We start from the raw sequence: 72089 nt of genomic DNA, 5'->3' as shown, positions 1-72089 counted from the left end.
ACCTATTCCAGGGTTCCAGTAAAACATAGCTAGTGTATACAGTTTGCCATTATATTTTATTTTTACAAATATATACATTCCTTTGGGGATCATTAATGGATTCCATGACATCAAGCATTACAGTAGATTTTCTCCAAAGTATATCAATTCCTCTGTTTTTTTTTTTTTGTTGAAGAAGCAGATGATAACAAGTTATTTAAATATTCTGTACCTTTATCCATCAAGTGAGTCTCTTGCAAGAATATAATGTCTCCTCTGTTTAATTTTAGATGTCTCATTAATGATTTCCTTTTGTTGCCATTATTGAATCCATTTATATTAATGCATAATAGAATAAAACTATCCATACTGTGCATTTAAAAAAGATTTATTTAAAAAAATATATATGTAGCCATGTTATTTCAAATGTATATAAGTAATGTATTCCTCCAACACTATTTTAACATTTCACATTTTTGAATTCTTCCTTTCTACAAATGAAACTGCTAAAACTCATATAGAACATAAACAAGTCTAGAACTGTAACTGTGAATTGCTAATAAAATACAACCTACTATGGATACCAATGTTCCTAGTTTGCCTATTGAATAGAGAAACTACTGTCCTATCTCTCTACCTACCAATACCTAAAGAAATCATCAAAAAACTTGTCAAAAGCTACCATGACTTACAATTAATTAATATAGTATTATATATAAGTTGAAAATAATAATATACTGTTAATTTAGTTCTATTTTACCATTTAAAACTATTCCACAATTGCTACAGAAAATTTTAATAATCCTCTTCTATTAATCACAAATATTAAATAATCCAGCAAATAGTTTACTATATAGCTATTTATGTAAAAGTAGTAATAGTATAAATTATCCATTAAATATTCCTAAAGTTTTTGCTCATTCAACATTACTATAACTAAATCTCTAAATAAATAAGCAGAACAGAGTGGGACCTGAAGAGATGACGATATCTGTAAACTTACAGGTGACAAGTAATCTTATCACGCTAAACTATTATGCTAAAGGAAAATCAATGCACACATATATATTTATCATGCTAAAAATGTATACATATTTTATAGATCTAACAAATGCTCTGAATTAATATTAAAAGCACAAGTGTCTATATCTTAAAATTGTGTAGAACTCTTAATATGATAAATATCAAAATATCTGAGAAGCATTTATCTTGTTAAACTAATTCATAACAATATGTACATTACTGAGGTCAAAGAGAATGTCCTGCTATTTCTATGGAGTAAAAAAAAAAAAACAATTGCTGTCTATATTATATTCAAAAATGGAAAGTGCTTAATTCAAACCCCATTCTCCCTTCCTGAGTTCAAACATATTAAAAAAAACTACTTTACTTTCTATCAAACTGGATGCACTGATGCAGCAACATAACACTCAAATTTTGGGTCTATATTATGACGTTGAACGATAAAAAGAGCAAACGCTCTTTTATCAAGCACTAAAAGTCAAAAGGACTGAATGCTTAACACACAGAATAGTGATTTCCCAGAGAAAAAAAAAATCACTGGGCCATTTTCAGGACTTTGTCATTTCCTTCACTGTGGTGCAATCTTGGAGTTGGTATATTTAAGTAGGGGGGTGGGGGATAAAATCTCTGTTCTGTGTGTTCGATATTTACTGCTTTCATTTTTTAGCATTTGATAAAAGCTCTTTTTATCATTCGATGTCATGATATAGACACCATATTTCATCTGTAACTTATTTCAAGTAGTCTTAGTGAATCTAATAACATACAATATACAAAAAGCTTCAAAATTCACATGACCAAGCTTCAAATTTCAGCTTTCAGGATATTTTCAAATATTATTGTATGATTTTCTATGTAAATTATATGAGATCTTGTGCATTCACATATCTGCCATATGCAGGTATATGTAATACATATTTTTCTTATAAGCAATTTGATATTTAAATGTATTTTCTGTCTTACTTGCCCATTAATATTCTATCTTATTCTATAACTTGCATTTCTAAAATCTCCAATCAAAGAGCTATTTAATCACAGGTTCTCTATTACAGATTACAGTATGTGTATATATTTCTAACTTACTGATACTGCTCTTTTATTAATCTTACATAGTAGATATCTCATTCCTTGTGCATTTGCATATTATTCATAATATTCTTACTCTTCTGGTTAATTGTAGTATTACAAGTAATCTTGACTCTGTATAAAAGAATTCCTGCTTGTTTAATTTGAATGTGTGTTTTTAGCCATTGTATTCTGCTGTTCTGATGTAAGCTTTACATTCTGATATTAGAATCTGATTACAGCATGTGAAAATGACAACCCACAGCACACAGTGGCTGCTAATTTCCTCTATAAGTCCTTCATTCTTCTTAACTCTTTTAAACTATTCTAATCAGAAACAGACATCTGAGTTTACTTCTTTCCATTAGTGTGTACAGTTAGAATTAATAACACTACAGCATAAGCTATTAACATTCCGCAAAATGCAAGCAAATTATATTTCAGAAATAGCCCAATATAAAGTATTGCTATAGCTTTTGTTGTACCAATTCCTTACTTCTAAATAAAAATTAAAAAAGGATGTTACTTTGAGTAGATTTCTCACATGTATACTTGAGGAAAAAAGAAATTAAAAGAAAGTTCCTTCCTGATTTCATAGACATGAGTGATGAACTTTAACCTATATATATTTTTTTCAAAACAGCTCAAGGAGCAAGCAGGAAGCAAGGCAAGCAATAATCAAGCATTTTCTCACAACTGGAGCATTCTTTTGTTCTCAAGCTTTTGTGGGTGTTACTTGCTTCATGAATGACCTGTGAAAGGAATGTTTTAAACAGGAACAAAGAAAAAAATCACCAGCACTTAACACTTTTAAATTAGCATACTACTTAAAACTGACATTTGGTTAACCCATCAATGCACATACTAAGCAAAGTTAAGAAAATAAAATAAAATTATTAACTTACATGGTCTTAAAAGTTATCATTTCTATTGTTATAATTTAATGATATTCTCTTACAGGAAGTATTTGTTTAACATTTAGAAATATATTTATATGTTTAGTTAAATGAAATATATTAAGTCTTTCACTGTAAATATAATAAAACAGTAAAACTAACCATGTATACTAACCATGTATATTCCTTATCATGAAAAATGTTTTATCTTAAAATACAAATGCATACTTATATATGTTTTGAAGCATGAAGTCCAATATAAACCTTAACAGGTAAATGTATTGTTTCAGAAAATAAAAGTACTGCAATCAGAAAGTAAAGGTCACTTGCTTTTTAATTTTAGAAGCAGTTTTCCAGAAATTCAGCCTACTCTGTCCCTTGATGAATATACTACACCAATCCATTTCTTTGGTAGTATTAAGTATTTCATTTTTGTTGACAAAGGTGGATGTCTCCTTCAGTCTGTCAAATATTTTAGCCAAGTAATTTGTTTTTTGCAAGAAACAGCAAAGTGGTTTTAATATTGTTCTTTTTAAGTTCCTTAATCAGTGGTAAGCAGGATCAGGATTTTCTTTTACTCATTATTTTACTGGAATAACCATTGTCAAATCTGACTACAGGCTCACCTATTTTAATAGGTGGGCTGGGTCATGCTGTTTTTAATATTTGATCTTTTTCTGAGCTGGACATAAATTTAACTATAATTAAATGTGGTGGTGAGTTTTTCCTTCTTTGAAGGTGCTCTCAAGAATCTATGTTTTCTTTCAATTCCAAAAGATAATGCTTCAAGTAGATTAAATATTTTATGTAACCAGGTTGTTAAGAAGTTTATCGTATTGTCTACCTCATACTTTTCAGATATACCATACATTTTACTTATATTTCATCTCTGTGTGTTTAATAAATCATCAAAATTTATCTACAAGCTATTTATTTTATTTAAAAGAAATTCAGTCTGAGATTTACCTTCAGTTATTCTTCCTTCATGACCATTTAAAGCTTCTTCCATACTGCTGATTTGTGCAGTTTGTTGTTTCATAAGAATTTCTAAATGTTCCATCTTCTTTCTGGAGTCTTCTTTAAAACTTTCTATTTTGGTATCCAGTTTATCCATTTTAAGTAATACATCCTGCATACTAAATACTAGCAACTGGGTGTATTTTTTAACACAAGAATCCTGAGTACCATTTCTAGAGTGGCTCATGTTGAAGTCTCTTCTCTCTTAACCAAGCAGTTGAAAATTTGTTTTTTTTAAGAACTTGAAGTTATATTTTTTTCTCTGACTATTAGTGAATAAAATTAGCTAACAAGTATCTCCAATTTTTTTGATTATGTTTTGTTAGATAAAAGTTTTAAGTCACAGAACTTTCATCAGTTGCTGCTCTCATTAACCCCCCCTAAATAAACCCAGCTGCCCTTAGTTTAAGAATGCTTGACAAGAAGGTTGTCTCATTTAATCTTGGGTACTGGGTGTCATTTGCCCTTAGTTGCCATTTAAGCACCAACAACTCCAGGTAATTTTCAATAGGTCCACCCCTCTGCCCCAAGTTTACCTGGTCGATTACAATGAATCTAAACCCATGGAGTGGGTTCTCCATCAAGCTATTGAGTCAAGATTTGAATGTATTATGACTTTTCAAAAATGTTTTATATATATAAAAAGGGATTAGATATGGAATTTTAAGTGAATTTTATTATAATATTTCTGTACATAAGTTTTTTTATACTTGTATTTTCATAGATGTATTGTGTATTATATTTATACTTGCGGTCCCTTTAATCTTTTAACATGTTGTTTGATTAAATAGGTAAATGGTTTATCGATATCAGTATTTATATGCTGGGGGAAGTGGTTGTGTTATTCTGAAGAAGTGCAGTTATTGTGGGACAGAAGCACTTAATAAATGTATGAAAGTCTACATCATAAGTGATAATTCGATAAAGATGCTTCTTGTTTTAAAAAAAAAAGATACCCATGTCCACCATATTTGCTGTGAAGAAATTGGGAATGTGCATATCCATGATGCCACATCCTTTGTTAGGTGAGCTACAAAGGTCCGGCACATGATGGGTTAAAATAGATCAGCTAAGGGTATTTTTGGGACTAGGGCCTAGAGCAGGCATTCAATGTTAAATTTACAGGGCAGTGCTTCTCAAAACACAAACTAGGTGATCTAGGCTTGTCAACGACATAGTAGATTCTCTACAATCACTGAGTTACTGGGTATAGTTTCAGAGGTAGTTCTATAGAAAAATGTTACCTTCTAGGTCTCTGCTGCTATACAGAGCACTACTAACCATCTCTGCATGATAAGCAACTCCTTGCAAATGCTCCAAATTTATACGGACACTAAAATCATTTAAAACCTTCCTGACTGATTCCCAGCTCAGACAGACCAGACCAGACCAGACCAGACCATCTTCTTCTCCGACTAGAAAAGCAGTCTCAGGTCTTCTTAATGTAAAACCACACTAGAGTTAACCCAAATTGAATTAAAGTAGGTCAATCAAACAAATTAGCTAGAAACACAAACTTTTAAAATGACTACAATACACAGAAACCTGCAGCAAGGTCATTGAAAATCATAGCCCTTTACAGAGATAACAGACAGAAAAATACCATAATTACTTTGAAAATATAGCAGAAGTACTCTTAAATATATTATAAAAGTGCAAACAATCAACTTAAAGCACTTATCATTGCTAGGATTGCATGAGATACAAAGTGTTTGTGAACCGTGTGGAAATGAGCCAAGAAATATGCAAATACACCAAAGTAATAGAGACATTGAAAACTCACTGAACAAAGCAAATAGCTCCCTGAACAAACAAGCAGTCTGACTTTAAGCCTTCCTGTGTTATTCCCAACTCAGACAGACTAGATCACCTTCTACCCCCCCACTAGAAAAGTAGTCCCAGGCCTTCTTAATGTAAAACCACAGTATAGTTAGCCCAAAAGTGAATTCAAACAGGACAGTCAGAGAAATTAACTAGAAACACATAATTTTAAAATGACTACAGTGTAGAGAAACCAGCAGGAAGGTCAATGAAAAGCAGGGATAAAGGGCAGAAAATACAATAAACAATTTGAAAATATAACACCAGTGCTGTTAAATATCTTATAAAGTGCAAAAATAACTTAAAGTAATTGTATTTGCTAGGATTGCACTGGATACAAGCCATGTCTTTTTGAGCTCTGTATTGTCATCATGCCTCTCAGCCAATCGAATTCCTCAGTAAATACCAGTTTTCAGAAATATCAAAGTACCACAAATTACAGAGTGACCCCTTTAATTTCCAAATTTCCCATTTTTTTTTCAAATAGTTTTTTTTCTTTGGCCGAATTTGTTGCTGACATCATTACATCGGGCATACACGATGACATCAGCTTCACTTGGCAGACTCCCAGCCTGTCAGAATTCAGCTGAAGGCTCAAGGGGTTGTTTACTCTCACTGTTTACTATTTTCCATAAGGTAATATGGTTGCCATTGCAGCAGTCAGCAGGTTACAGTGAACGAACGGAGCAGTGGAGAGGAAGACTCTCTCATCTCAAGCAGGCACCAGGCAGCTGTTTTTTGTTTTAAATTAGTAAAAGCAACCACCGAGCCATTTGGAATCATCATTACTACTTAATTTAGGTGCAGCAATCGAGAGTCCACGGGTCTAAGAAAGACAAGCCTTCTTCTTTCTCTCGTTAATCAGGCAGTGCACAGCAGAAATGAGAAAAAAATATCCACTACTTCTTCCAGTTCTTCCCCTGGCTCCTCCAGATAAGGAAAAAAAAGGGACTACTAGTTTTCTCTGGCAAATTTAATAGTGACTATATAAAATGAGAAACAGTTGAGTTTCCGTGTTATATCCTTCAGAAAATGCATACTAACACAAAATCTGTTATTCATAACATTAAGAAGAGCAATATATAAAGTATAAATCTGTCCATTGTCCTCTTTCTCTCATTATTTTTGGCTTTGTCCCTGACTCTTTTTTAGCAAGGAGTGAGTAGTTGTTAAATGTACAGTCTGGCACTAGGGAGTTTGCTAAATAATGTTGTTAATTGAACACTGGGGCAATAAATACAGCAAAACAATCTAAGCAAAACTAAATATACATCATGTTATCACTTTGGAAAAAGGACTGTCTGTTGTTGCTCCTGCTGGGACTGGCACAGCTGCTTAGTATTATAAAACGTGAGGAGAGAGGTGGGTATTTGCTGCATCCTGTCAACCGAATTGCAGGACTGCTTAAATATATGCGACAGAAGTGTTTGATAAAATTCATGCTTTGTAGCTGTAAATAGGCAAGAAATTATGACAAGGCTGTGCAAAGTTCACAGGGCCTACTGTACTGTAGTGCTTGTTGATATATTGCAGAAAATGTTGGTACTGTGTAGCTGAGAGAAAATGCTAAATACTTATTAACATACATTTCCAGAGGAGTGCTTTTAACTGTGTTTACAGTTGACTGTAGTAAGCACTTCCTTGTAAAATTACAACACAACAGTTTATGGACATGTTAAAAATTCTTGAGGCGGGAATTTTAAGTGAACAGTTATGGACCATTTGGTCATGGTAGTAATTCTAGTTTGGAAGACCCTTGACAGTCATTAGGGAAACTTCTTGCAGAAGTGTTTGGAGAGAAATGTGCCCTAGGTAGAATCGATTGCTGTGATTTGTAAAATTTTTTATAATAAAAGTTGTAAAATTTATAGTGAACTGAAATACTCGCTTGTTGTTTACCTCCAATCTCACTACAAGAGTTTTCCTTTTTTACTTCCCCTTATGCAAGACAGTCATATAGCCAGTGATGTATTAAATGACATAATGCAGTTTGGTATAAAATTGACATGAATGCTGGTTGAGAGTAGAGATGTCATTTAGAGGAATCTCAAGATATTGAGAGCTCTGACAGAAAATTTCAAATATTATATCCACAACAAAAATTAGTTCTGCAGTTTTATATTTTAGAAAATTGACTTGGGTCTTGGGTCAGGCAAGTGACTGTAGCAGCGTGTGTGTGTGTGTGTGTGTGTGTGTGTGTGTGTGTGTGTGTGTGTGTGTGTGTGTGTGTGTCTGTGCGTTTGTTTGTTGGGGTGGAGTTGTCGTAACAGTCTGCACTTTAACTGTATATAGCCTGACAACAGTTGCCTAAAATATATTTCTAGAGCAATTATTTATGTATTTATTCATGAATTGAAGATACATTATGGTGGTTTTAGGCAATTATTTATATATTAATTAATTTATTTGATCACAAACTGAAGTCTGAGTTGTGTGTGTGTGTGTGTGTGTGTGTGTGTGTGTGTGTGTGTGTGTGTGTGTGTGTGTGTGTGTGTGTGTGTGTACACTACTTTGTGCTGTGTGTCCTAACACTTGTTTGTCTTTCGGATTTTCCCGGTAAGGAGTTGCCACAGCGGAACTCCGGTCCACTAATGATTGGCAGTAGATTTTTACAAAACACCGAGGTACCAGCTCGACGCCCAACCTTCAACAAAGGCACGCCCATTTACACACACATGTCTTTCGAACGGTACCCAACCGTGGGGAGGACATGCAGACTCCACACAGAAGGCACTCCCAAGCCCAGTCGGGAATCGAACGGGAGAACCTCTTGCTGTGATGTAACAATGCTGCTGCCATACCACAGGGAAAGCAACACTAATGAGCTAAAATACATCATAATGGATATTATATATTTATCCATTTGAATGTGTGCGCATATGATTACTGTTTACATCTATTAATGTCTGAGCTTCTGTATTTTATTTGTCTGTGTTTGTATATATGCATGTGTTTCTGTCTTTGTGAATATGTGTGTGTATGCAGACTTTATTAAATACTTGCATAACTTATATTTTTGATGTAAAATGCTTTCAACAACAATTAATATCCTATACCAACTTTGAAACAATAGACAGAGGTAGCATTTTTACATCAAAAATATAAGAAATGCATGCATACTACTAATAAAGCAAATGCAAAGCAATTTAACAGGTAAGTTGATCCATTCCCTCCCACTCTGAAGTAAATATTTTAATAAATTTGTATACCAACTGCATAAAGTACAGTGAACTGACTGTAATTTTTGAGTCAGTTAAATATTTCCCTGACACTTATTTGTACTAATGGGGTTTACTGATTGTAATGGTGATGGACACCATCTGACTGCTTTGTACTATATGGAATATGTTTAACTTGTCTGAGGCAAGTAAGGATACATATCTCATGTATCTATGTAGGTATATATCTGTTAGCTCCACACGCATCCACATTTCATAGGTTGTGCCGTCATGAGGGCTAATTTACACACTGTGCCACCATATCCTGGGGTTCAAATTTATAGATGCATATATTTTGAGTGCTATGATTGTGGACCCTCTGCTATGATTTTTGATGGTTTTGTGCTATTATTCTGAAACAGAGTTGGAGAGCTGTGATGGATTCTAGAGTGAGTAGGTATACACCTTAGACACATGTCATCTAGACAGGGAGGAAATATATGAAGATTGCAAAGAGTATATGCTTTATTTTACCAAAAAAAAAACCCACAAGTGTATGTTCCTTAGGTGTTACTTCCGATGATATGGCAGATGTTAATATTACCAGAAAAAAATGTTTTATTTATGTTTTGTGTTATTTAATATTAATGTAAAAGGCTGAAGCAATTCATTTTATTTTTATAAAAGAAAATTGTATATTAGTTTTGCAGTTTGCACAAGTTCAAAGTTTGATACGACTTCAAATATTAATATAAATAAAACACTATTCTGTTTATTTTGTTTTATGATCATATTTTGTCTGTTCTTTAGTTTGTGTTTAAAAATTGGTATCCCACAATTCCATTGGAGTAGGTGGGGTTACTCGATTATGTATGCAAATTTTATGTTAACCAGCATACACATTTTTGGCCAGTTTTATCTATTTTTCATGGGCCTTTGTCCAGACTTTTCATGATTCCAGGTTGAGAGATATGATTGTCATAACAAGGTTTTACTAAATTTGGCAAACTTGTTATATCCTTTACAACATTTACCACAGAAAGATGTAATGTTGACATGGGGAACAATAGAAACAGCACTGCAAAAAGAATAAATCTTTGTTACAATCTGCTGCTCATTCATTATTCAGCTAATAAAGAGGATCCTCTTTAGCTTATGGCATTGGAGCTTGATTTTCAGAAAGAATGGAATCAACTCTATGTCTCATCTGTTGATGCCTACTGAGAAAAATAGATATATCTGTACTGGAAAAGAATGGCCAAAACATCTAGCATCCAAAGATTTCAACATATATGTGTGGTTCTGTTTTTCACCACATATATAACCTAGTATTCATGAGTCACCTAACACAGTTTACTCGCAGCAATACTTGTCTCCATGAACTGTGACAGACGTTGCAGCGCTGAAATGCAATTATCTGCAACTATACAGAAGTCTAAGGCAGCTAAACTTGTTAGCTGTAGGCAGCACTACATCATTAAGAATAAGCAGTATGTACTGACTGACAGCACTACATTAAGGACCAAAGAAGTTATAGTCCAACTTTATTCATCCCTTGTTAGGCCCATCTTTGAATATAATGCACCCTTTGGCTTATACCTCAGTGAGCACCTCAGTCAGTTTGAGAGACCTGAACATTTCATTACCTAAAATATTTCAGATTTCAGTAGCCTGAGTACCCTCAGCTAATTTGATAGGCTAAAAACTCAGCCCCTCTATCCAGTGTCATACAGATTTCTTTGGGGTGAGCTTTGCCTAACTTTCCATACTATGAATGACCCAGCACTCTTTGAACTCCATCACCTAAACGAAACCAGTACTAAAGCAGGCAGCTGCTCTAGACACCTAAATCAGTATTACCATATCAACAGCACCAGATGGTGGCATGTGACACAAACCTAACCTAACAATCCCTTGTTTTTGGAATACGGTGCACTTCCTTATCAAGCAGAAAAGTCCCCAAGGAGCCTTTAAAATCAGTCTCAGTTTCTAAATAGGTGATCACAAATTTTCTTTTAGGATATGCGTAGAAAAGATACTTAACGGGAGACATTGTTAATCTACCACCAATGTTGTGTAATGTCGCTAAGCAGCTAAGCATCTCAGTGGTATTCTTGGCCATACCCTTAGTAAGAACTTAATCAATGAAGGGCTGCTGCAAGGCTGAATATTTTAACTATGCTCTGCTATTAGCAGTGTTACCTGAGTAAGCACCAACATGCATATGCTCTGTGGGAAATTTAATGATGATATTTAGTGCAGCTAACTTGTGTTATAGCTGTACGGATGTGCTGAGCAGCACTGAAGAACCATCTGAAGCAAGACTGGAATACTGATTTAGGAGACACAGCATCTACATTATGTAGTGGTTCTCACTGGGAAGCACCACTGAGTCAAATTCAAATCTATTTTAATCTATATTTTTCTATTATAACAAGTACCAATCAGTGAATTTATTCCAGTGTCATTTTTCTTTTAAATTTGCTGAACAGTTCCTTGATTATTTTAATTCTTCTTTTACAATGAATTTTTAATTACTTTGAATTGTAACTATCAATCCCAGTGCAACAACTGCAGTGACTCAGGAAAAAGATCTGCTAGATTATCAAAAACTCAGATATGGATGTGTTAATTTATGTTGTGCCACAACTGCAGTAATATTTATTTAACTCAATCAGATATGTGTTTCCCTATCAGAAGAAAGATGACGCTGCAATTCAGGGTAGCTATAAGAACAGTTACTTCTACAGTGGTAGGTACCCCAACAGTGAGAATGTTGCTCCAGAGGCTGCACAGGCCTTTCATTGGGTAATTAAAGGTCAACTCTTTGTAATAGCATTTGGATTTGGTGCAAAGTACTGCATAAGGATTGCTTAAATGGTGCCATGGATCAGAAACAATGACATAGGGAAAAGAAAACCATGCCATGACTTTGTCAAACAAGAAAGAAAACAGGAGGAGTGCCACAGGAAAGGAACTTATTAAGAAGTACACAGTCATCAAGGATTTCAGTAACATCTAAATATTATGAATGGCACCATTTAATTATGCTCCGTTATTCTTTACTTTTAAGACAACACAATATCTGGAGTGCTCAGACCAATTGTAAAGCAAGCAGCCTAACAACCTGTTCATGAACTATTAGACACAAAGCACTCATAATTCTGTAACATAATAAGTCTTGCTTCACTACTGCCCATCCATATATAAGTGATCTTGTGGTGCCAGAGACAGTCTTGATATGAAAATAAACTCATAATCTTAAAATAGCCAGGATCATTACTCAAGTGTTTGGTCAGAACATGTTGCAAAAGACATTAGAGATGTTAAACTTTGTTGCTTATAGAAAATTATATGAAAGCCAATGCACTGCAATTGGATCATAAGACCATCAAACAAGACCTAGCAAATGTAATACCAGCTGCTCACTGGTAGATGACCAACTAGGTATAGTGGAAATATACAATGAAATACGTGCATTAATTGATAAAAATATTGTCAGGACCCATATACAGCAACTATGCATTAAAACATATAGACAAGGGGATCAGTTTTGTGGTCATTCTGGAATAGATCCCTGTTTTGAGGATCTAGTTGTTTATTTCAGACATTAGAATAGTTTTAGAGTCTCCTAGTTCCTTGTGACACCACTGCACATAAGATGTGCAAGTAAGTAGCCAGCATGGCCTCATTTGATTATGCAGTCAGGCTGAATATGATGAGCCTGTGCTCTTTATACTACTGTAGAGTTAGGGGTTATTTTTTTCTTATTCTTTCATTTCTTCTGGGATCAAAACTGATTTACTACTCCATGTCTGACTACTGGTTACACCACTTTAAATCTGTGAGGATTTAAGTGGAACCTGACTTGCAAATAGCAGTGAATGAACTGGTGGTGGAACAGATACTTCCCACAATGAAAGGTCTACTTTTTATTTCTGAAGAGCTGTATCTGCTGCTGCTTTTCCAAAAAAGGAATCAGCGATTTAGTGGTGAAAGCAAGTATCTGATGGACCTATTATGGGCCAGGAGTAAGTAATATGAAGCTGGCTAACAGCAACGTCTTGTCTAAGAACTAAGAAATATGCATGCAAGCATGCATGTATGTACACATGTATGCAAGTTTGTATGTATGTAGGAAATGTTGTCTAGTTCATTCACTATTTTGAATGGAAGAAGATATTGTTCTAGTACATCTTAGTGTAGCTGATTAATTCCAGTATAGGTTCCTTATGTAAGTAAAAAAGCATGAGAAAAAAGCTCCTCACATGCAGATTTACAAAGAAAAAGACACTTTATTCCTTTTGGCATCTATAGACAGTAGACCCCAATGGCCTTTATTGCTGTCTGCTGTTTGCTGTGAGTAACACATAGGAGACTACAATGATGTTCTAAGAAGCTGTTTTTCTGAGGAAACAGATTTACTTTTTGCTCATGTACTTTTTGCTCATCATTGACAAGCATTGTATAGCTTGTAGTCAGTACTTTAGCCAAGGTTTGTGGTTCACAGTTCATTCACAAAACAGGTGTTTGTGTATGGGGCACCTTTACGGGATGTTTGCCAGATAGTAGAAGCAGAGTAACAATGGCTTCAAGTAGCTTGGCTTGAACTTCACCTCTCAAAAACACAAAATCATACAACTTGCATAGAAAAAGCTAACTTCATCTATGACATGCTTAGATGCCAGAATGGCTAAATTATGTAGACCCTGGGACTTTTTCAGGAATAAGGGTGTTATTTATCATCATCATCATCAAGCCCCCTTTTCTCCATTTCCTACATGGGGCCACAACCGTTGCCATCTCTCTCAATTGCACTCTGCTACCTTCTTCAACAGTTATGCCTGTCTCAGGTCGTATCTCAGACAATACAGCCACCTCCTTGCTGGATGCTCTTGTTTCCTCTTGCCTTTTTCCTGTCTGTCCCAGATCTTCTTCACCAGATTCCTTTGCTTTTCTGCACATGTTCTCAAACCACTGTATTCTGTTGGAGCTATTTTGGCTTCTGCTCTGATGTCCTCATTTCTTTGTCCCACAGTGTGCATCCTACCACCCATTTCAGGCAAGTCATCTCCATCACCTCTAGCTTTTTCAACTGCTCTGCCTTTAAAGCCCAGGCTTCTGTACCATACAGCAGTACTGGTCACACCATTGTTTTGTAAACCTTACTTTTCAGCTTCTTTAGCATTCTTCTCTCATACACTACACTTGACACTCTGTGCCAGTTAGCTGCAGATCCTCTGATACTTGCTTTGACATCCTCACTCAGACTTTCCTTCTTCTCAACCAACCTCCTGCCAAATATTTGAAGATGTTAACCTCATCCACTATTTTTCCTTCTATTTCATTTCTCAACTTCTGATTTCTCCCATCTGTTGGCATTACAATTGTCTTATCTGTACTCAGTTTCACCCCATGTGCCTTCAGCACTCCATTCTCCTATTTTTTTGCTGAAATTCTTGCTTAGAGCCTGTCTGTAATGCCACATCAGCTGCATACAGCGACTTTGCTGATCTGTTCCCACCAACCTGTTTGTTAATGCAGTCCATCACCAGTATGAACAGCAGTGGGATCAAAGTTGAACCCTGATCTACATCCACACCCTCTGAGAAAACCTCTATGAGACTGAACACTGTTCGTACTTCAGTCATTAGGCCCTTGTGCATGGCCTGCATTAATTCTACCAATGTTTCTGGGACTTTGAACCAAATCAGCTTTCTTGGGACCTTGTCAATGCTTTCTCCAAGCCTAGGAATGCCCAGTTGGACTCTTTCCTCATCTCTCACTTCATCTCAAGTCTCTGTCTCACTTCAAATGTTAGATCAATTGTTCTGCATCCCGATCTAAATCCAAACTGCTCACCTCCTATCTTACTTTCTACTGCTTTGCATATTTATCAAACACCCCCTCAAGAAACTTTCATGCAGTGTGAGAGGAATTTGATACCTCTGTACTGCACATAGTTAGGGATGTCCTGTTTGTTCTTGTACACTGGCACAAGTATGCTTATTCTCCAGTCATTTGGGATATGTCTTTCTCTCCACACTGTTATGAGTATCCTCAGGAGACATTTCTCTCCTATCTCACCCAGAATCTTTATCATATCTGCTGTGATCTCATCTGAACCTGCTGCTTTCCCTGACTTTACTTTCCATAGTGCTGTTCTTACTTCTTCTATGGTGGGGTCCTGCTCTTTTTTCATTGTAGGCTGTGTTTTGGCAGTACAGCTTTAGTGGGGTTTTCATCATTTAGAAGTTTCTGGAAGTTCTCCTTCCATCTGCCTCTAATGTCCCGTGGACTGGTGAGCAGGTTGTTGATGGTATTCCTTATGAAGGGTATCTGATTTTCTACTTTATCTTCCTGTCTTTGTCTTGCAACCTAATATAGTTTCTTTGTGCCATCTACTGAGTCACTTTCCAGAAGCTTGCGGGGTGCCTCTGATGCCTTGTTATTTTTTGTTGCAACTCATCTCTTAGCTTTTTGTTAGCCAACTAATATTCATTCCTGGCCTGGCTCATCTTTTCTACCTCCCACTTTTTCATGCACTCCTTTCTTTTTAGGACTTCTTGGACTTCTGCATTTTGCCACCAGTTTTCCTTATGTACCTTATTTCCATACCTGGCTGTCTGTATGTCTCTTCTGTAGTCCTTACACATGGTGTTTGAGGTGCTGCCATGCTTCTTCAACTCCACCTATTTCTTCTTCTTCTTCTTGAGGTGTTAGAGCCCTGACTAATGCTTTGAACTGTTGTACTTTCTCTCCAGTCAACTTCCAGGACTTCAGCCTGGTCTCTGTTGAACTTAGAGCCTTCTCTGACTACTGCTTGCACCTTACTGTGGCAACCAGTGACTTATGCTGCAGGCTGACTGTTTCACTGAAGATTACTTTGCAATTGCTGAGTCTACTCCACTTCCCTTTTCTTACTAGGAGGAAGTCTACCTGAGTTGCATGTTGGCCACTCTTGTATTCAGTCTTGTAATTGTCTCTTGTGCTGAACCATTAAGCCATTTGCCAGACAAACATCTAGAATGGCCTCTCCTTCTTTATTTCTGTTGTCCCCCCATCTAGAACCAGGCAGCCTACATACACAGTTCTGTCTGTCCCAATATGTGCATTCAGGTCACCCACTATCAATACCATTTTATGTTGCCCTGCTTTAGCTAGTATTCATTTTGAACATGTTCTACTATTTTCCTGAGATCACAAGATCACACTTCTTGACTGTCCAGAATTTTGCAGACTGCCCAGATTTTCACATCCTATTTTTGGTCTGTTCCTCAAAAAAAAAAATGCAGTTTTCTGGCAAATCATTGAGGAATTAAGTCACTAAAAGTGACAGACATCTGAGTTTCAAACTTCATGTCCTTCAGAAAAATGCATGCTATGCAATACCTGGTATTCTAGAACTTTCTAAGTTTACAAAAACAGTACTTAAATATGTCTCTATGTTTGGCCTTTGCTCTCCCCATTATTTTTGAACTTGACCATATTTCTTTGCTATAATAGGTTGAGAGGTATGTTCTTCTTTCCGCTTTTCCCGGTTAGGGGTCGCCACAGCGGAACTCCGGTCCGCTAATGATTGGCAGTAGATTTTTATGGTGCAGAGGTGCCAGCTCAATGCCCAACCTTCAACGAAGGCATGCCCATTCTACGCATGTCTTTTGGATGCCACTTGACTGCAGGAAGGATATGCAGATTCTACACAGAAGGTGCTCCAGCCGAGAATCGAATGAGAGGACCTCTTGCTGTGAGGCAACAACGCGGCTTAGATAGGTTGAGAGGTATGTATGGGATGCTTAATCATCTTGTCAGGAATGTTTTTCTAATGGAAGGTATGTCCATGGAAGCTGAAGAAGGAGCCAAACTACAATCGAGAAATCTGCTTTGGATCCCTTCTCCCCACCTTTCCATCTGAAGCTCCCAAACTGCATTATTTGCACAACAAATTAATCTAACCATGCATTCCCCTGTACCTCTGTCAACCTCGGCCTGAATCACTTGAAATAACCTGTACAGTAAGCTCTCAGTTCACCTGCACCCATGGAAATTGGTAGATGCCAGATAACTGTAGTTTCTGGTTGCTTGAAAGTTACTATTAAAAATAGGCCTGACTAATATTGTACCCTATACTGTTTGTTTGGTTTGACTTATTCTTTGGTTGGGGAGAGAGGGAATTTATTCCTATCTTCCTTTTTAAAACTAAAACTCTAAAAATGTAAGGTATGTTTCTGGGGGGGGGAGAGAAAGTGCAACACATGAAAATTGTACTGTATTTCTTCGATTTTTTTTCTGGTTGCTTGAGAATTCTGGTTGCTTGTGTTCCAGTTAACTGAAAGTTTACTGTAATGAGTTTGTTTACATTATACTATAGATGTTTTGATATGTGATTAACAGCAGTTGTGCCTCACTCCCCAAGTTCCATCTAACCAATATCTAGTCTTGAGCTACTCTGTAAGTACTGGATTCCACAATCTACACTTATGAATGAAGCTTCCTGAATGAAACATACCTCCATGTCCTCTTGTAATATAGAACTTGCTATGTGCCATCAGCAAGCAACATCAAAATGCTGCATTCTTAGATGCTTTAAGAATTAACACCAAATAATAAGAAACTCATAAGGGAAATACTTCAGTCTCATCTACTCTCTGAAATGATTAAACAAAAAATAAAGAAAAAGTCTAGCCTGGGCTGAAATGCAGAGAATACATATTTATTCATAATGTCTGTGTGCATATATGTGTGTGTGTGTGTGTGTGTGTGTGTGTGTGTGTGTGTGTGTGTGTGTGTGTGTGTGTGTGTGTGTGTGTGTGCATGCGTGCGTGTGTGTGTGCATGTGTGTGTGTGTGCGCGTGCGTGTGTGTGTGTGTGTGTGTGTGTGTGTGTGTGTGTGTGTGTGTGTGTGTGTGTGTGTGTGTGTGTGTGTGTGTGTGAGCGTATGTGTATTTTAAGTTTCTAAGGTGGGCCTCTGCACAATATTCACCTAGAACTTTTCCTGTTGCTTAACCTAGGCAAGTTTAATAAGTCAAGATAAATGGTGCAATTTCAGACTTGGCAAACATTCCAGCCACCCCCCAAAAAAAGAGAAAAAATGGGAATTGTAATGTTAATTTATTCTCAGCAGGCACTAGAAAAGAATCTTGTAGGGTGCCTGTGCCATAACACAGCCAATCATACCTTTGAGACACTCACATAATCTACTAGTATTACAGTTATTCCCTCTGCATTCACTTACAAACTGATTCTTTAATGCTGACTGCCAGTTCTGGACAGTACAACAGCCACACCCATATTGTGATCAGTATCAGAAGAATGCCTAGCTTAAAAGATTTAAACCTGCATTTATTAACCCTGTAGCCTTTGGCAGGGGGGTTCCTGCAGGAAGCATTCATGAGAAGCAATTGTACTCAAATTCCCTCCTCATCCCCCCACCCCCTGTTCTTGTTCTAAAGGCCATTTATATTCCATGTTATACTGAATAGCAATATGTAGAATCATTCAAAATATAAATGACCACAACCAACTTATCACCTACTAAGAGTCTGGAAAGGATTGTAGTTTGGAAAACAATGTTTAAGCGTAGCACGCAAAGAATGCTCACTACGTTGCTGTCTGAACAGCCAACCATAGGAGAACCCCTTCCCCTAGCATGACAGATAAGATTTATCAAATTAGTAAGAATACTGAATGTAAAGGATTACTGTTCCACAAAAACAAATTGCAACCAGGCATCACATACTACCCACTTGGAGAGTCTTCTTTCTTCTTTTTCTTTCGGCTTTATCCCGGTTAGGGGTCGCCACAGCGGATCACCTGTCCGCACATTGAATGGCAGTGGAGTTTTACGGTGTCGAGTTGCCAGCCCGGCGCCCAACCTTCCACAGAAGGCACACTCACACGCACACCTAGGGCCAATTTAGAGTGTCCAATCCACCTGCAAGTAAAACCTGCAAAAAAGTGCCTTAATACACCATACTGATGTATGGCTATCTTGTTCTGAGGGCCTCCCTAGGTCTGACTTCACACTATACTGGAATGATTCACTGATAGGAGCAGTAAATGACAATTCCCCTCGTCTGTAACATGCCCAGTTCCAAAATATTCAACCCACTCCCATAATACAAAGAAAAGAGAGCAGTTTCCCTTAGGCCTCAACAGCTAAACACCCACAATGCATATGTCACTTAAATTACTGTTCAACTGGGCAAATACCTTTACATGCACTTACAACACACATGCCTCACCATATAGCATACAAGAAAGAAAAAAATACAGTGTGGCCTCATATGAAATAAACATAAAAGAATCCTAATATTATACCACAGTTTTGTATGCTCAGTTGTAGACCACTCTTGGTCAAGCTGTATCTGATGAAAATGGAATCATCAGCTAGTTTCACTGATTCCTGTTCCACTGAAACAGAGTGAGATCATTAAAACGTCAGTGTAAGGAAGTTTCTCCTTATCCCTAAAGTCGTTTGATCTCTGAGTTGGTACATGTAGAGATGCGGTATTGTGAATAATGCAGGAATGCTTTATATTCTACAAAAACATTTACAGCTGATGAAGTGTAATCTTGAGTTTTTTAATGCAATAGGTATATATGAAAGTGGACTTGATGTGTAGTCATATATCACATGCTTGCAGAAAGAGTGCAACAAACATTTTAAACATTCAGAAGGGAACAAAAAAGCACAGCAGCAAAATTGCACTTTATTCTGATGACCAGAAGACCTGGCTGATCCTCAAGCATCTTGTGTCCAGAACTCCATATGCCCTATCCTCAGAGGCACTCATAACAGCAAATATCTTCTTTAATGGCCCTAATCTGCAGTACTCCCAAAGCCAGATCTAGCACTAAGTGACCTAGGCAGCTGCCTAAGGCCCATGCTGTCTGGGGGAAGTAGTGTTGTCTGTGGGGGCCCAGCTTTACTATAAAAAAATTAAAAAATCTCCCATAAATAAAAAAGTAAAACAAAACCATCACAAAGACCTTGTGGGTGACTTATGTAACCCAGCAAGCCCCAGAAAGCTCAGCATTAGGAAGACATCATCTTTAGAAACCATAGGAATTTTTAAGCAGGACATTTGCGGGAACAGATTCAGAGCAAATGGAGCTCTGAGCATACAGGAAGATATACAGAGCTGCCAAGCTCAGCTTAATTGGAGCTGTTCAATTCCAATGAGTGTGCACAACTGCAAATAGAGGTGTGTGTTCATATGTGTGTGTGTGTGTGTGTGTGTGTGTGTGTGTGTGTGTGTGTGTGTGTGTGTGTGTGTGTGTGTGTGTGTGTGTGCGTGTGTGTTTGTGCGTGTGTGTGAGTGACATGCCCCAATTAGGGGCACTGTCTAGTTAAGTGATTTTGCTCAGAGTTAAACCCTGAGCCTTAATTATTGGCACAGAAGTGCCTTAAACTTTCACACCAATTGCCAAACCTCCTTTAATTTTACTTTTTTTTTTTTTTTTTTTGTAAATCACAGAGGATTACAATCTGTCAGTGTCAGTCATATATTTTAATGTCTGTGTTGCTCAATGCCAGTGGTGCAGTTGGCAACAGACTTGTTTTTGGTGCAGAAGGCTGCAGGTTCTCTTCCCACACCAGGTAGATTGCTGACACTACCCTGCAGCATAAAGGAGGGGGTGTTGCGCTCTTGAGTGTGGCCTCCTTTGGATGATATGTCTAGTAACTATAAACCTGCTGTCAGTTTGACAGTCATTCCCTATTGCATATCACCACCACACCATTTTTTAATATAACAATAGCAATGTATTCTTCAGGGGCAGCACACACTTAATTTGTAGATGAAGCACTGAATTACAAAGTTGTTTGCCAGCAGCAACCTCTTCATTAGTTACAGATCTCTTTAATGTGAAATTATTTGGATAACTTTTACTTCTGCAGAGATCATGCATATTGACTGATATTGGTAGATTATAATGACAGCAGTTTGAATGGCCTATTATGGTTGAAATTTTCTAAAATGGATAGTTTTGTCATTATTAGTTCATACATTTTGTTTCACTGCTTGCTGGAAAAATGTTCAAAACTACAAATCTAAAACACACTTTAGCTACTGGTGTTGTATTAAACTAGATATGTAATTTAGTACAATCCGGAAGGTGAATCGTAAAATACATGCATTTATGGACGGTCATAGTTTCATAGGTTGGTACTAGGCTATCAGCCCTAGGGCCTATACAAGCCTAGCCATAACAATTCCCTGGCTATTTCTTCCCACACTATTTACTTCTGGACCCCTGTCTAGCAGGGCGACTGACATGATCCCTGGGGTGAATTTCCTTTCTCCCATCCAATCGTCAAGGTTCCTTTTGAAGAGGGCCAAAGAGGCACTTTGCTTGACATGTATGGGCAATCTATTCCAGAGTCTGGGGAGTCTCTGGGTCAGGAACCTATCCCTCCAGCATGTTTTGTTTATTGTGATGACAAGGTTTAGATCCCTGGAGCGTGTATGCAGGGGTTCAAGGTTTGAAAACGGCACAAAGGTAAACTAAATCTGCCACTGATCAGATGTATTTTCGATGCATGTAGGTTTCAATGCAGTTTCAATGAATGTGAATTTCAAGAGCAGAGAATTTTATCGTTGTTCATGTTATGTCTGTTTTCATTGTGACACTGCAGATTTTTGCTTGGAAAATGCCCATCAGTGTTTGTGCTATATAATTGGAAATAAAAGTTTTAAATGAAATCCAAGTATCTGTAATCATTGTAGAAATTAAGAAGAAAATAGTGTGTCCACTGACAGGTTCGAACAGTATTTATGGTAAATGGGGAGAAATAGCCAAGTAATGGGACACTGAAATGGCTGTGGTGGGGGGAGAGGTTCCTGAGCCATTACCATGCCTAGGGCCCCATTTGGCTATGATCCTGCTCTGAGTACCCCATCAATATGTCCTTTTAAACAGGTCAGTCATAGCATGGGATAGAGCTTACAACTTTCACATTTCAGCTTAATGTATTCATTTATTTACTAAATCTGTCAAGAGCAGGGATCCAATCATAGGACATATGTAGAAGCCATACACCATGTGGCATATCTTTTCCTCACTTAAGACAGTATCAGTCTAAAACATATGCATCCGCTAAGTATGCATATTACTGCATACTCTAACACATCATATGCTATGTAATTGCTACTCTTAAAACATTGAGCCAAACCAGGGTGGAAAACCACCTCCAGCAAACAAGCAAGCTTGACCATAGACTGAAATCAATAGCTATTAGACTGCTTAAATATATATCACCACCAATAGGGTTGCATGCATGCCTGAAAGCAAGCCCACATTATCAGCTACCATACATCACCCACCTCCCTGAACTGTGCAACAAGACATAGAAAGTGCTCATTCATTTGCAAGAACTACACACAAATAAATGCTCTCATCTAACTATGGTGCTTTAAAAGATGCAGGACTTCACTCTTTCACTGTCTTTACCTCAATTCTAGATGCAGAATATAACTGGTTATTTGCTTTTACAACATGTTACTGAGCATGCTCAAAAACCTGTTGGTTCCGCTGGTGTACTCTCCTGTCAATTAGCTCAGATACCAGGAATGCGCATTCTGAGTATTCCACAAGGAAAAGAGAAATCACCATACACACTGTATCCCATAAAGGTTTGACACAAGCAATGATGAAATAATGTTTTTTACAAGTACTTTTCAGTTTTAAACAAGTCAAGTGAGGTACTTACCTAGGAGCATAATCTGTTATCTACAAGTGAAATCCATGCTTTGTACTGTAAATCCTGCAAAGCAAGTGGATATACAGATGTGTGTTTACAGACATCGGTTGAGAAGACTTCAGTTAAGCTAAGAGGCTGACTGTTCCAGATAAGCCTTCCAGTGGAATGAGGTGTATTTGAGTACGCCCATTTTTTTTAAGATCATAAATCGGATATTTGGATGATGGGCTGCCTTTCCTAACCCTGGCTTAGAATTTAGTGCTTTATGTACACACTCAGAAGTGTACTCAGACCTGCGGCTAAAAGAAACCAAAGAAATTAGTGCTGATTATTGTCCCTCTGGCAGGCTAAAACAAATCAAGTTGATGTGGTGACAATGGCCATTCAGATCTGCTGTTTTGGTGGACAGTGTTTCAATCTCACTTCAATGGGTAAGTTTCTATTTTATTTGTTTTCTTGTAAGTGGATACCACACACAAGCCACATATCAGTTAGAGTTAGCTTGGCTTCCTTGAAGCATTTCTGCATATGCAGCACCTCCATGTTAACAAAAGAAAATGGATCTATTAAAACAGCATCTTTCTGTAAGAATTTTGCTTTGAAACCAGCAATTCTTGTTAGTCTTTTTTTACCCTGTGTTTCATTCTGCTCTTTGAGGTCGGGCTTCCTGATGCTCCCACCAATTAGACTTAAACAACTTTTCAGAAGTTGCAGGTGTGTTATGGCATAATACAATGCATTTATTAATGCTTGGTTTAATCATTTCATCTACAATTCCCTTATAGGAAATAGTAATAAAGTCTTTAGCATGATCTAAGTATGCTTTACTCACAGTTATTCCTTACACTATTGCTGCCATCAGTTTTTCAGAAAGTACTAGAAGATTCAGAAGGCATGATCTGTCCCATGATCTGTCCTTGATGAAGTTCCATTTATTACAGTCAGTCAGAAGCAAATCCTTTGGATCTTTCAGAATTAGTTTGATTATGATATATTTGCTGACCTTACACTGAATATAGCTCAGGCTGCTAGGCCAGTAATTATCAGGGTCAGACAAACCCCACTCCCATGCTTTAGAACCATTATTGCAAGATGTGACAGTTAACAACAACTTGTATAGAATAGCTGATAAGCATTTAGTGAGGTTATTATTGATTCTGTGTAAGAAACTACATGGGATGTTACCAGATTTCATGAAGCAGGTATGCTTAATTTTGTTGCTTGCTACTTTGATGGTCTCAGATAAGTACACTTATTACAGAATTCAGACTTTATGAAGGGAAGTGGAATTTGTCAGAGAACTATTGCCCCATTTCCTGCTTCATCTAAAAGCCTAGCAGGAGCAGGCTTTATAGAACTTTGATAGAAGGGATGAGAAAAATGAATGATGAGTCCATGGAAAAATTGTGAAGGTTTTGAACAATACTACACCTCAGTTATAACAGGTTTGTCTACTGCAGAAATGCTTATGTTGCAAACACTGAGATCCACATTTGTTTTAATGAGATTTAAAAAATAAATTCTGAAGCACACATTTGATAAAAAAAAAAATGAATAAACAAAGAAAAAAGCTGAGAAGTAAGGTGTATGTGGAACTGCATCTATGGTTCTATATGGATCCTAAGAGAAATAGAATTGTTCATGACGTGAGACTTGCATGATGGCAGTTTGTGAGAAGGGGTGGTGATCAGCTTAAAGTTAGATTCATAGGAGCTAGACCAATCTATACCCAAAACAAAGAGACAGTTCACTGAGCAGCACCCTAATTCCTACATATTTGCTACCAGAGGTACCCCTCCATTCAGAAGATGTAATTAAAATTTCTTGCATGTCGAGCAAATATTGTCACCAGTGTAGGTGTCAAATCTTGTCTGATTTTGTTTTACTTTGCAAAAAATGTGCTTATTCTGTCACAGGTTCATAGATTAGTACTAAGCTAATAGCCCTTGCGAGCCATTTTAAGCCTAGCCAATTATCCCTTGTGAGACTCAAACCCTGCACTTTTGCTTATAAGACAAGCACCTTAACCATTAGGCTACCCTCCCAACCCCTGGACTTAACTGGTTGGCTCTGGGACAAACATCTCTTAGTGCAGCACGTGATGTTACCAGGTGCCAGTGTATGATGTGTACCTCCAGTTATGGACGCATCAGAGCAAAAAGAAAATACTAGACTGGAAAGGAAGGCAGAATGATCGTAATGGAAGACCCACCAAGGAAGACCCTCTCATAAACTATCTTGCAGGGTAATAACTTGTCTGAAATTTCTTGCTTACCAAATAAAGGATTGCACTATTAACCTTATTAGTCATCAGGTGAGTAGGATACTCATTTTAGACCAAGGATTTCTAGGTGGAATACATAGAATTTCTGGGTGAGGTAGTAACACCTAACTCTGAAGTTTTTAATCATGTCTGCTTCCCTCACAACAGGTGCAGATTCCTCAAATGGCAATTCACAGATGTTATCAACAGCCTCTGGTAACAGATGTATGGGACCTTCTGTGTAAGTTGCAGGGTCCCTTCACTGGAACAGAGGCCACATATGAAAAATAGACCTTTGCATTCTGAATGCACACTCTGCAAGCTCATTTTAGCCCAAAGTGGATGCATGAATTCTGGAAAAAAGAGCAGATGTTCAAAACATTTATTCCAAGGAGATCGGCCCTGTGAATCAGCAAGCAAGCCCTTTCCAGACTGTGTCAAATGTTTTCATCTTTTCCCATCATGTCACTTGCAACCCACTGGAGAATCCTGTCAAACAAAACACGTACAACACATAGCACACAAAGTCAGTGTGCCAAGCAGTCACAGCCCTTAAGGCTGAATAACACACCTGATACTCTTGTAATAGGTGACTCTATTGTCAGACACACTGACGTCCCGCTCACCAGGCTGAATAAAGAGAAGGTCACAGTGAGCTGCCTGTCGGGCGCTAGGATCCGCCACATAACGCAAGCACTCAGGTCACTCCAAAGCAAATCTAAATATGATTCAGTCATTGTACATGCTGGCGTGAATGACCTGAGACGTACCTCCCTCGACTACATGAAAAGAGACATAGAAGAGCTCTCTGATCATGTAGCCCAGGCCGGTATGACCCTGACCTTGAGCAGCATCTTACCCTTACCTAGAATGATGCCACAGTATAAAGACAAAATGATCGATTTTAACAATTGGCTAAAATTTTGGTGTCATTCAAAGGGGATCCAGTGTCTGTCAGCCTGGGATTACATGCTCTACAAGCCACGTTGCTTTGCTAGGGACGGCTTGCACCTGTCACCCCTGGGCTTTCGGATATTGGCAAAGGCTCTTGCCACCCCCATAGTGCCTTTTTTAGGCAAGGCTCAAAAGTCAAACCCACCTCCATAGACAGCACAAGGAACAAGAAACTAAGGGTAATGCTGCTAAATGCCAGAAGTCTTAACCTCAAGATGCATGCACTCGAAGTTCTCCTCAGTATGGAGAACATCGATATCTGTGCAGTGACAGAAACCTGGTTCAAGGCTCCAGAGAGCACCCCAGCACTACCAGGTTATACCTCATATCATGCTTTTTGGCCCCAAAACCCAGACCGAACCACAAAAGGAGGGGGAGTTTCCATATTTATCAAGGATATCCACACCTCCAGGTTAGTGGCATTGCACGAAGTATCGGAGACCATCCATGTGCAACTGACAGTGGGCAAGACTGCTTTTCAGTTTATAGCATCCTACAGACCACCCTCTCAAAGTCAGGAATCCCACTCGGCTTTCCTGAAAACATTGGAGAACATGAAGATCTCTCCGAACACCATTATACTGGGCGACTTCAACTACCCAAACATAGACTAGGAGCATTACTCAAGCCCCAGCACCTTAGCCCAAAGGTTCCTGGAATTTATAAACTCAAATGCTATGGAACAACTAGTCACCACTCCCACAATAGGGGAAAACATACTAGACCTGATCATTACCAACATGGGGACTCTATGCTCCATACCAGAAGTATATCCCTCATTGGTAAGATCAGACCATAAATTAATTTCACTGGATATCCACATCCCGACCCCACCCCCAGCCCAGAAAACCACAGTGAAAAACTTCTCAAAAGCGAACTTCACACTTCTCAAAACCAAAGTGGAATCCTTCAAGGCCCCAGGGCTAGTGGAAACTACGGCCCAAACTGCAGAATCCTATATAAACACATTCTACGGACATCTCCAGGAATGCATGGATCATGCTATCCCCAACAAAATCAAGACCCAATGATCCAAAGGCAGGCGTCCAGTCTGGTGGACCCCAGCCATAAATAAACTGTACAACAGAAGGAGGAAGCTACTACATGATAGAGCAAAATCCCTAAAAGGGAAGGCATCTCTGATCAGTACTAGCAAAAAATTACGATCCCTCATAAAATCCTCCAAGGCCAGCTTCGAGAGAAAAATTGCACAGGACACTAAAGACAATCATAAGGCTTTTTTCAGTTATGTTAGGAACCTGGGATGCAACTCCCAGACTTGTTCTGAGTTGATTCTAAATGATAAAAAATACACTGAACCCACAGACATCGCCAATATCCTGGCAGACAGGTTCAGTGCAAACTTCTCCACCCCCCTCCCCCCAAAAAGAGCAAGTATCTATCCCGCCAGAGTGCAGCCTCGCAAACATCTCTGATGCTCAGGTGAAGGCCGCCCTCTCCAAAGCAAAAAACACTGCTTCCATGGGACCAGATGGCATCCTGGGTTGCGTCCTACATGAACTCCAAGAAGAACTAATCCCTCAAGTAAAACTGCTGTACAATCTCAGCCTCACTACAGGATATGTGCCCAAAGGATGGTGTACAGCAACAGTGGTCCCACTCCACAAAGGTGGCACCTCTGCGGACCCTGGAAACTATCGCCCCATAAGCCTGACTAGCCTAGTCTGCAAGGCTATGGAGAGGATCATCATGGAACTCATAAACAAAGACATTGGGGACCTACAGACACTAGATCCTACCCAATTTGGCTTCGTCAAGGGCAGATCCTGCCTTTTGAACCTGGTCGACTTCTTCGAAACAGTCACCAAGGCCATAGATGAAGGGAAGGTAGTCCACACAGCCTATCTGGACCTCGCAAAGGCATTTTACACAATACCCCACTCGGGCATCATAGATAAGCTATCCAGCCTAAATATAAACCCCTAACTCACAAGATGGGTCGCAAACTGGCTCAAAGACAGAACCCACAGAGTCAGAGTTGCTGGAGCCATGTCAGACTCGAAACCAGTCACAAGTGGCATCCCACAAGGTTCTGTCCTGGGACCTCTCTTGTTCGGTATTTACTTTTCTGAGGTACAGGCCAATGTGGGAGGACTATGGCTCACCAAGTTCACAGATGACTGCAAACTGGGCGCCATAATCGACTCTCCAGCTGACACAAACATCCTTCAAAAAGGTCTCGCAGAGACGGATAACTGGTGCCAGAGCCATGGTCTAAAGCTAAATGCCAAAAAGTATATAGTCATACCCTTTGGCAAAAACAATGTGCCCACAAATTACCACATAGGTGGTAACCCATTAAGTACAGAGAAAGTGATTAGGGATCTGGGGACTCAAGTTGATAGCAATCTCTCCTTTGACAACCACATTGCCAAAGTGGTTAGAAAAACCTTCTACATAGCCCACCTCATGAAAGGATTCACATCTAGATCAAGAGAGGTAATCGTGCCCCTTTATTCATCCCTCATCAGGCCCATCATAGAATACAATGCCCCCTTTGGGATGTACCTTACCCAACACCTGCAGCAATTAGAAAGACTCCAAAAGTACCTCACCAGGAGGATCAAGGGACTCAAACAGATGCCATATGCTGCTCGGTTAAAAAAACTCCAGCTCTACTCAGTTGCATACCGCCTACTTCGAGGCAATCTATGCCTGACATATAAAGCTATGTCCAACCCAGAATTAATGGACATGCTCCACCTCAGTAAATCTAAATCCCTTAGAGCCACGAGCTCAAGGGACTTGAACCTCAGCACAGAAATAAATAGAACATGCTGGAGGGACAGATTCATAACCCAGAGGCTCCCTTCGTTCTGGAATAGAATTCCAATTCATGTTAGGCAGAGCACCTCACTGACTCTCTTCAAGAAGAATCTTGTTGAGTGGATGGGGGATCGTAGGTTTGTCCCGGGGATTACTTCCGTGTCACTATTAGACAGAGGCACAGTAAACTAAACTTTAAAAAGGGCACAGTATACTCAAATCAAGGGGTGGCGTAAGCTAAACACAATCAGGCTAGGCTTATAAATGCCCCAGGGCAGATAGCCTAGTATGAACCTATGAACCTATAAGACCACTCCCCTGAAGACTGTCATAACTGTTTTAAGAATGCCTTCAGTAAAGATATCCATGCTGTGCAAACCTGGTTGTCAGTTCACACTTAACTAGACAGTTTTGCCTGCACCATGACTTGAGGAATCAGGCCTCCTTTCATACTTTAATACTTTAAAATATGAATTCTCTTTACCTTGTCTTTTCTTTGTCTTAACCCTTACCACCATTGTTGGTTTATTGCTAGGAATACTGTGAAGTCATACATCCACCAGCAACAATCCACAATGTTGGATATAACAGATACATCCCTATTGTATGTTGACTAGAATAAGATCTTCCTGTCTTGCCATGAATTTGAGAGGCTGAACCCTTACAAGCCATCAAGGGTGAATAGGATTATTTTTCTTTGTACTTCTCTGAATTTTTTGATGAAAGAAGGAATCAGAGGGAATGGATGAAAGGCATAAAGAAATATCCATTGCCACAGGACTGGTAAGGCATCAACTGCAAATGTAACACCAGGGAGTACTCAGACACGAAATATAGAATGCAATTTATATTTTTAAATCAATAAATTGCATTCTATATTTTGTGTCTGAGTACTCCCTGGTGTTATATTTTCTAGCTGGAGCTGTGTTCTTGGATCAACTGCAAATGTCCCTTGTTGTGCTGCAGCAGAAAAAGGGGAGAATGGCATTCTGCTATTTGCCAAATAGGTTTATATCTACAGTGCCCTGCTTCCATGTTATGTAAATCAGACATTGGTTCTGAAGCATCAGCTCCAGGACAGGACCAGGGGAGTCAATCACACCTGATACAAACTGAGGCTCAAATGCTGCTTCTGTCTATGTATGGTCCCCATGTATGTGGATACACAGCTCCTCTATGCATAAAGGGTATAACTGCCATGCTGTTTTGCTCGCTTAGTTAGGAAGTGCATGACAGATGGGTGGAATCACAGTAGAACAGCAATTAGCATTGCTGCATCACAGCAACTGGTTCTCCAGTCTGGTTCATGACTCAGGTGCCTAATTTGTGGAATCTGTGTGGGTTTTTGCCAAGTCGTCTAATTTTTCCTCATATCCTAGACATGTGCTGTAGGTGAATTTGTGTTCCTTGGAATTGTCCATCACTGTGCACACTGTGTATGAGTGTGTCTCCATGTGTCCTGTAATGGCTTAGCACTGTGTCCAAAACTAGTTTCTGTGCCTTACTGTCATTGATTGCTGGTATAAGCTCCAGACTCTCTGGATCCCGGAAATGGATTTAGAAGGTAATCTGAAAATGAATGCACAAATGAATGGATGAATGAAACAAATGATGGACTGGTTGTACAAATAAACCAAATAAAGAGGGGTCCTGAGGGGTACTTCCCATCAAGGTCTTGAAGGTTAAGAGGAATGCTTGTATCTTCACCTGCTTGATGTGGAACCAGTGTCTCCAGGAATACCATAGATCTTGTCCCTTGAGGCATTCAGTGTGATTTCCTACCCAACATTCAAAATGTCTCTCATCAAAATCTGCAGGTTTAGCTGCAGAAAAGCAAGATACCTAAAGATATTGGTGGAAGTGTTTACTAGCAGGAGCTGGTAACAAGGATCAGACACCAATAGCATATCTAAGATGGCTCCAAAGCCACTGATACATCAACATTCTTATCCTTAAGCATGCAAGGGGGGCCATGAAGATAATGGTAGTCACCAGGCCTGAAAGCCTAGTAGAGTTTCAGCCAAGGAAATCCTGGGATCTGTCTAATGGCATGGATGTTTGACATTGAAAAGTGTCCATATCCATGTCTACAAAGGTAATTCTTTCTGAAAAAGAGATAAGAAGGACTTTCTTCAGCTTATTATAAACTTCCAGGGACTGCAGCCATGGCAATGCTCACTGCAGGGATGCTTCCAAGGACTAATTGCACAGTTCCACTATGATCCAGTCATCTAGGTAACTGAACTCATGGAAATTCTCCTCCTGCAGGTTTAAGCCACCAAGGCAAATAACTTCACAAAGAACCTTGGTGCTAAAGAATGCCAACAACACTTTGTACTGGAAAAAATATCTCTCCAAAACATACTGTAGAAAGCTCTGCATTGTTCCAAATGCTGATGTGTTAAAAGGCATCCATGATGTCTAGTGAAGCCACCAAACTGCCCAGTGAAAGCAGCAGCAATATCAATATCAACCTCTGCAGGATGACCATCTGAAACTATGTGGTTAAACTGGAGAGGACTAGAACTTACCCTTCTGTTTGACAACAGGAAGATGCAAGAATAAAACCCTGTCCCTTTTCCAAAAACAGAGCAGTATATTCAGACCCTTTGAGCAGTAGAGTCTGTGTCTAACTCAAGAGAAACACAGACAGACTGATCTGCCAATAGAACTCTTCTAGGAGAAGACTGGTGAATTCTTGAACATGGCTATGAGTGGCCACATCTAAAACCCAACTATCCTTTGTGATAGTTTCCCCAAGTTAGGGTGAAATCAGATAAATGATACCCATATCCAGTCCCAGACCAGATTCAGGGCTACAGTGCAGCTGCTGAAGCAGAGCAGGGGAGGGGCTTATGGTGCTTCAGTGCCTTTCTTGAATGGCAAGATGGTATTTTCCTCATTTGGTGCTGATCAGAACTGGAAGAGGAAAAGGAGGTGGGTGAAGTAGTTCATCTAGTCTTTTTCAGAGAGGTGAGGACCTGCATCCTCCTCAGGAGATCACCAAGCAAGTCTTTAGAAGGCTGGCCAAACAGCAGTTTTTCCTCCAGGTAGGAATACACTGTTTTGCTTTTGAGTTCTTTTTTTTGAGGGAGGGCAACCTTAACCACACCTTCCTGTTACACAGATGCTTCAGCCCATGGTCATAAGCAAAGCATCTGCACAATCAGATTTAAAGCAGGCAACATGTAAACCCACCTTAAAAGTTGAAAACAGAGTTTCCAGAGATTTGTTTTTCTTGATGTCCAGACACAGGAAGGCTGTCAGGTTTTCCAGAGCTTTATAATTATACACGGCTGGAACTTGGATGGGTGAGAAGAACAGACAAAGTCCCTTGGCCTTGTTATGATATAAGAACACACTGTCTTGCCATATCTGATCAGAGCTTTGGAAGCAGTGCTAGTCAGCAAGATAGCAAAGTGTTGTGGTCACTAGAACATATGTTGGTCCAAACAGATCATGTAGGATTCAGTATAAGGATATTTACTAAGACTTTTCAACCATTCCAGTGTGGAATCTTTGGATTCACTTGTAACATACCTCCTTTCCTAAAAAGAAAGAACATCCTGGTTCAGCAAAACCCCTTATCCTTAAAATCTTTTATCTACTTTGTGATGATCTATCCCTCTGAGAACATATTTCTGTCAGACTGACCATAAAAGAACGATCTATGAACATACTTACATTTATTATAAAAAGGGCAGCTTCCTACCATAACCAGCCTGGAAAAAAACAGTAATGGCACCGAGCAGTGATAAGACTCCAAGTCTTAATGAAAGTGTTACACACATCATCTAACACTAGTAGCAGTGTAGACTTAAGTGTTCTGACACACAAAAATGCAAGCTTTGATATTGCAGGTAGCTGTATTACTTAAAAAAATGGATTATGTGTATAATTGGATCACCTGTACTGAAAGACTGAATTGTATGCATTATCTTTTATAATAGATCATAAAATAATGTGACAAATATAAAGCCATAAAGGAAAGATCTGATGCTTTTTAAAATTTCTGAGAATTTGTTTGTGACAAAAAGTTATGATTTATTTATTTGTTTCAACAAGGAATGCGGACTGTCTACAATGCCCTTTTCAGCTACAATGAATATAGCCTCACCTACAAAACCCCAGTGTTCAGTTCATTTCAGTAAAGTCTCAAAATGACAAGTTCAGCTGGTCAAATAAGTATTTTTTGTAGCCAACAAGCCCTACTGCACCACCCCATGTGGGAGACAAGCCTCTTCATCTCCAAACCTCTCTGCCCCTCTCTCTCTCTCTCTCTCTCTCTCTCGCTTGATCTCTCTCTCTCTGTATATATATATATATATATATATATATATATATATATATATATATATATATGGGTCTACTTCATAAAACTGAAATTTCATAAAGTTGAATTTCATAACATTGAGACTATAACATCGAAAAATCAAAACACTGAAAACCCAAAACATTGAAAACTCAGAACATTGAAAGTGTGCTTCATAACATTGAAAAGTACAATGCACAAGTAAATAAGATCCCCTCCACCTACAACAACACCTAACTAACAAACACACTTTCGACTCAATTTCTGCAGGGTGGGCAAGACCCCCTGCACCCTTCATGTGGGGGGGCTCTGCCCCCCACACCCCATGTAAATTGAATATACCAACTCCAAGATCACACTACAGTGGAAAAAAGTTAATTTCCTAACCTCAGTGTATGCTGATTGTGATAAAGTGAGGTTAAGAAATTAACTTTTTTCCAGTGTAGTGTGATCTTGGAGTTGGTATATTTAATTTACGGGGGTTGTTGGGGGCAGAGTGTAGAAACATAGTAGAAAGTGTGTTTGTTAGTTAGGTGTTGTTGTAGGTGAAGGGAATGTTATTTACATGTGCTTTGTAGTTTTCAATGTTATAAACCACACTTTTAATGTTCTGAGTTTTCGGGTCTATATTAGGAAGTCAAATGTTGAAAAGAGTGAACGCTCTTACATCGACACCTAAAGACCGAAACCACACAATATCGAACATACAGAACAGCGATTATTTTCCCAGGGAAAAAAAAATCGCTCAAAAAAAAAAAAAAAAAAAAAAACAAATCCACAGGCAAAATAAAGTGGGGGGCTTCACCACCCACAGCCTCTGAGATCGCACCACAGTGAAGGAAATGGCAAAGTCCTGGCAATGGCCCAGCGATTTTTTTTCCCTGGGAAAAAACGCTGTTCCGGCCATTTGACATTCTGTGGTTTTGGTTATTAGGGGTCGATGCAAGAGCATTCACTCATTTCAACATTCGACTTCCCAATATAGACCCGAGTTTTCAATGTTTTGAATTTTCAGTGATTTGAGATTTAGATGTTTTTGTCTCAGTGTTATGAAATTCAACGTTGTGAAATTTCAATGTTATGAAGTAGACCCATATATATATATATATATATATATATATACACAAACACACACACACACACACACACACACACACACACATATATATATATATATATATATATATATATATATATATAGATAGATAGATAGTTGTGTGTGTATGTATCTCATTGAACTACAAACACTCATAAGAGTGAACCCAGAAAGAAAAAAAGATCATTTTACATTGAATTTAAAAATGATAAAACATTTTTTGTGAGGGCAAGCCCCCCCTTCATCCCCACCTGGGGGGCTGTGTCCCACACAGTCCCTGTTAATTATATATACTAACTTCAAGATCACACAACAGTGGGGTAAGGACAAATTTCCTTACCCTGCTGCAACGCATTCTCCTAGAAAAGGCTGGCTGCAAAAATGCCATAGAGAAGAATGTTCAGTCATATGATTGTACACTGTTTTTTACATGTCAGAAATGCATTCGCTCATAACAGCATTCACAGTTCTGACCTGTAATCATATAGATTGATATAGATATATATGTATCAGCTCCACAGTCATAAAAACACTGAAGAAAGTAGAAATTCCAGAGAAATCTCTGTCAGTCCACACATGAAAATATATCAGCAGTGATTCCCTGTGGACAAGCGTGGTCAGCAAGTTCAACAACAGAAAGCTGAACTTGACCACAAGGAACCTCATCCACCAAGCCTGACAACATAATATTTGTCATAAACAATGTTTGAAATACCATTTGTATTTATTCACATCAAACAATAACGTCCCAGGCTATAAACACTCTTAAATTACTGCCAGTGAAGTGAATGTAGTTGTCTTTCATAGGATCATAGGATCATAGGACGTTGCTAGGCTATTGGCCCTGAGGCCCTTACAAGACCTAGCAAAGAATTTAGCCCATGTTCAAACAAATCAGCACCCTATGCCACTGTCCAGCAGGGACATAGGTGGAATCCCAGGGGTGTATTTTCTGTTCCCCATCCAGTTATCCAGGTTGCACTTAAAAAGGTTTAATGAAGTACTCTGCTTTACATGGAGAGGGAGTCTAATCCATAAAATGGAGGGTCTCTGGGACACAAATCTGTCCTGCCAATAAGTCCTATTGATATCACAGACCAGGTTGAGGTCTTGCATGTGGGTTACTCGAGTAGAGCTTGACTTGTGGATATGCAGCAGTCCCATCAGGGCGGGGTCTGAGATTGCTTTGTATGCCAGACAGAGGTCACCTCTGAGGAGTCTGTAGGTGACTGAGTAGAGGGACAGGGCTTTTAGCCTATCTGTGTAGGGTAGATGTTTGAGGCCATGGATTCTCCAGGTGAGGAATCTCTGTGGTCTCTCAGATAACAAAAAAAGAACAAATCAAGATAAAAGATTTATGTTATTATCACTAGTTCATTCAATATCCTTATAGCCATGATATTTACTCTGTGCAAGCAGATAGTATATGGAGTTACCTTGGAAGCCTGTACTACTTTGCCATTTAAATCAGTGCTCTTAAATTTAGAAGATGTGCCAGGGTTACTGGTCAGTAACACCAGTTTCTAATATTTTCATTCTCTGTATACTCACAGGTAATAGAATAGAGCTCTGCTATTCATCTGAATTAAACAATTCATTTTTTTAGCATCTGGCATAATGCAAATCATGGAGTTAATGAATTAAAAACCTTAACATATTAATACTTGCTACTGAATGAATGATGAAGGAGGGATGCTGGAAATGCTAACACCATATTCCCCACTTTTTACAAGCAGAACACTTTATTCTGCACAAAAGATTTAATATTGCTTACTTTTGTAACAAAGCAAGAATTTTTGTGTTGATGTGAAACAGCAGAGTAATGCACAATCACAGTGCCTGAAAAATGTTAAAGCAGTGAGTCGTCTTTGTATAACAAAACTATTGTCATTTTAGCAGGCTTATGTGATCACTCACTGACATCACCGGACTGCAACAGGTTTTAGGAATTATGTCTGTGACTTGAGAAGTCTCAAGACAAAATAAATGTACTCATCTTTCTCAACCAAAGCATCTTGTAGTTTTAATCCACTGACAAGTTTATAAAACGAAAAAAAAAAAAAAACTAATAAAAAATAAAACTTCAGGTTACAGGATAAAAATGAATCCCCGTCGAGAATCTAAAAATAAGTTACCATTTATTCACACTGTAATTATTAACAAAAGAAAAATAAAATCAAACACTTTCATCTATGCCATTCAGAGACTTTATCAAGTTTGTCCAAATATGTACCTTTTTTGGAATATTTCTACAATACTGTAACTACATATCATGTTATTTAAAATGTGTTGTGTGTGTAATTGAATCATCTGTATGCAAGGAATGAATAGCATGCAGATCCTTTTTAATAAAATGGGACAGTAATGTGCCATTTTCAAGTAATGACGTATTTACTGACAAATAAAACAGAAAGCAAGATATTTTTTATTGAAAGGCAGTGTAATGAAACATTGCTGTCATTATGTCCCTTAATTGCCATGGACCCCAAACTTACCTAATTAAATGATCCTTTAGACTGTGGACCAAGATTAATAAAGCACCCCAGCTTGGAATGGGTAACCTAGTTCAGAAAACATTCAGAGAAAATTCCTAGCATTTTTGTGTGCCTAGTTAACTAATTATTAGTACCTTTTAAATGCTTTGAGTAGTGATGTCATAAAACGAATGGTGTGTGGATGCTATAAGTAAGGGCATACCATGCATCTACCTTTTCACTGCACATATCAAGTATCCTTTCCCATATGTGCATATACATTTAATCTGCAGTTTAAAGACATTATTAGGAAAATGAGATGCGCATCATTGTATGTGCTTGTATTACTGACTGCATACAGCTTTATATTTCAAGACCCTGCACACTGTTTAGATGAATTTACTACTTCTGATTTGGAAAAAAGTGAAGAAGAGGACTTTTCTGAGGTACGGTGCTAGTTTTATTTTTAGCATTACTTTTCAGCACAACAAAAATACTATAAAATCATTCACTGACAGGAGAAATGCATTTTGAAAGGTAGTAGATACAGCAGTTTGTCTTGGAACTGAGTCACATACAATAAATGGAAGTTAGCATAATGGCTAAGGTGCTTACCTTCCTGACACACAGTACATGGTTTGATCTTTACCTTTGGTCACTGTGTGTCTATTGGTTAGGCATAGGATTGATTGTCTAGTGTTTACCTATGAACCTCAATTCCTATTTCAGTCTTGCTAGGATAAAATCAAGTTACAACGGAATTAGTTGTGATGTCTTCCTGACATTTACTTAATCATAACATATACAATAGGTGACTGAAGACAATTTTAGTGAATGCATTTTCAATTTGTAATTTTGATGATTGCATTTTCAGTTATTACTGCTGTTGAACCTTTTTACTAAAGGCTAAGTGAAAGTAGTACTGAAAGCTGCTAAAACCACTGATAAGGTTAGCTTCTTTAAAAAGATGTTCATACTCAGCATTATTATTCTGAAAATAAAAATACATTTGCAATAGAAAAAAAACAGGACAGATGTGTTTTTTATTTGTATTTATATTTGTATTTATGGTATTTGGCGGGCCTACTAATCCCTTTTCACATGGGCGAGCAAGGTCCCTTTTTAAAGGAGTAACCGAGAAGAATTTATAATGATTAGATAAATTTGGTCAGGATCTCAAGGAAGCTTGAAAACATCCCAAGAACAAGGAGATGTGTGACCAACTTAATTTCATCCAAAAGATGGCACCTTAGTAGTTCAGCAAGTTTCATGATACAGTGCAGTGCTAGAAATGGTAAAATAGTTTGAAAGTGCCTAGTATGAGAATAGAACTGACAATGTTCTGGTCTTACATCATACCAGTAAGTATCAAGTTTACTGAGTTATTACCACACTTAAGAAGAAAACAGTGACAAAAAATTTGCCAGAACACTTAAAAGGCAGTGCCATGAATACAGAATGAATGGCATGTTTTATGTTCAGAATTATGTACAGTTAACAAAGGAAAGGTCTTTTTACTAAAAAGTATCTGTTAGTTTATCACATTCACATTAAACAGACCTCATCTGCTGTCTTCTTTGGGTGTTGCAGCCTGCCGAACAGTTGCTAGAAGAATACCAGAGGAGTCTCAGTGTGGACGATTCCAAAGAATGGGAGCCAAAGGCTACTGTTAGGACAAGCAGCCCGACTATCAGCAAACTACCCAATGCACTCGCTAATCTACCCCTTCGGTTTGGAAGAGCTCTGCAGAACAGATTCACCCAGTCCATTGCAAATCTGCCACTCAGATTCGGTAGAACACTGGAATACCCCGTACCAAGAGCAATTTCCAATTTACCACAAAGATTTGGAAGGTCACCAGTGCTTAAAACTTCAGCTGCCAACTTGCCACAGAGATTTGGCAGATTCACAGCAATGCCACAGTTTTTATGGTCTACTGCAAATTTGCCCAAAAGGCTTGAAAGACATCTGCCTGTCAGTCGGCTACCTTATTCCATGCTACTATTCCCTCTTGGCCTGGAAGGGCCTCAACACACAGGAGACATGTGAGTACATCTTATTCCACTGTTAGCTTCCACATTGGTTCTGGTTTTATGGTAGCCATTTGAATGTGAAATTAAATAGAAATCTTTTAGTGTTCTATGTCCTGTCTCTGTTATTGAAGTCCTGTAAGGGTTTTGTTCGATTTAATAAATTTGACAATGACACCTGCGTAGCACAGACATTTTGAATGCTTTACAATGTGGGGACAAAGTCTGAAGTTATTAAGTAAAGGGCATGATGTGTATTGTTGTGTATCATTCATTTCAGGTTTCAGTACATTTAGCCATATTTCTTAAACAGCATTAGCTTGTTAAACAGCACATCTCTCATTGTACACACACGCAGATATATATATATATATATATATATATATATATATATATATATATATATATATATATATATATATATTATGTATAAAACACACACGCACGCACACACACACAGATGTAGGATCTTCTGTCATCATAAACTTGGAAGAAGTGTGACAACACAGCAGTACAATATGCAATAGGTCTGCTCAACTAAAGATTTGTCAGTGGAATTATTCCAGTGCTGTGCAAAGTACAGAAAATTGGGATGCAAACAAACAGGTATATATTTAGTTAAATAACTAATGAATCTTTTTTTTTTTTTTTTTGAAAAAAACGATTTACAGAAAATAAAGGCTAGCTAGAATATAACAGTTATAAAATAGGCACTGCAGGATAACGCATGTTTACCTCCCTGTCTACCTAACATAATAACTAATCAGTATCACCGAATAACCAACAGCAGTGTCTGTACCTATAAGGTTTCAGTTTTCACAATCTCACTAGAAGGTCATATTTTCTGCTTTAATTTTAGTTGCTTGCCATAACAGATGATGACAGCAAACATGCTGTTCAGAACAAAGAGCATTGCATTGATGCCACTTAAATTTTACAAATTTCAAGAGGCTTTCCTTCAATAAATAGCTATTTCTGTAGCCTAATTTGATTTACAGAATTCCATATTAATTAACACCATGCCTTACTATCAGATGCAATAAATGTACTATGAAGATAGCTGTTAAAGGTAATTTAACTTGTAAGTACAATATTGCGAAATATGTTAGCATGTTCAAAACTATTATGTTTAACTTATGCTTTGAAAAGGTACAGCTCAGCTCAACTTTACTTAAGCACATTATCTCAAAGCACATTACAAAACATTTGAAATTTAAACAAGTGGATGTTACTAGCTAGGAAAAACAAGTAAAGTCAACTTTTATTGCAGCGAGTCATCACAAACCGCATTAAAAATAGGTGAAATTCAAGCAAGCAAATGTTAAACAAAAGATAAAATAAAACAGCTAAAGTACAAACTAAAGTAAAAACATACATATCACTTTATTTCACTAGCTTTTGTTTTAATATTTTATTTATTTTTAGGTCTGTCATATTGGGAAGAAATATATTTATTAAGGTAACTTGGGATGAAAAGCTTAAAGCTTTATTAAGCAAGACAGTACATTCACAGTTACCACTGAAAGAAAAAATCATTGTAAATAAAAAATATAGCTTATAACAACAGAATAATTCAAACCTGAGATAAAGTAACATTTACACAACAATGCAGTGCAAGTCAAACAGGAATGCTAGCTTATTGCCTTTGTTCTTGAAATGAGTGATCCATTGTAACTCATATGTCACTTACTATGAATGAATATTGTTGAGCAATATGGATAAAAATGGCTGTTCGACTGCTTTTGTTAATAATTTTATAAGATACTGTATATGAAAGATAACATTTAGAGAAAATACAAAACTTAAAACAAATAAAACTGTCTGTACCAATGTGAACAGATTTATGCACTGCAAAACCTGGACAAAAGTAAGAGCGTAGTGTCACACTAAAAGCAATCGACTACACCAGGCATTGTTCTGTGGATGCAGTGACAAGGTGAACACTGGATGTTCTGAGAGAATTCAGAAGGCTAAATAAAGGCTGAGCAATTTGCATACCAGCAGCTATTGGTCAGGAATTTTACTGGGTTTATTGGAAAACTGTAGAGGAGATGTGACACATACTCTAGGAGTAACATGTTTTAGCTGGCACAGATATAATCATAGACAGGTAGTGTGTGCACATAACACATTTTATTATAGGGTGGTTATGCAGGAGATGAGATGTGCAGTGTAATATGTTATTACAATGGCACTTGATTTATAAGCTATGAGCACGAAAGGAGGAGTAAAGTACAAGGGTTCCCAAACACAGTAATGTTGCATGAGTCAAATATTCATTTACAGTTATTAACTCAATGGACCGTTATCAATGTATACCTTGTGAATATATTTAGATAATTACACATAAATGGCAATATGCTAAACACATATCACCACACACTGTAAGACAAAAACCCAATGGACAAGTGTGTCTGTCGCAAGGCTGTGTGCGAGGTAGTTCAATATATTACCCAGCATGCTTATTACACATAAAATAACACGCTTTTGGTGGAAGACTATTTTAGCTGTGCTTTGCCCATATTTACATACCCCTATTAGACATTTATTCATTCAGATAGTTTGTTTTTCTGAGTCTAGTTTATAAGCACAAAAAACACACAAGCACACGCACACATTTTCTAGATATTACATAAGAAAACTCTGTGCTGACTGCTTGTGCAAACCATAGTATCAAACTGCGTCTCAACAGCATGTCACACAGTAAGCACTGAGAATATGCACTACACAACAGGAGTGGGCTAGTTTACAGTGATTAAAAGAAGATCTGCTGCAGAATGCATGGATATTAGAGATGATCAGTCTACAAGTCCAAGGGTTAAAACAAGACAGAACATTTAGGTTAGTCTTGCACAGGCTTTTCTAACTGTACATCTGCATACACTATACATATTTTTCAAAAGCTTTAATAGAACTGACAGAAGGAGTCTAGATCAGAAATGATTTTGGACTAACAGTTTCAATCACCATTCTTCTCTGTCGTCTTCATCACTGACTGTACAAATGAATTCTGAATGATGTGCTGTAACATATAAAGCCCAAGTCTAAAGAACACTGGCAAATTATTCTTAATATACATTTCTAGATGTAGTCTTTTAACTTATGTATTATTTCTGAAAGCAAATAACCTTATATATGTTCTTCCTTTTAGGGCATCAGATCTGAGCATGGGCACTGATGAATAAGGACAAAACAGAGCAATGAGTCACACAACTTGGGGCCTGAACACAAAACCCTGTAAATAAAGGCAACATAATGATGGCCTGGATGGCATGCACGTCTTAAATTTTGTATAAATAATCACGCTAAAGTGTGATCATTTTTGTGTAAGTTTGTGTAACAATTTCATGAGATGGCTCGAATTTATGTGCTGTACCACACTATCTGCATTTTCTGTATTCATAACATTTTATGTACAAATAAATATTGCATAACATTATCAGATTGGAATGCAACATTTTGCTAAGTACATGAGACTCCTAAGTCAAACAGGAGCATTACTTGAAATGTACATTGTAACAGTACTTTTTTGATAAACCTATAATGATTAAAACTATACCTAACCGAATACTACATCTGATTCAGTAAATACACTTCTGATAAAAAGACAATACAAAGCTAAAAGCTGTACTCCTGAATATATACAACCACTTAATGTTTTACGAATGTAACCTTTGTATGTTATGTTAACTGGTCTCTGAAATGTTTTCAGGAATATAATATGTTAACTATCAGAGCTGTGCTTTGGTTAGCACAGTAGGCAAATTTTTATCTGTACACAAGTCTACTTATAAACAAGAAACAAGTGCCAAAATTAGGTGGCATGTGTGTGTATAGACACACACACACACAAATATATATATATGTATATATATATATATATATATATATATATATATATATATATACAGTCCCCTGCATTTGACTCAGCATGTGTTTGTTTGTCAAATGCAAGGGTGTGATTTAATGTCAACAATATGAAAGGACGAATGGTAAATATGTCAATGGTATGGAAAATCAATACAGGTAAGTGGGGTTGGGGGATGAGAGTTCATGTGTGTGTGTGTGTGTGTGTGTGTGTGTGTGTGTGTGTGTGTGTGTGTGTGTGTGTGTGTGTGTGTGTGTGTGTGAGTTAGGGTCAGGGATGAGTGAAGGAGTGAGTCTGTATATTTTAGGGCAAGGATAAGGGTTAGGTTAGGGGATAGATGTAGTATTGTTTGTGTGTGTATTTGTGAATGTTTGTGTGTCTGAGTCCGTTTTGTGTAGTTGCAGTGTTATGGGAAAGTTTTAAAGACATTAAGGTGTAGGGTTAGGGTTGGGGGAAAGGGTAGCATTAGGGTTAGGGTTAGCACCCATTACTAAAGAGGGCAGGGGGAACCACTTTAATTGTTCATTTAAGAGTAGCTGCTGATATTACCAATGCTGGTGCTAATTTGTCTGACTTGTAGGTTATCGAGTCCATCCTTCTGTTCTTTTTATTAACTAGAACTGCATTAGGTTTGTTGAGCATTTTTGGAATCATTTATTATTCTATGGAAGTATCGAGTACAGACATCAGCATTTCAGCCAGCAGATTGCATAGTTTCCTTAGCAGTCTTGGATATACTAAGCAGAGTCATATAGTATTATCCATTTCACATGCAGATGTTGTCCTATATTTTTTTCTTAAAATAAATAAATACATGATATGTAGATTTGTCTGCTTCCTCGGTAACCCTGCATTTTTATGTTCCTCTTCGCCCAAATCATATGAAGGCTTTATTTATTTTGGATTTCTTGTGAGTCACATAAGTAACATTTCTTCTTTCACTTTCTGACTGTTTCTGTAAAACAGTTGCTTTCCACATGTCTTGTTATAATTCATGTACCCTGAAGTTTTTGTCTCTCCTTCATTATAACTTTGGTCTCCTATTTTCCCATCTATCATTTACAGTCTTACGGGTATGTTCTAGGCAATTAGTCTGTAAACCATTATAAGCCTAGCCAAAAATCCAGAGCCAAAAATTTCCTCCAGCTTCAAGGAGGGAAAGACAAAATAGACTAGGGAAAATTAGATTTTTCTTGGCACCTTTGCTGCCCTATTCATGTATTTATTTATTTCATTAACATGCATCCCTTTAATTTTATAATTTTAGTCCTCGCCATTTTGCCTTTGAAAACACTTTGCTCTGAAAATCAGAACCTGCTTTTTGTATTTTGGTTGTTGTTGCTCTGTGTCTTTATATTTCTCATGGCATAAGATTTTGTAGTTTCTCAAAATATTTATTTTATTTGACTACTATCACATTATTTTTGTGAATATTGTGTAGGAATATTTATCACTATCTGCCTCTTATCTGTAATATCTGCTTATGTTTCCTCCCTTTGATAAACATCTGAGCAGATTGGGAGGGTGTCCTGATGGTTAAGGTGTTTGCCTGACAAACACAAAGTGCAGGGTTTGAGTCTCACAAGGGATAATTGGCTAAGCTTAAAATGGCTCACAAGGGCAGTTAGCTTAGTACTGACCTATGAACCTATAATCTGTGCTTGTCTTTATGTTTCCTCATTAATATGCACACTTTACAAATATAACATTAATATGTGTATTGAAATACCTCTAAATGTTTTTATTCCTCTTCTTAATATAGTATTCTAGTCTTTTCTCAGCCTTGTCATTTGTTATTCTTCTTTTTAAATTGCTTTCCACTTTTTATGTTTATGTATTCACCAGGTGATCTGGTTAAAAAGTCCAGATAATACCATTTGGGACCATGAAAATCCTCTAATACTGTTCTTTGATCACATATCTTGCAGACCACCACTGCAAGGCTTCATTCTCTACACTTGTATCCATGCCTGTCAACTTCTACCTCCCAAGTTACAAACAAAGCAAAAAGTAATTAGGGAAAAGGCTACAAGTTAGGGGCACTTTTAAAATGTTGATTCTATTAACCTAGAACCTAGAACTTCTCAAAATAATTTCCAGTTTTAGGTAGGGTGGATCAAGAGCTTCAGAACAAATCAGGGGCATCCCTCCAAAATCTGGACAATTCTATCCTGATGGAATTCCAACATGAAGTTAGGCAGATAGAACCTTTCTCCCTTTCATTGAAGGCTAGCCCTAATGGACATGCATTTACTAATCAGATATTGGGAGAGCTGAACCTCCAGAAGATATCTTTATGTCAAGTGTCAATAGGAAATGGAAGGACTATTGTTGACCTACATATCTTCCCCCACAGGCCCAGTTTGCAATAACATTAGCTAACAAGAGAGTCTGTCCCATGCACAATACTGAGCCATCAGTTTGGGCTTATCTGTACTTGTTGCTGCTATTTTAAGCTCCCAGGCTGGATCTTGGAGTAGCCATACAGTAATAATTTATCTATCCATCACCTTGGGAATGTCCACAGAACCATTGAACCAATGTAATACATTTGATTTTACTTTCAATATCTGAAGCTGGAAGCATAACCTTCCATCAAAATGACAATGAGTTGATCCTACAATGATTGAAACTATTGTCAAAAAATGAAACATCAATCCACAAAGGATCGAAAAACGAAATGTTTTTTTTTTTTTTGCTGGGGAGCAAGCACCCTTGCGCCCTTCTTGTGGGGAGCTGATCCTGATAATTATGTATACTAAATCTGAGATCATACTACAGTGGGGGGAAAGGGCATATTCTACAATTCCCTCTATACAGCGATCTTTTATTGGCAAATCTGGTAAATTTTGATCAGCTGATATTCAATCAGCTGAACTGGCTCTACCAGAAATCAATAACTTTCCATTTTGAAGGAAAGTTATGCTCCCCTCAGGCTATACCTCCAGCCCTCATCCTTTTCTTTTCCTCCTACATGCTATAACGGTTTTAGTTCCTCCACGGGTTCTGCTTGCACTATTCTTTCATTACTATAGCTATTGTTCATTGATTTACTCATGCCTACATATTGTTACATATTTCTAGTTTGCATTTGAAAATGAACTTTTGTGTTGGATATGCTTTGACATGGCTATCAATTGACAAATGAATAAATAGTTCAATTGTGTGAGGGTAATTACTATAGCAATACCTAACAGAGCCATCTTTGTAGCAATAATCATAACACAGATGCTTATGCTTGGAAGCATAGCTTTGGGAAGCTTTGGACCTGGCCAGTTTTGCCAAAGCAGTCTTATGCACTTCTGCACTCCAATGAAGTTCTCATGCTGTAGATAGTATTAACATAGGTTGGCCTAAGTCCTGTAAAAAGGCATAAATGGTATGCAACATCTTCTGTTATTCCTGATAAAAAAATCTCATTCAGATTAAAGTAATTTATGGAAGACAAATAGTGCAGAAGTACATACAAATGTAGAAGTAAGGAATACAACTATATATAATGTGACACAAATGCAGAAGTAAGGAATACAACTATATATAATGTGACACTTGGTGCAGAGTGAAAATGAGACTGGATGTATGACTAAAACATTTCTGCTTAGGATACAATCAGAAAGTCATTTGATATTTTAACTTCTGCACTGATTCAAATATACAAAAAAAATTGGTAGAATCACAAAATTAATAAGATGTACAAAAGAAAGATGATATATTATTTAAATTTGAAAACTTACTCTAGTCATACAAAATCAGTCTAGAGTAAATAAAGTACAGAAACTATTTACTTTTCTTATCAAATGTTTCAAACCTAACTACAGGTTAGTTTCTGTATTAAAGTTACTGGATCAAAAAACTGAAAGGGAAAAATTAGAATGTGTAATTTTTATCAATTAACAATGACATGATCATCAAATCACATGATTTAGGAAATGTGCGTGCAGAAACATTTTGTATAAACTTCAAAATAAGTAAGTAAATATGTCAGAGTAGTACAGAAACAAGGGAGTCATACGTTATATAATGATTGCCACAATTAAAATTAAAAATAAACTTCTCTGGAACCAGACCACATACCTAGTGGTTTTCTACACAGAATCAAGGAATACTAGCGAAGCCATTATCAACAATGTAAGTAACATGTCATCATGCAGACTCATCAATGGCCTGTGGTAAAAGGATATTGTGTTATTAACTGACTCAAGTCATTAGGGAGTCACATCAGACCCAAATAATTTTAGGCCCTTTAGCCTGAGCATCAATCTATGTAAAATCATGTACAGAGTCATACTAGAGCTTATCCACAATGACAAAGGGGACTTATTTCTGTTAGCTATGGAATAGTATAGGTTTGTTGAGATTTTGCCTTTTGGATCTTGTGGGATTGTTTGAAGGGGTAACAGAAGCACTTGATAATGGGCTAGCAGTGCATTCTGATTACTTGACACTATGCATAACTGAATAACTGAGAAATTAAACATATCATATGTCAATTTGTATATAATGTGTTTAATTTCTCAGTTATTCAGTTATGCATAGTGTCAGGATAAGCAGAATAACTGAGAAATTAAACATATTATATGTCAATTTGTATATAATTCAATGGGTGAAGTAAGGCTATGCAACAGGAAGACAGAATTTGGGATGGGAGTCATCTGCCAGTCCTATGATTGGTTACCAGTGGTGTCCCTTGTGGCTGTGTTCTGCAGTCCCTTATTTTTGGGCTACTTTTTTCAGACATAAAAGTGCTATAGCTTATAAACACAGTACCGTAATTAATTCATACCAAAGATCTATAAGTTGTCCATGATGGACTAAAACAAAAATACACACCTGATGCAGTGGAAATGGACTTTTTTTTAATGATACTGAATATAGCATCCTGAGACTTGGCAAAAAGAATATATTTCTTGATTACAAAATAAATGGTTAAATCATAAAAAAGAGATATAGAACAATAAACAACATTATAAACATTTAGTGGTATGTATCAAAGTCATAAACTCATATACAGTAGCCTATCTAATTCTATGGTCACTCACTCCAGGAAATCATTTTACCACTTTATACGCTATTGATCTGACCAATGAAATGCTTCACTTTGTAACCTTCAAAACAGCCAACCAAAAATAACTTGAAAGTATATGAATCCTTACTAGAAAAACTACAGGGTTGGAAAAATTTAACTATTTAGACCAACTTTAGAAACCATAACTGTTTTTTTTTTTTTTTTTTTTTTTTTTTTTATAGATTACTAAATGGTGATCTCATCATGGTTTGTAAGACAATGTTTCAAACCAGACACAAGATAGGTGAAAAGGCAGTAGTTCCATTGCTAGAAACCAATAAACAAAGTAAATACACAATCCTGCAAACAGGAATACCACCCAAAAAAATATTAGAATACCAGTGTTTTTTAAATCACTTGCACTCTTTGAGAACTAGTAGACTGTTTTTGGCATGACTACACCTTCCTCAGTACAAATTTCCACCCATGGTGAAACAAAGCATTATATAACCACAATTTAAAGTTACAGAACAAAAGTAGTGATGATAGCCAACGTAAAACAGAAGGCGTCTACCAATGGTCATTTAGTCCTGGCGACAACATAACCCCCAGTTTAGCAATACAATATCTTTCTTTTCTAGCTAATAAAGTCAACCAACCAAATTTATTTGGTGAACAATTTTTCAGTCCCTAAAAAATCTAAAAACAGCCCATGAATGTTTGTTTATAACGTTTATTTGTACCACTACAGCATTGCATATCACTTAAATGTTCACTAATACGAATTTTAAAACATCTTGACATTTTTCCTGCATAAAATGCTCTACAAGAGCATACTGCTTAATAAATAATCCAGTGAGAATCGCAAGTTATTAACTGTTTAATAAAACAAACACAGCTAGTAAAAGAAGAAGAAAATTCTCTGTACAAATAAATACAAAATGAATGTCCACAATGGTTACAACTCATCAAAATTTGACTTTCAATAATTTTTCGCTGAAACTTAGTTTTCAAAACTGTATGCGCATGATAATCATTTTTAAGATATGTAAAATAGTGTATCCCCTTCTATAAGTGAATTTACACATAGCAGCTGAAACATTAGGGTACTTACGTTTTATCGCAACCAGATTCGGAAGTGGAGAAGTGGCATTTACAGACCCTTCTCCTGACAAAATATATTGTCCAAGGTAATGGAGAAGTGTGTTGCACTGTAGTGTCTTTCCTTATAGTGGTTTTTACTTGAAAAATTTTCGATACTTATTAGTTTATGCTGTCCAACTGATGAATGACACAGCAGCACAGAAGCACTTTCCACAGAACAGTTAACTGTATGGTTTGCGACTGGCAAGCGAGATGGCAGCACAGAACTGGTTTGGCCACAAAAAATTAACATCTTTCCTATCTTAAATGTCTACCTGAACTCAGCTACAACTGCTTAACAGCACAGATCTGACTAAAGGGTTGAAGTGAAATTCACATGGGCGACACAACTGCCGCCCAATACATAGGCTGCGACAGAACATCCAGATGAAAGAAAGACAGCACTTAACGTGTTTCACAAAATCTTGGTAAGCAAGACAGGCTGACAACAACTGTAATTCTTCTGACTTCTAAGTTTGTGCTGTCCAAGTCACAAAGGAGACAGCGGCACACACCCACTTTCCCTAGAAAAGTTAACATGTTTATTATACCATGATCCCCCCAAAACGTGCACGCTGATTGGCCAGCGTGCCCGTTGTAAATTGAGTTATACTAATGGAAAAAGGTCCGGTCGCCCGGACTTTTTTCCATTAGTATAACTCGATTTTTTAAAACACTGTCTCGCTATGTTAAATGGGTTTAACATAGCGAGACAGCTTTAAAATAAGCAACGGAGATCTCCGTTGCTTATTTTAAAGCTGTCTCGCTATGTTAAACCCATTTAACATAGCGAGGCAGTGTTTAAAAGCAACGGAGAAAGCAAGATCTCCGTTGCTTTTTTTTTAGTGTTTCGCTATGTTAAATGAGTTTAACATAGCGAGACAGTTTTAAAATAAGCAACGGAGATATCCGGTGCTTATTTTAAAACTGTCTCGCTATGTTAAACTCATTTAACATAGCGAAACACTAAAAAAAAAGCAACGGAGATCTTGCTTTCTCTGTTGCTTTTGCCCACAGCTCTGATGTACTGCGCAGGCGTGCAGTACATCAGAACTGCCACGGATGCCAGACATCTGCGGAAGGGCAGTAAACAGGCATTATACTATGCCATTATTTAAGAAAAGTAATAGTTTCTTTTCTTAAATAATGTCATAGTATAATAGCAATAACCACTTCTGGTGGTAATGCTAAATTTACCCACGGTTGGCTTTGTTTGGTCCCTCGGGCTTCGCCATCGGGACCAAATCACGCCAACCGTGGGTAAATTTAGCATTACCCACACCCAGGTGTGGGTTATTGTTATAATATTTGACATGTCCAGCTACAGCTGACTGCAGGAGCTTACCAGCACAGAGCTGAATAATCTGTACACTGACAATCGAGGCCAGTTGCCCAAGTGCTGCAGGATATATAGCTTACAAGGGAAGATCCATCTGAAACAAAAAAAAAATGCACTTACATGTTATCGCATACTCTTTCAAACAAAAAATGATCGCTTTATACATAAATGAAGCAAATATCCATAACAGCACGAATGCTGACAAGTTTGGAATCTGGTTGCAATAGTACAAACATTAGCAACATCCTTATCAGCCATCAAACTATCCCAATATTTTGTGATCATACCTTGAAAATATGATATATTAGAACCAAAAGTGGTGACCATAGAAATATAAAATTACTACAGGTTTTTCTGTCCTTCCTTAGATCACTGTTGCGGTATTCCAAACTGTTGGGTGATTCGCTTAAGATGAAATAATGGTGGTAGAATTCTATATAGGAGAACTCTGTAGTAGGTCTGAAAACAATGACCTAGTGAAGGTAGTCCTGGATCTAGAAAAGGCGTGCACTCTGTAATGTTTTGTAAAGGTGAATATAGAAGACCAAGTAGTTGCTTCAAGAATGGTCCTAAAATCAATCCTCTTGTAAAAGGTTTCAGAAGAGGCTACTGCTCTAGTGGAATATGTATTTGCTGTAGAGGTAAGAGGTTTACCACTCTGAACATATCAAAAGGCAGTGGATTTAGAGATCCAGTTGACAATAAGTTGCATAGAAATTTGGTTTCATAGTTTTGAATCCTGGTATGAGGAAAAAAAATTGGTCTAATTTACAGATATCTTTTTTTCTTTTCTAAGTAAAATCTGAGTTGTCTATAGTCATCAAGGGAATGAAGGATTCTTTCCTCCCGTTTGTGAGTTAGGTAAAAAGGTAAGTGTTGGGTAGGTTCATAAACTGATTAACGGACAGTCTATTTACTACTTTAGGTATAAAAGAGGAATTGGCGCTTAAGAATGATATCCTATCCTTGTAAAAAATTAGGAAGGTGGGGGTAGCCCTAATGGCCTGCAACTCTGAGACTTTTCTGGAAGAGGTGATTGTTTCCAGGTACAGAATCTGATAAAAGCAGGGGCTGCTGGCTAAAGGGAGGTGGAGTAAGTTTTTTTTTTTCCAGCACAAAATTGAGGTCCTTAGCAGGGGAATAGCTTTCTTAGGTGGTTTCGTGTGCAGTACACCTTTTAGAAACTGTCTAACCTTTGGTCAAGCCAGAAGGGGGGGGGGATTCAGAGGTAGACAAGCAGATATAACTGAAATGTGAGGCTTAAATGAGGAGTGTGCCAGCCCAGACTTCAGTAGTTCACACAGATTTGGATTGCACTGCTAGGCTTTTAAGGGCCTTAGTGGCCGTTAGCCTAGTATACACCTATGATAGGGGAGGACTAGTGGGGAGTTATCTTGAAATGAGTACTGTTTTCTAGAGGGTCTATATTATAACATCAAAGTTTTAAAACTTCAAATGTTATAATATTGAACCCTTTTGAGTGAAAGCTGACAATAGCAAAGCCTCGGAACTTAGAAATTTTACCTAGTGTAAGATTTTGGTGGTCCGTTCCTTGGCTTCACTATTTACAGCACTGTGGTGTGATGGTTATGGACCGGGTTTAGGGAAGTGAGCGAATGGAGGTTATGGATTGGGTTCAGGTAAGTGTGGTACGATGGTTACGGACCGGGTTAAGATAAGTGAGCGAACAGACTGAGGTAAGGTGTGTGTGCGGTAGTTAGGGACTTTAGGGTTAGGGCGCGGGTGAGGTGAGTGTGTGGTAGTGACAGACTTTAGGGTTAGGGGCGGGTTAAGTGAGTTAGTGTTAGGGCGTGGGTGAGGTGAGTGTGCGATAGTGACAGACTGTAGGGTTAGGGGCAGGTTAAGTGAGTTAAGGTTAGGGAGCTTGTGAGGTGAGTGTGTGAGAGTTACCAACCTTAGGGTTAGGGTTTGGGTTAAGTGGACAGATAGTAGTGTATGTACAGTTTAGTGTAAGGTTGGATGTAGGATTTTAAGTGTATGTTTGTGGATTGAAGTTATTTTGGTGTGCTTGTGTTGTGTGTGTGTATGTTTCTTGGAACAGCGAATTTTTTCCGTGGTAAGAAATTCGCTGTTCTGAGTGTTCAATGTTATGATTGTTTGACTGAAATGGGTCGATATTATAACATTAGAAATTTTGTGCGTTCGATGTTATAATATAGATCCTTTCTAGAGATACACAGTACAGAAAATCTTTGCCATTTAGCTATGTAAATGTTTCTGGTGGAAGGTTTCATTGCCTCCCAGAGATACTTCAGCACACACATTCTCAGAGAACTGGTGGCTAAAAGGGATGTGAATCCTATCATCCATATCATAAGGTCGAGTTATGGTAGATTGGGATATAGAAGCAAGCCCTCCTGCTGTGTGAGTGAGTCCACTTATGGAGGGAAGTTTTGGTGATAATTGTTGGCTAAATGGAAGAAAAGGGAAAAAAACAATGCTGCCTTTACCAAAAGGAAGTCACTAATATGATCTTCAGGTATTTCTTTTGTATCTTTAGTAAGACCATGGGAAGAAGGGGAAATGGAGGAAAAGTGTAAAGATACTTCCCCTTCCAAGGAGAGCACACTGCATCCACTTTCCAAGATTGAGGATAGTACATCCTGGTGCAGAAAAGTAGAAGTTGTTTATTGTCGATGGAAGTAGAGATCTATCTGTAGCACCCCCCATTTGGGGACAATGTCTAGAAAGATCTCCTGTTCAGCATCTATTAATGGGGGTCTTCCCTTAATCTCCTTAGATTGTCTGCTAAGATATTTTTGTGTGAAGTAATATAAACTGTTTGGAGAGAGAGAGAGAGAGAGAGAGAGAGAGAGAGAGAGAGAAAGAGAGAGAGAGATTTGGTTTTGTGGCCTGCTCTCATACTAAAAAGGTCATTCAGCTCAATTGGTAAGATCTGGTGCCCCCCTCCTTGTTTATGTCCTACATGACTGTGGTGTTGTCTGTGAACACTCTTAAGGGATCTGGTGTCCAGTAGTGGCTGTAGGTCTACAGACCCTGTAGTAGTGATCTCATTTCCTTCAGAATGATATGTTCTGGTCTTATGTTTGTGGCCACTGTCCATGAACCTTCAGGCTGCCTGTTCAGGCTTCCCATGCATCATTTGATGCATCTCTGTGCAGCTCCTGTGCTGCTGTCTGCAACTTGAAGGGCAGGACAGAGTATTTGTGCTAGCCACCATAGGATCTCCTTCTTGAAACAAGGAGTATCCAGTGGCTGTGAATGCTGGGAATAGGTGGACTTCAGGTATAACTGGATCTTCCTCATGCGCAGTCTGGCAAAAGGAAACATGGGTGTGGTCACTGATATTCCTTTGCTGAAAAGGACTGCAGGGGAAAGAAGAAAAAGGAAGTAACTGGACATACATACCACTTTCACTAGTGGTAAGATAGCCTGCATGAGTTTGATGTGTCTGTACACCAAGAAAACAATATTTCAGGTGGGGGATGTTGTGGACTTTTTTGAGCTGATTGTGAATCCTGAGCCATGAATTAGGGACGGGGTGAAGGAGAGATGTGACAAAGGTAAGGCTGAGATGGTGCCTGTATTAATAGGTTGTCTAAGTAGGGGACTATATGTATTCCCTTTGTTCTGCAGAAGGCTATGATGGGTGTGAGGCATTCTGTGAAGACCCTGGGGGTTGTAGAAAGCCCAGACGGTTAAGCAGAGAACTGAAAATGTAATGAGCCAGCAGAAAACTTCATAACTTTCCTGTAAGCAGGATGAAAAGGAATGTGAAGATATGCATCCTTCAGGCTGAGGGATACTAAGAAGGCCTGCAGTATAATAAGAAGTAACAGTCTGTAGAGATAACATTTTGAAGGAAGATACACGTAGAAAAGAGTGGAGAGATACAGAATCGGTCTCCAGTCTCTTTCTTTTCTTGGTACAAGGAAAAATTCTGGAATAGAACATGTTTCTATGTATTGAGAGGGATGAGGCACTATTGAACCCTGTTGAATTAGAGTTTGGATGATGGGACAGGGCATCTGAATCTGGTTGTCCAGAGGTGGGGGGATGCCAACTAATGGGAAACCACTTTCCAACACTTTCTGCACTTATGCTGAATGATGGAGGGGACCTATTTGGTTGTTGTGATGAGTAAACAATTGTTTATGGATGAGGAAAGTCTTTTGAAGAGGAGCAGGGAAGGACTGAGGAGTTGGACAGGGAGCAGAGGGTAGTTACACAGACTTGTCTGGGTAGGGAGACCTCCATGAGCTGGAGTCCTTCTCAGGTTTTTCTTGAAATCTATTCTTAACTTTCTGGCCTTATGGGTAGACCTATATTCCCTCTGAGCAAAAGAGGCAGGCTTGACAGGATAATTCTTATGGTATCTGAGAAACAAACTAACAATGATCTTGTCTGCAGTCCTTTGTGAGTTTGCCCTGCTCCCGAAATTGCTTGAAAAGGCTAACAGCTTCTGGGCCAAACAGTAAATGCCCGTTTGAAGGAGAATCCAACAGTTTTGCTTTAATATCCTCTGGTAATGGTTGAGGACATAGCCATGCAAACCGCTTCGTTACAGAACCTGTTGCAGCTGCCCAGGAAGATGTATTTAGTGCATTACAGCTACAGTTAATGCTGTGCCTGGCCACTTGGGAAGCCTGAGTCACCATCGATAAGGACTGTTGCTTGCCACCTGATTCCTCAGGGACAGATAATACTTTGATTAAATTAGCCAAAATAGATAATAAGTATTTGGTCATCTGAGTCTGGTAGTTAAGGGCTCTAAAGGCCAGAGTTCAAGATGTGTAAACTTTTTTACTCATCCTGTTCACTGCCCCACTGTCCTTGTCAGAAAGAAGAGCATTTGTATTTGTCAAGAAATTGGAGAGTCTGTCAGCAGGCAAGGAAAAGATAGATGATTCTGCCACACAATGTTTACACAAGGACCTTGTAAAATTTATCAGGCTTTTTAGGAGCTGGAGGCTGGGAATCAGGTGCCATGGAAATGGATGCAAAAGCTTCTAGGAAGGTCTCTAGAACAAGCAGTATAGGAATAGGAAGGGGGTGATTCCCACCTCCAGAAGGCTACAGTACCTTTGTTGAATACCAGAGATTTCTATGGATTTCCATTCAAAGTGCTTCATCATACTTATAATAGTTTCCCCAAATGAAGCTTTTTCCACTGGGGGATCATGGGAAACAGCAATCTCATCATCCAAGCCCACTTTGCCTGGTAAATTGAGCTGAGATAAATATGCAAAAGTGGGCTGATCAGGATCTGAGTCATTGTCTTCCTCATAAGAAAAGGATTCTAAACAGGTTAGGCCCTGTGAAGGAGGGAGACCTGAGAGCCATAATGGGTTTAAATAGCCCCTGAGAGATGTCCATCCACTCCCTTTTCTGGGACATCTGGGGAGAAGAAATATTTGGGGTTTTCTTTTCCTTTTCCTTTGGTGTGACATCTGCTTTTATTAATTGGGGGGGCTCTGACCCATAAAGCATTTTGATGATAGATCCTGGGATTTCTTCCCTTATGCTAACCTGTGGCGTGCCCTTTGGTCCCCATGAAATAATAATAAAGGGTTCCCCCTTCTCAATATCACTGGTAACTGCAGTCACTTAATATATACAAACCTCAGACACCGTGCTGTCACACATGCAGCCAGTGTGCTTGCTTTTGGAGGGTGTTTTTCGTTCTGTCATGGTTATGCAACCATTGAGTTAGTATATTTAAGGAAGGGGATGTGGGAGTCTTTGCTTCCACAAGGGGTGCACAGAGTCTTACACCCTACAAAAGCATTGTGCTACTGTCGAGCATTTTTTTGGAAGTTATCTTGTGAAACATTTTTGATTGATGATTTAACTGTTCACGCATTTGGAAGCCACTGTTTATAGGGGAAGCTATTTTTTCACCTCACCAATGAGTTTATATCTATATCAAACAATGTGTCACTCTTTTCTGTCTATAGGAAATGTTCTAGTGTTTACAAGAAGGAAATGGGTGATGCCTGTCTGAGAGATTCAGGGAGGACTACAGGGCAGTCAGAAAAGCAGAAATATGCAGATCTTCTATATCTTACTTTACATCCACTAGACACTGATTAAGTGACCTGTTTGCATTCTCTAGCAGAGATCAAATGATACTGACCATTGAACAACTGCATAAAACAATCGTATTACTCAACTTGGGCCCCAACAGCCCTGCTTTCCAAAAAATAGGGTCATGCTTCCCTGCTACCTTCTGTTAGCCATTTTGTTTCAACGCACCGTATTCATGTTTTCAAGTCTAACCACTTCCACTATATAATTGTGCTGTTGCTTGCCGAAGGACTGTATAAAAAACATATTATTGTACCTTAACAGACCTAAATAAAGTGGATAATTCTGGAAACATTATAAGCAAGTCTTGAAACTTGATCTCCTCTGATAAGTGATGCTTTACCTCAGGATTTCAGGTCCTCTCCCTCCCTGCTGGCTAACTCCACATAAAACTAAACCACAATGATAGTCAAGGCAGACACAGAGTCCCAGAGAGTTAAAACTCACCTCTGAGGAACAAATGCCAAGAAGCAAAAAAAAAAAAAAAGTGATGTGTAAGTACTACACTTTTTTCCTTATCTATATAGATAGCTATCAGGATTGATCTGTATATGTGTTTCACCCAGGGAAGACACAGATGGAAGAACACAAAAAGCCAAAGAAATAAGCCCCTCAAATATAGTCTAGATACACTGTCAATGTTCAAACCTCTCCTGATTCCCTAGTACTGCAGTACAATAACCAGCTTCAAGAGGAAATACTGAAAGCCTCCACATCCTCTTTCATTAGTAAAATTGTTGTTCTGCTCATACGCCTTTCTGCCCCTTAAACATCCCTCTGCAACCTTTTGTGTAAAATCTAAAATAAATCAGATTAAAATTGAAAAAAAAAAAAAAAACAGCTTTTGACTTTTCACAACTTGACATAGTTATAGCACTCTTTCCACAACAAAATTGGTAATAATAAAGAAATTACAAAATTAAAAGAAAAGTAAATTAAAATGCATCTAAAGTCATCAGACTCAATTGTACCATATTTTCTTTTAAACACATTGCTTTTGGAGCTATAACAATATCCTTGACTCTGGTGAAGGCCTGCTCCATTCACTCTTGCTGTGCTCAAGCTCATTCTGCAGCCCACCCTACCACCAATTCCTACCCACTCCTACATCATCAAGATTTATACTGACCATAAGTCCACTCACTCCTCTTTCTTACTAGCATATGAACATATACCACTGTTCCTCAACACACACCCTCTCAAATATTACCTCCTGCTAGTAACTTCCCAGCAAACATCCATTCCTATACAGTCATACAACATACTCATCTATTCCTACACTACCCCAGTTATGCATCGCATCTACACCTCACCCTCTCTTCTACCCCAAGACCAAATACACAGCATTGCAAATGTTATACATTACCCTAATCATAGTATTACCAGCATTCTCATACAGCACATCACACTTACATACCAACATCTCAAACTCTTCAAACAATCAAACCTCCCCCCACAAGTCCACAACTCATACATTCTTTATTGCATCTAACATGTTCAACATCTCTTATTCCCATCCCTTCCTACAGAACTACTCTCATTGCAAACCAGATATCCTAAAATTATAAACAAAGCAAAAGCACAAATCCAAATTTCTACCCCCCCCCCCCTCGCTCATTCTTCCAACTATTAACTACTTATCTGACAACATTCATCCAAATCCAGGGCCCATTAATCCACCACAGCACAATAATAATCCTTTAACTTCCACTATCACCCCTACTACCATAAGCCCCAAAAACTCAAATAACCTAACATTTTACCATATCAACATGTAAGGTATCTGCTATAGACTGCCAGACGTACATGCTTAGATTGCTATGACATTTCCTGATATTTTATTAGTCACAGAAACCTGGCTTAAACCAGCCATTAAATATACTTCTTCCAGTCTAAAATATTCTGAGGCTAGACTGACACAAGAAAAAAGCAGGTGGAATTGCAATAATATATAAAAACACCCTACAGATCAGCCCTTCCTATTTTACAATCCCTATTTTTAAAAATGCAGAACTAATTACCACCACTCAAAATTAGCAGCCATAAATTGTTAATCATAACAATATCCCAACTCTTAAGGACATACTATACTGGTATGAATACCATATTCAACAGCAGACAATCATTATGGGAGAAATAAATTTAGATTGGCTCAACCTATCCTCAAACAATCCAACTAAAAATATACAGCTATATAAAATGCTATCAACTCTGCAACTAGATTCATCAAGGAAATCTGTACTAGACAGTGTCCTAACATCCACACTCAAAAACAGCTTCAACATGCACTTGGTCTCAAACAAAAAATAGCCACCTTCCCATTTATGCCTTCAGACACAGCAAGCATAACCCCCACAACCCCCCCCCCAATACAGCAAAGTCAGCAACCACTCTAACTTCTATATTGAGACCTTCAAAATTAACTTGGCCACCTACAATTGGAACATATTAAAACACCTTCTACAGATTCAATGTAACATTTTTAAACATCTTACATAGTTATGTCCCTATCAGAACCAAAAGGGCAAAAGCCAAACCTGCATCATGACTAAACCAAAACACCAAGGCAGCTTGGTCCCATAAGCCTGACTAGCTTGGTCTGCAAAGCTATGGAAAGGATCATCATGGACCTCATAAATAAAGATATTGGGGACCTACAGACACTGGATCCTACCCAGTTCGGCTTTGTTAAGGGCAGATCCTGCCTCTTAAACCTGGTTGATTTCTTTGAAACAGTCACCAAGGCCATTGACGAGGGGAAGGTGGTCCACACAGCCTACCTGGACCTCGCAAAAGCCTTCGATACAATACCCCACTCGGGCATTATAGATAAGCTCACCAGCTTAAATATAAACCCCTATGTCACTAGATGGATTGCAAACTGGCTCAAGGACAGAACCCACATGGTTAGAATTGCTGGTGCCATGTCAGACTCCAAACCAGTTACAAGTGGTGTCCCACAAGGCTCAGTCCTGGGACCTCTCTTGTTCGGTATATATTTCTCGGAGGTACAGGCCAACATGGAAGGACTGTGACTGCAAACTGGGCGCCATAATCGACTCTCCAGAGTTGACACAAGCATCCTCCAAAAGGGCCTCATAGAAACAGACAACTGGTGCCAGAGCCATGGCCTCAAGCTAAATGCCAAAAGGTGTATAGTCATCCCCTTTGGCAAAAACAAAGTGCCCACAAATTACCACATAGGTGGTAATCCATTAAGTACAGAAGAAGTAATTAGGGACCTGGGGACCCAAGTTGATAGCAATCTCGCATTTGACAACCACGTGGCCAAAGTGGTTAGAAAAACATTTTATATAGCCCACCTAATCATGAAGGGATTCACATCTAGATTAGGGGAGGTCATCATGCCTCATTACTCATCCCTCATCAGGCCCATAATTGAGTACAATGCCCCTTTTGGGATGTACCTTACCAGACACCTGCAGCAACTGGAAAGACCCCAAAAGTACCTCACCAAGAGGATCAAAGGGCTCAAACAGATGCCATATGCTGCCTGGTTAAAGAAACTCCAGCTCTACTCAGTGGCATACCGCCTGTTCAGAGGCGATCTGTGCCTGACGTATAAAGCCATGTCCAACCCGGAATTAATGGACATGCTGCACCTCAGAAAATCCAAATCCCATCGAGCTACACGCTCGAGAGACTTGAACCTCAGCACTGAAATAAATAGGACATGCTGGAGGGACAGATTCATAACCCAGAGGCTCCCTTCACTCTGGAATAAAATCCCAGTCCAGGTTAGGCAGAGTCCCTCATTGACTCTCTTCAAGAGGAATCTTGATGAGTGGATGGGAGAACGTAGGTTTACCCCCGGTATCACTTCTGTGTTACTGTTAGACAGAGGCACAGTATACTAACCTCGAAAAAGGGCATAGCAAAATAAATTTAAAATGGGTGGTGAAAGCCAAACACATTCTGGCTAGGCTTATAAATGACCTAGGGCAGATAGCCTAGTATGAACCTATGAACCTATGAACCTATGAAAACAAGAAACAAAGTTTAGTACAATTGGGTCTACAACAACCCCCTCCCAAAAAATTTACTAACATCACAAACACCTAAGGAATTTCACTAAAGAAATGCAAATGTTAAATGACAAAAAATTGCTATACCAGGTTTTGGAATGTTAATAAACACATCCTAAGCTTGGATGTGCCTCTATCAATAATCGCTTAAACCTAGGCAAGGTTAGCCAGCCTACCAAACTACCTCCCAAAACAGTGAAAGCATAGCCATTCTATTCAACAAACATTTCATCAAATCATTTCCTATACTTCTCAGGCACCTACAACCCAATCCTTTATGTCCTACCACGCAAACTCACAACCCACCCCTTCACCTTCATATAACTTAATAACTTATTTCTGTTATTAAGAAACATCTAACCAAGCTAAAACCTGCCATCACAGCTCCAGATAATGTCACTACAAAATATTTTAAAATTACTGTCAAACCCAGTATCCATCCGTATCAATCAACTCCATTAAAGAAATTTATGTTCCACATTTGTGGAAAAAATACTTTATCATGCTGATGCACAAAGGCGGCCCATCCACTGACCTAACTGACTACAGATCTATAGCTACATTCTCACCACTATTCAAAATCTTAGAGAAATCCACTCAAAGACAGCTAGAAGCATACATCTCTGATAATAATATCCTCTCACTGGCTTCCGGTCTAACCATAGTACACTCCTAACCATCACTGAAACAGTCATCCAATATAGAAACTCACATAACCTGGCTTAAACTCTGTTCTTAGACCTATGAAAAGATTTTCACACCTAACGTAGCCCACACTAGGTCCACAGCTACCAACTTAGCAGGCAGCAAGCCATTAAATGGCAACAAGAATTTTTCCCCTTCCTACCTTGTCCACAAGTGTACCACGAGATTCCATTTTAGGCCACTTACTCTTCAATATATTCATTAATGACCTGCCCTCAACCACCAGCCATGCTATAATTATACAATACACAGATATCTCCATATTAATCTGCTCTATAAAACACTATTCCTTCTCTAAGAACTTTCTCTGCAAGTCTTCCTATCCATTGAAAACTGGCTTGAAGACTCTAATCTCCTGCTAAATTGCCAAACACCTAAGTTAATGCTATTTACCCCAAAACAGTTGTCCTTTCAAAAGTCACAGTTTTCAGTAACATCAAAAAACAATACTAAAATCAAGGTAACGCCTTACACCAAGCTCGTGGTTGTCATAATAGTCGAACACCTCACATTCAACCATCATATTCATCAAACAACACATAAAACACACCAGAAATTAGGGGCTTTTTACAGAATCAAAATACCTCTCAAACTCAGCAAGAGAAAATATTGTTAGAGCTTATCTACTCTCCTCCCTACTTTATGTTTCCCCCCATTCACTAACCTACACTCCACTCAGTCTGTAAAACTCGAGCAGTGGTACAAAAAAATCACCAAGTTTGTCACCAATCAACCTTACAGTGCCTACCATTACATTGTAATTAAATGACTACAATGGCTAGAAGTTCAGCATGCAACCACCCGTGCTTAGCTAATAACTACCCATAACTTGGTATACTCACCAGACAAATACTCAAACTTACAACAAATCATACAGCAATAATCCCCTTAGCAGACCCTTTTGTTCCACCAACAAAGTCCTGCTCACAGTGTGGCCGCTCAGAACAAGAACAAGAAGATGTAAGGAACAGGGTACAGTATAGCCCAATTTAGGTCATGGAGGGGATGGGTAGTCCAGGCTCCAGGGAAAAGTTAAAGCAATTCAGAATTTCCTCCCTTTCCCATGGGAGCAGAGTATCAAGCTTGTTAGAGTTTGCTACAGGGAGTGGCAGTCACAAAAAGTGATGCCATGCAGTGTGGCTTTATTTGGCATCGGGGAGCCACTTGCATAGGAAATGGCTATATTAGACAGCTTTCAGGAAGTTCATTAATGTTTTTTTCTTTTCTTTTGGTATAATTAGTAAGACCATTTCTTGGCATCATAGGCCTCGGTTTGAGATATGGGAAGGCTAAGAGGCAAAGCTGTGCTGTAACAACAAAAAAAGTGGTGTCAGTGTTTATTAAGTAGGTTTCTTGTATTTTTGTATATATGTGAAGGAATCCGATGGTGCTGAAACAGTGCTTTAATGGTTTATTATACCTGCAATCTAAGTGACAAGGGCTCAAGCCCAGGGCAGTGTGGGTGAAATAAAAAAAATACAAAATGTAATTAAAATACATGGGTAGCAGAGGCATAAATAAAGGCAGACATTTTTTAATTAGTGGGGAGCTGAGGATGTGGTATAAGCATGTCCATTGTGAGGGGAGGGACGTTACATGCTAAGGGACTAGGTTACAATGGACAACAATAACAATGGTAGCAGTGGGTCTTCAGGTGCTAATTGTTATAGTTTCAGGAGTTAAGTGGAAGTTAGTTATACTTTGATAGGAAGTTTACACACCTTCTGTCAGGACAAGAGAGCATGCTTCTCAACCTCTTAGTGTAAGAATTCTGGACAAAGCCAAAAATAATGTGTGTGGGGAGGATGACCAAAATCAGGGACAGATTTTAAATATTGGTGTTATAAACTTAGGAAGTTGCTAGAATAGCAGATTTTTCCATTAGCATGCATTTCTTGAATGATATTAAGGCTGAAACTCAGATGTCTGTCATTATTTAATGTCTTCAAGTCCTCAGTGATTTGCCAAAAAAACATAAATTTTAGGAGGAGCCAGACAAATCATTCTGCAAAATTCCTCTGGGTGCTCCGTTTTCCTCCCATGTTACAAAGACATGCATCTGGAGCCTTTCTCCCCTGGCCTCCACTGAAAATTGGCTTTGGTCCAAGTCAGACTTTCCCGGTTAACAAATGTTAAATAAAAAAAAAAAAATATATATATATATATATATATATGGATCTATTTCATTCTGCTAAATTTCCATTTCACAGAAATTCACGCACTTTCACGTAAATAAGTAGGTAAAACAAAAAAAAGTAGTTAAATAAAGACAAACATGCAGTTTGCATGTTAACTTAGTTGTACATCAACATTTAGTGTTGATGTACAACTAAGCGGATTGTTGTTGAGATCGTAGTACAGTGGGGATGAGGGAACATTCCCTTTTCTCCACTGTAGTGCGATCTCGGAGTGAGAATATTAATGTAGGGGGGTGTGGGGGGCACAGCCCCTCCACATAGGGGTGCAGGGTAGCTTGCCCCCTGCATAAAAGTGTTTTCTGTGTTTTTTTTTTTTTTTGGATTTACACGAAAGTGTGTTTTCGTTGAAACGCACTTTCGTGTAAATGCATTCACGGATTTACGTTTCGTTTTACGTTATGTTTCGTTGAAACATAAATTCGATGAAAGACAGTAGATCCATATATATGTATATATATATATATATATATATATATATATATATATATATGCACATACGAGTATATGACACTTGGTCATGTGCTCAAATAATACAAAATTCAAATGATCGAGGAATACTCTGATCTTCCATAAAATCCATGAATAAAAAAAATCAGTGGATTTGTAAGAAGCCAAGCCCCATTGCAGCACCACACCCCCTGCTAATTGCATATGCCAACTCTGATTTCGCTCTACAGTAGAGTAAGAAGAAATTCCCTGATCTACAGTGTTCTTGATCTTGTGCAGAAACAAAGCTGGCAACATTCAATTAGCTGATTACCAATCAACAGTGTCAGCTTTTTTTTGTGAGACAATCACATGATTTGCCTAACTGAATGACACTCATATACAGATATGTATATATAAAACTGTTTACTGAATGAAACTTATCAGGTGAACTCATATAATGTACTACTCTTGTTTGGATGAGTACAGACAAATAGTACTGAACCTATCTAGTCCAACCATCAAGAAATCCTTATTAACTCTCTCTCTCTCTCGCTCTTTCTCTCCCAGTGAAACAAGCACATAGTAAATCTGACTCTTGCTGCTCCAAAATGCATCATATCCCACTACCTAAAGAACTTACACAGTTGAATTTCACCTGCAGTTTCAAAAGTTCACAAGGAAAAATTACACTGAGTTAAATCTATGTAAGACAATTTCCAAAACTTGAACTAATAATTTAATTTAAGTCATGCACTACTGTGTTCTATTTGTAGTGTTGAATCTGCTGGAAGGATATCCCCACCCTCACTTACTCACCCACACTCACAGGCCTTTTACTGCTGAAGATGAAGCTACATTATCACATCAGCATATTTTACTCTTATCAGTGTAATATATCCCTGGAAAGATATTGAAAAGCCCATAACTATAAAATTAGATGCTGTGAATCAAGTCAAGTATTTAGAGTTCAGACACATTTGTATCCATGAACATTCTATCTCACTGATTGTTTATGGTGGTAAACCATCTGGGGGGGGCTCCATTCGCTTTGCTCACTCCACTTCCCTGCCCTTCCCCCATATGCCCCCCACCCCCAGCACCTCTACTTATATCTCAAGCAAACCACTCCCCTCATTCCTATGATCCAATTATATACAACTTTACCTTGTTCACACCCACATTTCATTCACACCTTACTTACTTTTTTTAACCAAACTTATCTGCTTTCCCTTACTTCCATCACTTTGAATTCTCATCCCCTCTACTATAATTCTTTGCATCTTACTCTACTTCACCATCACAATACAATCACCACCTCAAACTGTCTTACATTATCTCTAGGCTTACCACCTTCTCTTCTAATATACACACAAATTAACATTACTGACAAATCACATCTCCCCCACCCCTCCTTATCACAAACCACCAGGCAAAACAGCTAACTATATTGTCAAAGCCCACCTTGAAGTCAAAACATTTCCAACCTTACCTTCAGCTGCCCATATATCACAGAATAACATAATTTCTATTTACACCTGATATTACATTCTAACACATAAATACAACTTTTTCTATTTTTAGACCTACTGTCACAGTTAACATGCTCCTCCTAACCTGCCTAGCTTTTTTACTCTAAATTCTCAACCTCACTACAGCTATATCCTCAGTTACTCCCACACACTAATACACATCAATGACCTCCTCCAACCATCACCCCAATAAACACAGATTCCCACATATCTCCTCCCAGCTTTTCCCCTACACCCTCCCATATATAAGCCACAAACTGGCCGCCTCACCTCCTAATAAACCACACTTGACACCAGTACCATAACCTAGGAATAAAAAACACTTCCCATGGTACTCATTCCTCATTACCTATCTACTCAAATGTGGAGACATACATCCTAACCCTGGCCCACCCTCATCCTAACCAAAAGAGTATCCCCAAAGATTTAAACATACTTACACTGAACCTTAGAAGTATATGTAATAAAATAGCTCCACTGCATGCCTGATTTGATCAAAATAAACCTGACATACTAGCACTTACAGAAACATGGCTTCACTCCAATGAAAAGACTCAGAAATAACAACTCCAAACTTTGCAATAACCAGAAGAGAAAGATCTAAAAAAAAGTGAGGGAGGGATAGCCCTTCTATATTCCTCTGCACTCAACATCACACCTTACACCAGTAATATTCCCATCTTTTCCAGTGCTGAGGTAGTAATCTCTTTTTTGAACCTCAACATGTCAAAAATAATTTGCATAATAGTAGTATATATCCTACCAGGTAACAATATACCAGTGTTGGAATATATTTTATCCTGGACATTCCAAACAATAAACCTTGAAACAATAATCTTAGGAGATGTAGATATAGATTGGCAAAATATAGCTTCCAACTCTCCTACAAATAGTATAAATATGTACGTTTTGTCTCAGCTTATCAATACTTCAGCAAGATACAGCAAAGATTTTACCTGCCAATCCACCCTAGACTGGATCCTAGTACCTCACCCCGCCGATTACCAGTCTTCTGGTACACTGTCTAGCCCCCTCAGCGATCATCTGCCAGCTTATTCCCTTAGAACAAGCTCCCAACAACTAAGAGTACACATTGTAAAATCAGGAACTCAACTCATTTTTGTCAGCATAAATTCAACAATCTCCTACATGAAATAGACTTTGACACCCCTTAAACAACTACCCCTTAATGATGCTGTACTATACTTTAATAATACCTTTCTTCACATACTTAATACCCTAACTCCCATTCATATGAAAATAATCAAAAAGAACTCAGCCCCATGGCTCTCTAAGGAATGTAAACACCTGATGAAGCAAAGGGATCAAGCTTGGATAACCTGGAAACAGAACAAAAATGAACAAAGCCATGTTATTTCAAAATACTTTGTAACAAAGTGACAAAAAAATAAACAGAGATAAGAAGTCATATTATTCCCAGCTTCAACTCTAACATAAAATCAACCCCAATAAATGTTGGCATTCCATATGTTCTCTACTTAACCCTGGAACAAATAGAGAGCACACCCTATCACCAGATACCCCTCCATCACAAATAGCGGAAAACTTTAACAAACATTTCATAAAATCAATATCAGACATACTAACTAGCACCCCTAATGCTGGACCCCCCTACCCTTCAACCTATTCAGACACCAACCCCAGATCATCAACTACTTCTAACCCTGTCATTGATAACCCCCCTACTCAACAAAATGTCATACAAACCCCATTCTTACTTCAGCCCATACCCTCTGACACCATTAAGAAACTGCTACATAAACTAAAACCCTGCTCTACCTCAGCTGATAATCTTCCACCACATTACCTCAAACTGGCTGCTAAGTCAATCACCTACCCAATCGGTACCCTTATCAATAGGTCTTTATCTAAATCAGAAGTACCTACCATATGGAAACAATTTCACATCACCCCCATCCACAAAGGAGGCAACTCTTTTGATCCATCCAATTTCCATCCTATATCCATCTTCTCACCCATATCCAAAATTCTTGAGAGAGGTATCCATCAGCAGGTAATGCAATATCTATTGCATAACAATCTTTTAACCAATACCCAACATGGCTTCCTACCTAGCCACAGCACAAGTACAGAACCATTATCTTTTACAGACACCGTAAACAAGGCCAGAGATGCAGGATGTTATACACCTTCAGTATTCCTTGATCTCTCCAAGGCTGTTGACACAGTGTCTCACCCCTTACTTTTGAACACATTGTCTAACTTAGGCTTCTCACATAACACAGTAAAATGGTTTCAGAGCTCCCGCAAGGATCATAAACAAGCAGTGAAATGGTCCAATGAACTCTCACCCTTTCTCCACAACCCTACTGGAGTCCCTCAAGGATCCATCCTAGGACCCTACTCTTCAACATTTTCACAAACAACCTTCACAGTGCTTCTCACCCTGGGACCCTCATTCAATATGCCGATGATTCCACCATAATCTGTACTGCAAAATCACTACTAGAGCTACTTTCAAAACTCAACAGTCCTTTACTGCAGTTGAATCCTGGCTAAGAAATGCCCAACTCTTTCTTAATCCAAAGAAGACTAAACTAGTACTCTTTCATCCCAAAAAACACCTCCCCTGTCACTGATCATTTTGACATCCTTGCATCTGACAACACTGTCATAGAAATGGTGCAGGAAACCAAACTTCTAGGAGTTATCATTGACAATAAAATTTCACTTGACACCCCCCACCATATACAGCAAAATATAAAGAAAATTTATCAAGAACTGGGACTCATATATAAACAAACATGTCTTTAATGCAGCAACCAAAATTACCCTTGCAAAAACATTTTTATTTCCCTCCCTTCTTTATGGTGCCCCTATCCTAACTAGCTTACAAACTTCTATCGTAAAGAAGATGGAACAGTGCTACAACAAAGTTGCAAAGTTTGCCACAAACTCTAAATATCACACACACCACTGTACACCACTCCTACAATTAAACTGGCTTGAACACCCCAACCAACTTGCCTTTATTCAGGTATCCACCTTGCACAACCTTATTTTTTAGCCTACTGCCTGGCCTACACTAAACAATCTAGTCACGCCTTACACACCAAATCGATCCCTAAGATCAGAAGGCAAACATCTCTTAGCTATCTCAAAACCCATAAGAAAACCAGGTCACTCTCTGTAATCATACTCTGTCTCTATACTTTGGAATTCACTACCTCTAGCTACCAGGTCTATGCCTGGCCTAACCCATTTCAAAGCCTCTTTAAAAAATCATCTCAAAAAGACATGGCTCTGCTCCTGCATAAAGCCTGCCTGATGCTCAGCACTTCCTCTTCTTCCACACTAGCCTCATCCTCCTCTTCTGTCACATTTCAATCCTTCACAGTGTGCAAGATTCAAAGGCTCTTCTAACTCCTTCTCTATTTCTATACCATATCCTTCAGCTACTGCTCAGGCTGTGTTGCTTCAATTCTTTTTAACCCTCTTGCTATCGTTCTGCATCACTAACTTTCTGGCTATTATTTTCCTAATGGAAACTAACATTCTATTTTTCATGTACTATAACACTCAATGTCATAAACTGCCCTACCTACGTACTATTTTTGAACACTATCGACGTCATGTATGGTAAGAGTAACTATTATTGTCTATAATCTTTTAACTCTATAGAATCGTCTAGATGTGTAGTATATATTGTAACATCTTGTAACATAGTTTGTTCTTTCAACTTATTTTGTATAGTATTTCTAATGTCATTTGTATTGTACTGAATTATACTGAATTTGTATTGTACTGCATGTGGAGCTTTCCCCCCAGGCTGCTGCTGAAAATGTGTTCTGTAGACCCACTCAGACCACCCTGGTAAACAAATGTCAGGTAAATAAAAATAAATAAATTGCAGTAACAAATTTACAAAATAGTAACATTCCCACAGTCACAGAATATAAATAGTCATTACTCATGACTGCTGTCTTAGCCTCACCACCTACATGGCTATAATTCTGCACAAAGTCTTCTCCCAAATGAAGCTTTGTTATAAAATGTATTACCTCCTTACACCTGTTGCTAAATCGGCCATAGTTAAAAATATTTTCCTCCCCACATTGGAATATGGTGTTCCTCTACTGCACTTTCATTCTTCCTGCAATAAAAAACTTCTTAAAACCACAGTAAACAAGAACTGCAGATTTGTCCAAATGGCAGGCATCCGCACTCATCAGTGCCTTCTTCTACAAAAACTGAATTTGCTCCCTGTAACTGTAAAATCCACCTTGTTACTCAATTCCCTGGTATTTAAAATTTTAAACGAGGAACACCATTAGAGTAACTAATTACTCCTTTAGAAATTCTCAACCTGATCAAATTTCACTTCATTGACTACCCTTTAAAACAACATTTGGTGAAGGCTTGGACCTCACCTCAGGCTTCGTGCCCACTGAGTGGCACACAGCTACAGTTATCCCACTCTACAAGGGGGAATCCACCTTGGATCCGGTGAACTACCGTCCCATCAGTCTGATCTGCAAGGGCATGGAACGCATTATCATGGAACTTATAAACAAAGACATTGGCAACCTTCAAGCACTGGACCCCACCCAGTTTGAGTTTGTGAAGGGGCAATTTTGTCTCCTGAACCTGATTGACTTCTTCGAATCAGTCTCCAGAGCTGTGGATGAAGGTAAGGCAGTCCACTCAGCCTATCTGGACCTCGCCAAGGCCTTTGACACCATCCCTCACCCTGGAATCATAGATAAACTTATTAAGCTGGGCATAAATCCCTACATCACTCAATGGGTTGCCAACTGGCTTACTGACAGAACCCAGACTGTAGAAGTAGCAGACTCCAAATCCAGCACTAGACAAGTGACAAGTAGAGTACCTCAGGGTTCAATCTTGGGACCGCTCTTGTTTGGCATCTACTTCTCTAAAGTACAGACCAACACTAAGGGACTCTGGCTAACAACGTTTGCAGATGACTGCAAACTGGGAGCCATTACTGAATCCCCAAATGATGTGTATATTCTACAAAAGGGCCTTACAGAAACAGATGCTTGGTGCCAGAGCCATGGGCTCAAGTTTAATGCCAAGAAGTGTATAGTTATCCCTTTTGGGAAAAACCATGTACCCGTAAATTACCACATAGGTGGCAGTACACTAAACACAGAAAGTGTGATGAGAGACTTAGGGACACAGATGGACAGTGGTCTCACCTTCGATAACCACATCGCCACAACAGTCAGGAAATCCTTCTATGTGGCACACCTCATCACGAAGGGCTTTTCATCCAGAAAAAAGGAGGTCAATGTCCTACTGTACTCATCCCTCATTAGAACCATTATAGAGTACAATGCCCCATTTGGCATGTACCTCACAAGACATGTGCAACAGCTGATGAGGCCGCAGAAATACCTCACTAAAAGAATCACAGGCCTAAAGCAGATGCCCTATGCTGACCATCTAAAAATACTCCAGCTATACTCTGTAGCATATCGTCTACTCAGAGGTGATCTCTGCTAAACATACAAGGCCATATCAAACCCTGAGCTGTTGGACATGCTCCACTTAAAGAAATCTCAATCCCTCAGAGCCACACACTCCAGGGATCTAAACCTTGTCATCACAATGAACAAAACATGCTGGAGGGATAGGTTCCTGACCCAGAGACTTCCCATACTCTGGAATAGACTACCCATGCATGTCAAGCAGAGTGCCTCCTTGGCCATCTTCAAAAGGAACCTTGACGATTGGATAGGAGATAGCAAATTCACCCCGGGGATCATGTCAATCATCCTGCTAGACAGGGGTCCAGGGAAGTAAATACTGTGGGAAGAAATAGCCAGGGAATTGTTATGGCTAGACTTGTATAGGCCCTAGAGCCGATAGCCTAGTACCAACCTATGAACCTATGAACCTATAAGAAATACCTCACAAAGAGGATTACTGGCCTCAAACAGATGCCCTACGCAGACCGTCTCACAAAGCTCCAGCTTTACTCCATCACATATTGTCTACTCAGAGGCGATCTCTGCCTAACATACAAAGCTATGTCAAACCCAGAGCTGTTGGACATGCTTCTTCTTCTTCTTCTTCTTCTTCTTTTTTCGGCTGCTCCCATTAGGGGTCACCACAGCAGATCAACTGTTTCCATTTCTTCCTGTCCTCTGCATCTTGCTCTGTCACACCAACCACCTGCATGTCCTCTCTCACCACATCCATAAACCTTATCTTAGGCCTTCCTCTTTTCCTGTTACCTGGCAGCTTCATCCTTAGCATCTTTTTCCCAATATACTCTGCATTCCTCCTCAGCACATGTCCAAACCAACGTAATCTTGCCTCTCTGGCTTTGTCTTCAAACCTTCCAACCTGGGCTGACCCTCTAATATACTTATTCCTAATCCTGTCCATCCTTGTCACACCCAGTGCAAATCTCAACATCTTCAACTCTGCCACGTCAAGCTCTGACTCCTGCCTTTTTGTCAATGCAATAGTCTCCAACCCATATAACATAGCTGGTCTCACTACCCTCTTGTAGACCTTCCCTTTCACTCTTACTGGTACTCGTCTGTCACAAATCACTCCTGACACTCTTCTCTACCCACTCCATCCTGCCTGTACTCTCTTCTTCACCTCTCTTCCACACTCACCATTACTCTGAACTGTTGATCCCAAGTACTTAAACTCATTCACCTTCACCACATCTACTCCCTGCATCCTCACCATTCCTCTGTCCTCCCTCTCATTCACACACATATATTCTGTCTTAGTCCTGCTGACCTTCATTCCTCTTCTCTCTAGAGCATATCTCCACCTCTGCAGGGTCTCCTCCACCTGTTCCCTACTCTCACTACAGATCACAATGTCATCTGCAAACATCATAGTCCATGGGGACTCCTGTCTGATCTTGTCTGTCAACCTGTCCATCACCATTGCAAATAAGAAAGGGTTCAGATCTGATCCTTGATGTAATCCCACCTCCACCTGAAATGCATCCATCACTCCCACCGCAGACCTCACCGCTGTCAAACTACCCTCGTACATATCCTGTAATACTCTTACATACTTCTCTGACACTCCCGACTTCCTCATACAATACCACAACTCCTCTCTAGGCACCCTGTCATATGCTTTCTCTAAATCCACAAAGACACAATGCAACTCCTTCTGACCTTCTCTGTACTTCTCCA

The 72089-nt window shown here is 38.5% G+C and overlaps 1 protein-coding gene across 1 annotated transcript; it reads left to right on the top strand.

Moving 5' to 3' along the window:
- Positions 1 to 36805: 36805 nt before the first annotated feature.
- Positions 36806 to 42148, top strand: NPVF (neuropeptide VF precursor). Its single transcript, XM_044067975.1, has 3 exons — positions 36806 to 36996; positions 38141 to 38595; positions 41732 to 42148. The coding sequence occupies exons 1-3, from the start codon at positions 36865 to 36867 to the stop codon at positions 41763 to 41765; spliced, it is 621 nt and encodes a 206-aa protein (XP_043923910.1). The 5' UTR covers positions 36806 to 36864; the 3' UTR covers positions 41766 to 42148.
- Positions 42149 to 72089: the final 29941 nt, after the last annotated feature.

Source organism: Protopterus annectens, chromosome 3.part1 (genome assembly GCF_019279795.1).
Source record: "Protopterus annectens isolate FY-2018-M chromosome 3.part1, PAN1.0, whole genome shotgun sequence".
Taxonomy (NCBI): Eukaryota; Metazoa; Chordata; order Ceratodontiformes; family Protopteridae; genus Protopterus; species Protopterus annectens.
The sequence above is the reverse complement of the archived record's forward strand: the minus strand, read 5'-3'. Positions and strand labels throughout refer to the sequence as shown.

What these genes read in the sequence shown, in the direction of transcription:
- NPVF (XM_044067975.1), top strand. Translation starts at nt 36,865, where the DNA reads ATGAGATGCGCATCATTGTATGTGCTTGTATTACTGACTGCATACAGC. An exon ending in AAGAAGAGGACTTTTCTGAG is followed by an intron (nt 36,997 to 38,140) that starts GTACGGTGCTAG and finishes TGGGTGTTGCAG; the next exon opens with CCTGCCGAACAGTTGCTAGA. An exon ending in CCTCAACACACAGGAGACAT is followed by an intron (nt 38,596 to 41,731) that starts GTGAGTACATCT and finishes TCTTCCTTTTAG; the next exon opens with GGCATCAGATCTGAGCATGG.